Genomic DNA, 69054 nt, shown 5'->3' with positions numbered 1-69054 from the left:
AAGCCCTCCACCTCTCCTCCTCATGTCTCACTGTCTTCCTGTTGATTCTAAGCCCTCTCCTTCTCCTCCTCATGTCTCACTTTCTTCCTGCTGACTCTAAGCCCTCTCCCTCTCCTCCTCATGTCTCACTTTCTTCCTGCTGATTCTAAGCCCTCTCCTTCTCCTCCTCATGTCTCACTGTCTTCCTGCTGATTCTAAGCCCTCTCCCTCTCCTGCTCATGTCTCAGGGCCTTCCTGGTGATTCTAACCCCTCTCCCTCTCCTCCTCGTGTCGCGGTGCCTTGCTGGTGATTCTAAGCCCTCTCCCTCTCCTCCTCATGTCTCACTGTCTTCCTGCTGATTCTAAGCCCTCTCCCTCTCCTCCTCGTGTCTCGGTGCCTTGCTGGTGATTCTAAGCCCTCTCCCTCTCCTCCTCATGTCTCAGGACCTTCCCCTCCCCCTCTCCTCCTCATGTCTCAGGGCCTTCCTGGTGATTCCCAGCCCTCTCCCTCTCCTCCTAATGTCTCGCTGTCTTCCTGGTGATTCTAAACCCTCTCCCTTTCCTCCTCATTTCTCACTGTCTTCCTGGTGATTCGAACCCCTCTCCCTCTCCTCCTCATGTCTTGGTGCCTTCCTGTTGATTCTAATCCCTCTCCATCTCCTCCTCATGTCTCGCTGTCTTCCTGGTGATTTTAACCCCACTCCCTCTCCTCCCTCACTGTCTTCCTGCTTATTCTAAGCCCTTTCCCTCTCCTCCTCATGTCTCACTGTATTCCTGGTGATTCTAACCCCTCCCCCTCACCTCCTCATGTCTCTGGGCCTTGCTGGTGATTCTAACCCCTCCCCCTCTCCTTCTCATGTCTCACTGTCTTCCTGGTGATTCTAACCCCTCTACCTCTCCTCCTTGTGTCTCGTGCCTTCCTGGTGATTCCAACCCCTCCACCTCTCCTCCTCATGTCTCACTGTCTTCCAGCTGATTCTAAGCCCTCTCCCTCTCCTCCTCATGTATCACGGCCTTCCTGGTAATTCTAAGCCCTCTCCCTCTGCTCCTCATGTCTTGAGGCCTTCCTGGTGATTCTAAGCCCTGTCCCTCTCCTCCTCGTGTCTCGGGGCCTTCCTGGTGATTCTAAGCCCTCTCCCTCTCCTCCTCGTGTCTTGGGGCCTTCCTGGTGATTCTAAGCCCTCTCCATCTCCTCCTCGTGTCTCGGGTCCTTCCTGGTGATTCTAACCTCTCCTCTTCATGTCTCACCATCTTCCTGCTGATTCTAAGCCCTCCCCCTCTCCTCCTCATGTCTCACTGTCTTCCTGCTGATTGTAAGCCCTCTCCTTCTCCTCCTCATGTCTCACTTTCTTCCTGCTGACTCTAAGCCCTCTCCCTCTCCTCCTCATGTCTCACTGTCTTCCTGCTGATTCTAAGCCCTCTCCTTCTCCTCCTCATGTCTCACTGTCTTCCTGCTGATTCTAAGCCCTCTCCCTCTCCTGCTCATGTCTCAGGGCCTTCCTGGTGATTCTAACCCCTCTCCCTCTCCTCCTCGTGTCGCGGTGCCTTGCTGGTGATTCTAAGCCCTCTCCCTCTCCTGCTCATGTCTCACTGTGTTCCTGGTGATTCTAAGCCCTCTCCCTCTCCTCCTCGTGTCTCGGTGCCTTGCTGGTGATTCTAAGCCCTCTCCCTCTCCTCCTCATGTCTCAGGACCTTCCCCTCCCCCTCTCCTCCTCATGTCTCAGGGCCTTCCTGGTGATTCCCAGCCCTCTCCCTCTCCTCCTCATGTCTCGCTGTCTTCCTGGTGATTCTAACCCCTCCCCTTCTCCTTCTCATGTCTCACTGTCTTCCTGGTGATTCTAAACCCTCTCCCCCTCCTCCTCATTTCTCACTGTCTTCCTGGTGATTCGAACCCCTCTCCCTCTCCTCCTCATGTCTCGGTGCCTTCCTGTTGATTCTAATCCCTCTCCATCTCCTCCTCATGTCTCGCTGTCTTCCTGGTGATTTTAACCCCACTCCCTCTCCTCCCTCACTGTCTTCCTGCTTATTCTAAGCCCTTTCCCTCTCCTCCTCATGTCTCACTGTAATCCTGGTGATTCTAACCCCTCTCCCTCTCCTCCTCATGTCTCTGGGCCTTGCTGGTGATTCTAACCCCTCCCCCTCTCCTTCTCATGTCTCACTGTCTTCCTGGTGATTCTAACCCCTCTACCTCTCCTCCTCGTGTCTCGTGCCTTCCTGGTGATTCCAACCCCTCCACCTCTCCTCCTCATGTGTCACTGTCTTCCAGCTGATTCTAAGCCCTCTCCCTCCCCTCCTCATGTATCAGGGCCTTCCTGGTGATTCTAACCCCTCTCCCTCTCCTCATGTCTCAGGGCCTTACTGGTGATTCTAAGCACTCTCCCTCACCTCCTAATGTCTCGGGGCCTTCCTTGTGATTCTAAACCCTCTCCCTCTCCTCCTCCTGTTGCGGTGCCTTACTGGTGATTCTAACCCCTCCCCCTCTCCTCCTCGTGTCTCTTGCCTTACTGGTGATTCTAACCCCTCGCCCTCTCCTCCTCATGTCTCACTGTCTTCCCGCTGATTCTAGGCCCTATCCGTCTCCTCGTCATGTCTCAGGGCCTTCCTGGTGATTCTAAGCCCTCTCCCTCTCCTCCTCATGTCTCAGGGCCTTCCTGGTGATTCTAAAACCTCTCCCTCTCCTCCTCATGTCTCGGGGCCTTCCAGGTGATTCTAAGCCCTCTCCCTCTCCTCCTCGTGTCTTGGGGCCTTCCTGATGATTCTAAGCCCTCTCCATCTCCTCCTCGTGTCTCGGGGCCTTCCTGGTGATTCTAACCTCTCCTCTTCATGTCTCACCATCTTCCTGCTGATTCTAAGCCCTCCCCCTCTCCTCCTCATGTCTCACTGTCTTCCTGTTGATTCTAAGCCCTCTCCTTCTCCTCCTCATGTCTCACTTTCTTCTTGCTGACTCTAAGCCCTCTCCCTCTCCTCCTCATGTCTCACTTTCTTCCTGCTGATTCTAAGCCCTCTCCTTCTCCTCCTCATGTCTCACTGTCTTCCTGCTGATTCTAAGCCCTCTCCCTCTCCTGCTCATGTCTCAGGGCCTTCCTGGTGATTCTAACCCCTCTCCCTCTCCTCCTCGTGTCGCGGTGCCTTGCTGGTGATTCTAAGCCCTCTCCCTCTCCTCCTCATGTCTCACTGTCTTCCTGGTGATTCTAAGCCCTCTCCCTCTCCTCCTCGTGTCTCGGTGCCTTGCTGGTGATTCTAACCCCTCCCCCTCTCCTCCTCATGTCTCTGGGCCTTGCTGGTGATTCTAACCCCTCCCCCTCTCCTTCTCATGTCTCACTGTTTTCCTGGTGATTCTAACCCCTCTACCTCTCCTCCTCGTGTCTCGTGCCTTCCTGGTGATTCCAACCCCTCCACCTCTCCTCCTCATGTGTCACTGTCTTCCAGCTGATTCTAAGCCCTCTCCCTCTCCTCCTCATGTATCACGGCCTTCCTGGTGATTCTAAGCCCTCTCCCTCTGCTCCTCATGTCTTGAGGCCTTCCTGGTGATTCTAAGCCCTGTCCCTCTCCTCCTCGTGTCTCGGGGCCTTCCTGGTGATTCTAAGCCCTCTCCCTCTCCTCCTCGTGTCTTGGGGCCTTCCTGGTGATTCTAAGCCCTCTCCATCTCCTCCTCGTGTCTCGGGTCCTTCCTGGTGATTCTAACCTCTCCTCTTCATGTGTCACCATCTTCCTGCTGATTCTAAGCCCTCCCCCTCTCCTCCTCATGTCTCACTGTCTTCCTGCTGATTCTAAGCCCTCTCCTTCTCCTCCTCATGTCTCACTTTCTTCCTGCTGACTCTAAGCCCTCTCCCTCTCCTCCTCATGTCTCACTGAGTTCCTGCTGATTCTAAGCCCTCTCCTTCTCCTCCTCATGTCTCACTGTCTTCCTGGTGATTCTAAGCCCTCTCCCTCTCCTGCTCATGTCTCAGGGCCTTCCTGGTGATTCTAACCCCTCTCACTCTCCTCCTCGTGTCGCGGTGCCTTGCTGGTGATTCTAAGCCCTCTCCCTCTCCTGCTCATGTCTCACTGTGTTCCTGGTGATTCTAAGCCCTCTCCCTCTCCTCCTCCTGTCGCGGTGCCTTGCTGGTGATTCTAACCCCTCCCCTTCTCCTCCTCATGTCTCGTGCCTTACTGGTGATTCTAACCCCTCCCCCTCTCCTCCTCATGTCTCACTGTCTCATGTATCAGTCTAAGCCCTCTTCCTCTCTTCCTCAGGTCTCAGGGCCTTACTGGTGATTCTAAGCCCTCTCCCTCACCTCCTAATGTCTCAGGGCCTTCCTGGTGATTCCCAGCCCTCTCCCTCTCCTCCTCATGTCTCGCTGTCTTCCTGGTGATTTTAACCCCACTCCCTCTCCTCCCTCACTGTCTTCCTGCTTATTCTAAGCCCTTTCCCTCTCCTTCTCATGTCTCACTGTCTTCCTGGTGATTCTAACCCCTCTCCCTCTCCTCGTCATGTCTCAGGGCCTTCCTGCTTATTCTAACCCCACTCCCTCTCCTCATATCTCAGGGCCTTACTGGTGATTCTAAGCCCTCTCCCTCAACTCCTAATGTCTCAGGGCCTTACTGGTGATTCTAAGCCCTCTCCCTCATATCCTCATGTCCCCGTGCCTTACTTTTGATTCTAACCCCTCTCCCTCTCCTCATGTCTCAGGGCCTTACTGGTGATTCTAACCCCTCTCCCTCTCCTCATGTCTCAGGGCCTTACTGGTGATTCTAAGCCCTCTCCCTCTCCTCCTCATGACTCGGGGCCTTCCTGCTGATTCTAAATCCTCTCCCTCTCCTCCTCATGTCTCAGGGCCTTCCTGCTTATTCTAACCCCTCTCCCTCATGTCTCAGGGCCTTACTGGTGATTCTAAGCCCTCTTTTTCACCACCTAATGTCTCGGGGCCTTCCTGGTGATTCTAAGTCCTCTCCCTCTCCTCCTCCTGTTGCGGTGCTTACCGGTGATTGTAACCCCTCCCCCTCTCCTCCTCATGTCTCGTGCCTTACTGGTGATTCTAACCCCTCGCCCACTCCTCCTCATGTCTCACTGTCTTCCTGCTGATTCTAAGCCCTCTCCGTCTCCTCGTCATGTCTCAGGGCCTTCCTGGTGATTCTAAGCCCTCTCCCTCTCCTCCTCATGTCTTGGGGCCTTCCTGGTGATTCTAAGCCCTCTCCCTCTCCTCCTCGTGTCTCGGGGCCTTCCTGGTGATTCTAACCGCTCCTCTTCATGTCTCACCATCTTCCTGCTGATTCTAAGCCCCCCCCCCTCTCCTCCTCATGTCTCACTCTCTTCCAGCTGAATCTAAGCCCTCTCCCTTTCCTCCTCGTGTCTCGGTGCCTTCCTCGTGATTCTAAGCCCTCTCCCTCTCCTCCTCATGTCTCAGGACCTTCCCCTCCCCCTCCCCTCCTCATGTCTCAGGGCCTTCCTGGTGATTCCCAGCCCTCTCCCTCTCCTCCTCATGTCTCGGTGCGTTGCTGGTGATTCTAAGCCCTCTCCCTCTCCTCCTCATGTCTCAGGGCCTTCCCCTCCCCCTCTCCTCCTCATGTCTCAGGGCCTTCCTGGTGATTCCCAGCCCTCTCACTCTCCTCCTCATGTCTAGCTGTCTTCCTGGTGATTTTAACCCCACTCCCTCTCCTCCCTCACTGTCTTCCTGCTTATTCTAAGCCCTCTCCCTCTCCTCCTCATGTCTCACTGTATTCCTGGTTATTCTAACCCCTCCCCCTCTCCTTCGCATGTCTCACTGTCTTCCTGGTGATTCTAACCCCTCTACCTCTCCTCCTTGTGTCTCGTGCCTTCCTGGTGATTCCAACCCCTCCACCTCTCCTCCTCATGTCTCACTGTCTTCCAGCTGATTCTAAGCCTTCTCCCTGTCCTCCTCATGTCTCACTGTATTCCTGGTGATTCTAACCCCTCCGCCTCTCCTCCTCATGTCTCTGGGCCTTGCTGGTGATTCTAACCCCTCCCCCTGTCCTTCGCACGTCTCACTGTCTTCCTGGTGGCTCTAACCCCTCTACCTCCCCTCCTCGTGTCTCGTGCCTTCCTGGTGATTCCAACCCCTCCACCTCTCCTCCTCATGTCTCACTGTCTTCCAGCTGATTCTAAGCCCTCTCCCTCTCCTGCTCATGTCTCACTGTCTTCCTGGTGATTCGAAGCCCTCTCCCTCTCCTGCTCATGTCTCACTGTCTTCCTGGCGATTGTAACCCCACCCCCTCTCCTCCTCATGTCTCACTGTCTTCCTGGTGATTCGAAGCCCTCTCCCTCTCCTCCTCATGTCTCACTGTCTTCCTGCTGATTCTAAGCCCTCTCCCACTCCTTCTCATGCCGTGGTGCCTTCCTGGTGATTCTAACCCCTCCCCCTCTCCTCCTCATGTCTCAGGGCCTTCCTGGTGATCCTAAGCCCTCCCCCTCTCCTGCTCATGTCTCAGGGCCTTCCTGGTGATTCTAACCCCTCTCCCTCTCCTCCTCATGTCTCACTCTCTTCCAGCTGATTCTAAGCCCTCTCCCTCTCCTCCTCGTGTGTCGGTGCCTTGCTTGTGATTCTAAGCCCCCTCCCTCTCCTCCTCATGTCTCAGGACCTTCCCCTCCCCCTCTCCTCCTCATGTCTCAGGGCCTTCCTGGTGATTCCCAGCCCTCTCCCTCTCCTCCTCATGTCTCGCTGTCTTCCTGGTGATTTTAACCCCACTCCCTCTCCTACCTCACTGTCTTCCTGCTTCATGTGTCGGGGCCTTCCTGATGATTCTAAGCCCTCCCCCTCTCCTTCTCATGTCTTGGTGCCTTGCTGGTGATTCTAACCCCTCCCCCTCTCCTCCTCATGTCTCAGGGCCTTCCTGGTGATCCTAAGCCCTCCCCCTCTCCTTCTCATGTCTTGGTGCCTTCCTGGTGATTCTTACCCCTCTCCCTCTCCTCCTCATGTCTCACTCTCTTCCAGCTGATTCTAAGCCCTCTCCCTCTCCTCCTCGTGTCTCGGTGCCTTGCTGGTGATTCTAAGCCCTCTCCCTCTCCTCCTCATGTCTCAGGACCTTCCCCTCCCCCTCTACTCCTCATGTCTCAGGGCCTTCCTGGTGATTCCCAGCACTCTCCCTCTCCTCCTCTTGTCTCGCTGTCTTCCTGGTGATTTTAACCACACTCACTCTCCTCCTCATGTCTCACTGTATTCCTGGTGATTCTAACCCCTCCCCCTCTCCTCCTCATGTCTCAGGGCCTTGCTGGTGATTCTAACCCCTCTCCCTCTCCTCATGTCTCAGGGCCTTACTGGTGATTCTAAGCACTCTCCCTCACCTCCTAATGTCTCGGGGCCTTCCTTGTGATTCTAAACCCTCTCCCTCTCCTCCTCCTGTTGCGGTGCCTTACTGGTGATTCTAACCCCTCCCCCTCTCCTCCTCGTGTCTCTTGCCTTACTGGTGATTCTAACCCCTCACCCTCTCCTCCTCATGTCTCACGGTCTTCCTGCTGATTCTAGGCCCTCTCCGTCTCCTCGTCATGTCTCAGGGCCTTCCTGGTGATTCTAAGCCCTCTCCCTCTCCTCCTCATGTCTCAGGGCCTTCCTGGTGATTCTAAACCCTCTCGCTCTCCTCCTCATGTCTCGGGGCCTTCCAGGTGATTCTAAGCCCTCTCCCTCTCCTCCTCGTGTCTTGGGGCCTTCCTGGTGATTCTAAGCCCTCTCCATCTGGTCCTCGTGTCTCGGGGCCTTCCTGGTGATTCTAACCTCTCCTCTTCATGTCTCACCATCTTCCTGCTGATTCTAAGCCCTCCACCTCTCCTCCTCATGTCTCACTGTCTTCCTGTTGATTCTAAGCCCTCTCCTTCTCCTCCTCATGTCTCACTTTCTTCCTGCTGACTCTAAGCCCTCTCCCTCTCCTCCTCATGTCTCACTTTCTTCCTGCTGATTCTAAGCCCTCTCCTTCTCCTCCTCATGTCTCACTGTCTTCCTGCTGATTCTAAGCCCTCTCCCTCTCCTGCTCATGTCTCAGGGCCTTCCTGGTGATTCTAACCCCTCTCCCTCTCCTCCTCGTGTCGCGGTGCCTTGCTGGTGATTCTAAGCCCTCTCCCTCTCCTCCTCATGTCTCACGGTCTTCCTGCTGATTCTAAGCCCTCTCCCTCTCCTTCTCGTGTCTCGGTGCCTTGCTGGTGATTCTAAGCCCTCTCCCTCTCCTCCTCATGTCTCAGGACCTTCCCCTCCCCCTCTCCTCCTCATGTCTCAGGGCCTTCCTGGTGATTCCCAGCCCTCTCCCTCTCCTCCTAATGTCTCGCTGTCTTTCTGGTGATTCTAAACCCTCTCCCTTTCCTCCTCATTTCTCACTGTCTTCCTGGTGATTCGAACCCCTCTCCCTCTCCTCCTCATGTCTTGGTGCCTTCCTGTTGATTCTAATCCCTCTCCATCTCCTCCTCATGTCTCGCTGTCTTCCTGGTGATTTTAACCCCACTCCCTCTCCTCCCTCACTGTCTTCCTGCTTATTCTAAGCCCTTTCCCTCTCCTCCTCATGTCTCACTGTATTCCTGGTGATTCTAACCCCTCCCCCTCACCTCCTCATGTCTCTGGGCCTTGCTGGTGATTCTAACCCCTCCCCCTCTCCTTCTCATGTCTCACTGTCTTCCTGGTGATTCTAACCCCTCTACCTCTCCTCCTTGTGTCTCGTGCCTTCCTGGTGATTCCAACCCCTCCACCTCTCCTCCTCATGTCTCACTGTCTTCCAGCTGATTCTAAGCCCTCTCCCTCTCCTCCTCATGTATCACGGCCTTCCTGGTAATTCTAAGCCCTCTCCCTCTGCTCCTCATGTCTTGAGGCCTTCCTGGTGATTCTAAGCCCTGTCCCTCTCCTCCTCGTGTCTCGGGGCCTTCCTGGTGATTCTAAGCCCTCTCCCTCTCCTCCTCGTGTCTTGGGGCCTTCCTGGTGATTCTAAGCCCTCTCCATCTCCTCCTCGTGTCTCGGGTCCTTCCTGGTGATTCTAACCTCTCCTCTTCATGTCTCACCATCTTCCTGCTGATTCTAAGCCCTCCCCCTCTCCTCCTCATGTCTCACTGTCTTCCTGCTGATTCTAAGCCCTCTCCTTCTCCTCCTCATGTCTCACTTTCTTCCTGCTGACTCTAAGCCCTCTCCCTCTCCTCCTCATGTCTCACTGTCTTCCTGCTGATTCTAAGCCCTCTCCTTCTCCTCCTCATGTCTCACTGTCTTCCTGCTGATTCTAAGCCCTCTCCCTCTCCTGCTCATGTCTCAGGGCCTTCCTGGTGATTCTAACCCCTCTCCCTCTCCTCCTCGTGTCGCGGTGCCTTGCTGGTGATTCTAAGCCCTCTCCCTCTCCTGCTCATGTCTCACTGTGTTCCTGGTGATTCTAAGCCCTCTCCCTCTCCTCCTCGTGTCTCGGTGCCTTGCTGGTGATTCTAAGCCCTCTCCCTCTCCTCCTCATGTCTCAGGACCTTCCCCTCCCCCTCTCCTCCTCATGTCTCAGGGCCTTCCTGGTGATTCCCAGCCCTCTCCCTCTCCTCCTCATGTCTCGCTGTCTTCCTGGTGATTCTAACCCCTCCCCTTCTCCTTCTCATGTCTCACTGTCTTCCTGGTGATTCTAAACCCTCTCCCCCTCCTCCTCATTTCTCACTGTCATCCTGGTGATTCGAACCCCTCTCCCTCTCCTCCTCATGTCTCGGTGCCTTCCTGTTGATTCTAATCCCTCTCCATCTCCTCCTCATGTCTCGCTGTCTTCCTGGTGATTTTAACCCCACTCCCTCTCCTCCCTCACTGTCTTCCTGCTTATTCTAAGCCCTTTCCCTCTCCTCCTCATGTCTCACTGTAATCCTGGTGATTCTAACCCCTCTCCCTCTCCTCCTCATGTCTCTGGGCCTTGCTGGTGATTCTAACCCCTCCCCCTCTCCTTCTCATGTCTCACTGTCTTCCTGGTGATTCTAACCCCTCTACCTCTCCTCCTCGTGTCTCGTGCCTTCCTGGTGATTCCAACCCCTCCACCTCTCCTCCTCATGTGTCACTGTCTTCCAGCTGATTCTAAGCCCTCTCCCTCCCCTCCTCATGTATCAGGGCCTTCCTGGTGATTCTAACCCCTCTCCCTCTCCTCATGTCTCAGGGCCTTACTGGTGATTCTAAGCACTCTCCCTCACCTCCTAATGTCTCGGGGCCTTCCTTGTGATTCTAAACCCTCTCCCTCTCCTCCTCCTGTTGCGGTGCCTTACTGGTGATTCTAACCCCTCCCCCTCTCCTCCTCGTGTCTCTTGCCTTACTGGTGATTCTAACCCCTCGCCCTCTCCTCCTCATGTCTCACTGTCTTCCCGCTGATTCTAGGCCCTATCCGTCTCCTCGTCATGTCTCAGGGCCTTCCTGGTGATTCTAAGCCCTCTCCCTCTCCTCCTCATGTCTCAGGGCCTTCCTGGTGATTCTAAAACCTCTCCCTCTCCTCCTCATGTCTCGGGGCCTTCCAGGTGATTCTAAGCCCTCTCCCTCTCCTCCTCGTGTCTTGGGGCCTTCCTGATGATTCTAAGCCCTCTCCATCTCCTCCTCGTGTCTCGGGGCCTTCCTGGTGATTCTAACCTCTCCTCTTCATGTCTCACCATCTTCCTGCTGATTCTAAGCCCTCCCCCTCTCCTCCTCATGTCTCACTGTCTTCCTGTTGATTCTAAGCCCTCTCCTTCTCCTCCTCATGTCTCACTTTCTTCTTGCTGACTCTAAGCCCTCTCCCTCTCCTCCTCATGTCTCACTTTCTTCCTGCTGATTCTAAGCCCTCTCCTTCTCCTCCTCATGTCTCACTGTCTTCCTGCTGATTCTAAGCCCTCTCCCTCTCCTGCTCATGTCTCAGGGCCTTCCTGGTGATTCTAACCCCTCTCCCTCTCCTCCTCGTGTCGCGGTGCCTTGCTGGTGATTCTAAGCCCTCTCCCTCTCCTCCTCATGTCTCACTGTCTTCCTGGTGATTCTAAGCCCTCTCCCTCTCCTCCTCGTGTCTCGGTGCCTTGCTGGTGATTCTAACCCCTCCCCCTCTCCTCCTCATGTCTCTGGGCCTTGCTGGTGATTCTAACCCCTCCCCCTCTCCTTCTCATGTCTCACTGTTTTCCTGGTGATTCTAACCCCTCTACCTCTCCTCCTCGTGTCTCGTGCCTTCCTGGTGATTCCAACCCCTCCACCTCTCCTCCTCATGTGTCACTGTCTTCCAGCTGATTCTAAGCCCTCTCCCTCTCCTCCTCATGTATCACGGCCTTCCTGGTGATTCTAAGCCCTCTCCCTCTGCTCCTCATGTCTTGAGGCCTTCCTGGTGATTCTAAGCCCTGTCCCTCTCCTCCTCGTGTCTCGGGGCCTTCCTGGTGATTCTAAGCCCTCTCCCTCTCCTCCTCGTGTCTTGGGGCCTTCCTGGTGATTCTAAGCCCTCTCCATCTCCTCCTCGTGTCTCGGGTCCTTCCTGGTGATTCTAACCTCTCCTCTTCATGTGTCACCATCTTCCTGCTGATTCTAAGCCCTCCCCCTCTCCTCCTCATGTCTCACTGTCTTCCTGCTGATTCTAAGCCCTCTCCTTCTCCTCCTCATGTCTCACTTTCTTCCTGCTGACTCTAAGCCCTCTCCCTCTCCTCCTCATGTCTCACTGAGTTCCTGCTGATTCTAAGCCCTCTCCTTCTCCTCCTCATGTCTCACTGTCTTCCTGGTGATTCTAAGCCCTCTCCCTCTCCTGCTCATGTCTCAGGGCCTTCCTGGTGATTCTAACCCCTCTCACTCTCCTCCTCGTGTCGCGGTGCCTTGCTGGTGATTCTAAGCCCTCTCCCTCTCCTGCTCATGTCTCACTGTGTTCCTGGTGATTCTAAGCCCTCTCCCTCTCCTCCTCCTGTCGCGGTGCCTTGCTGGTGATTCTAACCCCTCCCCTTCTCCTCCTCATGTCTCGTGCCTTACTGGTGATTCTAACCCCTCCCCCTCTCCTCCTCATGTCTCACTGTCTCATGTATCAGTCTAAGCCCTCTTCCTCTCTTCCTCAGGTCTCAGGGCCTTACTGGTGATTCTAAGCCCTCTCCCTCACCTCCTAATGTCTCAGGGCCTTCCTGGTGATTCCCAGCCCTCTCCCTCTCCTCCTCATGTCTCGCTGTCTTCCTGGTGATTTTAACCCCACTCCCTCTCCTCCCTCACTGTCTTCCTGCTTATTCTAAGCCCTTTCCCTCTCCTTCTCATGTCTCACTGTCTTCCTGGTGATTCTAACCCCTCTCCCTCTCCTCGTCATGTCTCAGGGCCTTCCTGCTTATTCTAACCCCACTCCCTCTCCTCATATCTCAGGGCCTTACTGGTGATTCTAAGCCCTCTCCCTCAACTCCTAATGTCTCAGGGCCTTACTGGTGATTCTAAGCCCTCTCCCTCATATCCTCATGTCCCCGTGCCTTACTTTTGATTCTAACCCCTCTCCCTCTCCTCATGTCTCAGGGCCTTACTGGTGATTCTAACCCCTCTCCCTCTCCTCATGTCTCAGGGCCTTACTGGTGATTCTAAGCCCTCTCCCTCTCCTCCTCATGACTCGGGGCCTTCCTGCTGATTCTAAATCCTCTCCCTCTCCTCCTCATGTCTCAGGGCCTTCCTGCTTATTCTAACCCCTCTCCCTCATGTCTCAGGGCCTTACTGGTGATTCTAAGCCCTCTTTTTCACCACCTAATGTCTCGGGGCCTTCCTGGTGATTCTAAGTCCTCTCCCTCTCCTCCTCCTGTTGCGGTGCTTACCGGTGATTGTAACCCCTCCCCCTCTCCTCCTCATGTCTCGTGCCTTACTGGTGATTCTAACCCCTCGCCCACTCCTCCTCATGTCTCACTGTCTTCCTGCTGATTCTAAGCCCTCTCCGTCTCCTCGTCATGTCTCAGGGCCTTCCTGGTGATTCTAAGCCCTCTCCCTCTCCTCCTCATGTCTTGGGGCCTTCCTGGTGATTCTAAGCCCTCTCCCTCTCCTCCTCGTGTCTCGGGGCCTTCCTGGTGATTCTAACCGCTCCTCTTCATGTCTCACCATCTTCCTGCTGATTCTAAGCCCCCCCCCCTCTCCTCCTCATGTCTCACTCTCTTCCAGCTGAATCTAAGCCCTCTCCCTTTCCTCCTCGTGTCTCGGTGCCTTCCTCGTGATTCTAAGCCCTCTCCCTCTCCTCCTCATGTCTCAGGACCTTCCCCTCCCCCTCCCCTCCTCATGTCTCAGGGCCTTCCTGGTGATTCCCAGCCCTCTCCCTCTCCTCCTCATGTCTCGGTGCGTTGCTGGTGATTCTAAGCCCTCTCCCTCTCCTCCTCATGTCTCAGGGCCTTCCCCTCCCCCTCTCCTCCTCATGTCTCAGGGCCTTCCTGGTGATTCCCAGCCCTCTCACTCTCCTCCTCATGTCTAGCTGTCTTCCTGGTGATTTTAACCCCACTCCCTCTCCTCCCTCACTGTCTTCCTGCTTATTCTAAGCCCTCTCCCTCTCCTCCTCATGTCTCACTGTATTCCTGGTTATTCTAACCCCTCCCCCTCTCCTTCGCATGTCTCACTGTCTTCCTGGTGATTCTAACCCCTCTACCTCTCCTCCTTGTGTCTCGTGCCTTCCTGGTGATTCCAACCCCTCCACCTCTCCTCCTCATGTCTCACTGTCTTCCAGCTGATTCTAAGCCTTCTCCCTGTCCTCCTCATGTCTCACTGTATTCCTGGTGATTCTAACCCCTCCGCCTCTCCTCCTCATGTCTCTGGGCCTTGCTGGTGATTCTAACCCCTCCCCCTGTCCTTCGCACGTCTCACTGTCTTCCTGGTGGCTCTAACCCCTCTACCTCCCCTCCTCGTGTCTCGTGCCTTCCTGGTGATTCCAACCCCTCCACCTCTCCTCCTCATGTCTCACTGTCTTCCAGCTGATTCTAAGCCCTCTCCCTCTCCTGCTCATGTCTCACTGTCTTCCTGGTGATTCGAAGCCCTCTCCCTCTCCTGCTCATGTCTCACTGTCTTCCTGGCGATTGTAACCCCACCCCCTCTCCTCCTCATGTCTCACTGTCTTCCTGGTGATTCGAAGCCCTCTCCCTCTCCTCCTCATGTCTCACTGTCTTCCTGCTGATTCTAAGCCCTCTCCCACTCCTTCTCATGCCTTGGTGCCTTCCTGGTGATTCTAACCCCTCCCCCTCTCCTCCTCATGTCTCAGGGCCTTCCTGGTGATCCTAAGCCCTCCCCCTCTCCTGCTCATGTCTCAGGGCCTTCCTGGTGATTCTAACCCCTCTCCCTCTCCTCCTCATGTCTCACTCTCTTCCAGCTGATTCTAAGCCCTCTCCCTCTCCTCCTCGTGTGTCGGTGCCTTGCTTGTGATTCTAAGCCCCCTCCCTCTCCTCCTCATGTCTCAGGACCTTCCCCTCCCCCTCTCCTCCTCATGTCTCAGGGCCTTCCTGGTGATTCCCAGCCCTCTCCCTCTCCTCCTCATGTCTCGCTGTCTTCCTGGTGATTTTAACCCCACTCCCTCTCCTACCTCACTGTCTTCCTGCTTCATGTGTCGGGGCCTTCCTGATGATTCTAAGCCCTCCCCCTCTCCTTCTCATGTCTTGGTGCCTTGCTGGTGATTCTAACCCCTCCCCCTCTCCTCCTCATGTCTCAGGGCCTTCCTGGTGATCCTAAGCCCTCCCCCTCTCCTTCTCATGTCTTGGTGCCTTCCTGGTGATTCTTACCCCTCTCCCTCTCCTCCTCATGTCTCACTCTCTTCCAGCTGATTCTAAGCCCTCTCCCTCTCCTCCTCGTGTCTCGGTGCCTTGCTGGTGATTCTAAGCCCTCTCCCTCTCCTCCTCATGTCTCAGGACCTTCCCCTCCCCCTCTACTCCTCATGTCTCAGGGCCTTCCTGGTGATTCCCAGGCCTCTCCCTCTCCTCCTCATGTCTCGCTGTCTTCCTGGTGATTTTAACCACACTCCCTCTCCTCCTCATGTCTCACTGTATTCCTGGTGATTCTAGCCCCTCCCCCTCTCCTCCTCATGTCTCTTGGCCTTGCTGGTGATTCTAACCCCTCCCCCTCTCCTTCTCATGTCTCACTGTCTTCCTGGTGATTCTAACCCCTCTACCTCTCCTCCTCGTGTCTCGTGCCTTCCTGGTGATTCCAACCCCTCCGCCTCTCCTCCTCATGTCTCGCTGTCTTGCAGCTGATTCTAAGCCCTCTCCCTCTCCTCCTCGTGTCTCGGTGCCTTTCTGGTGATTCTAAGCCCTCTCCCTCTCCTCCTCATGTCTGAGGGCCTTCCTGGTGATTCCCAGACCTCTCCCTCTCCTCCTCATGTCTCGCTGTCTTGCTAGTGATTTTAACCACACTCCCTCTCCTCCTCATGTCTCACTGTATTGCTGGTGATTCTAGCCCCTCCCCCTCTCCTCCTCATGTCTCTGGGCCTTGCTGGTGATTCTAACCCCTCCCCCTCTCCTTCTCATGTCTCACTGTCTTCCTGGTGATTCTAACCCCTCTACCTCTCCTCCTCGTGTCTCGTGCCTTCCTGGTGATTCCAACCCCTCCACCTCTCCTCCTCCTGTCTCGCTGTCTTCCAGCTAATTCTAAGCCCTCTCCCTCTCCTCCTCATGTATCAGGGCCTTCCTGGTGATTCTAAGCCCTCTTCCTCTCTTCCTCAGGTCTCAGGGCCTTACTGGTGATTCTAAGCCCTCTCCCTCACCTCCTAATGTCTCAGGGCCTTCCTGGTGATTCCCAGCCCTCTCCCTCTCCTCCTCATGTCTCGCTGTCTTCCTGGTGATTTTAACCCCACTCCCTCTCCTCCCTCACTGTCTTCCTGCTTATTCTAAGCCCTTTCCCTCTCCTTCTCATGTCTCACTGTCTTCCTGGTGATTCTAACCCCTCTCCCTCTCCTCGTCATGTCTCAGGGCCTTCCTGCTTATTCTAACACCTCTCCCTCTCCTCGTCATGTCTCGGTGCCTTATTGGTGATTGTAAGCCCTCTCCCTCTCCTCCTCATGTCTCAGGGCCCTCCTGCTTATTCTAACCCCACTCCCTCTCCTCATATCTCAGGGCCTTACTGGTGATTCTAAGCCCTCTCCCTCAACTCCTCATGTCTCAGGGCCTTACTGGTGATTCTAAGCCCTCTCCCTCACATCCTCATGTCTCAGGGCCTTACTGGTGATTCTAACCCCTCTCCCTCTCCTCATGTCTCAGGGCCTTACTGGTGATTCTAACCCGTCTCCCTCTCCTCATGTCTCAGGGCCTTACTGGTGATTCTAAGCCCTCTCCCTCTCCTCCTCATGACTCGGGGCCTTCCTGCTGATTCTAAACCCTCTCCCTCTCCTCCTCATGTCTCAGGGCCTTCCTGCTTATTCTAACCCCTCTCCCTCATGTCTCAGGGCCTTACTGGTGATTCTAAGCCCTCTCCCTCACCACCTAATGTCTCGGGGCCTTCCTGGTGATTCTAAGTCCTCTCCCTCTCCTCCTCCTGTTGCGGTGCTTACCGGTGATTGTAACCCCTCCCCCTCTCCTCCTCATGTCTCGTGCCTTACTGGTGATTCTAACCCCTCGCCCACTCCTCCTCATGTCTCACTGTCTTCCTGCTGATTCTAAGCCCTCTCCGTCTCCTCGTCATGTCTCAGGGCCTTCCTGGTGATTCTAAGCCCTCTCCCTCTCCTCCTCATGTCTTGGGGCCTTCCTGGTGATTCTAAGCCCTCTCCCTCTCCTCCTCGTGTCTCGGGGCCTTCCTGGTGATTCTAACCGCTCCTCTTCATGTCTCACCATCTTCCTGCTGATTCTAAGCCCCCCCCTCCCCTCCTCATGTCTCACTGTCTTCCTGGTGATTCAAAGCCCTCTCCCTCTCCTGCTCATGTCTCACTGTCTTCCTGGCGATTCGAAGCCCTCTCCCTCTCCTGCTCATGTCTCACTGTCTTCCTGGTGATTGTAACCCCACCCCCTCTCCTCCTCATGTCTCGCTGTCTTCCTGGTGATTCTAAGCCCTCTCCCACTCCTCCTCATGTCTCGGGGCCTTGCTGGTGATTCTAACCCCTCCCCCTCTCCTCCTCATGTCTCAGGGCCTTCCTGGTGATCCTAAGCCCTCCCCCTCTCCTGCTCATGTCTCAGGGCCTTCCTGGTGATTCTAACCCCTTTCCCTCTCCTCCTCATGTCTCACTCTCTTCCAGCTGATTCTAAGACCTCTCCCTTTCCTCCTCGTGTCTCGGTGCCTTCCTGGTGATTCTAAGCCCTGTCCCTCTCCTCCTCATGTCTCAGGACCTTCCCCTCCCCCTCCCCTCCTCATGTCTCAGGGCCTTCCTGGTGATTCCCAGCCCTCTCCCTCTCCTCCTCATGTCTCGGTGCGTTGCTGGTGATTCTAAGCCCTCTCCCTCTCCCCCTCATGTCTCAGGGCCTTCCCCTCCCCCTCTCCTCCTCATGTCTCAGGGCCTTCCTGGTGATTCCCAGCCCTCTCACTCTCCTCCTCATGTCTCGCTGTCTTCCTGGTGATTCTAAACCCTCTCCCTCTCCTCCTCATTTCTCACTGTCTTCCTGGTGATTCGAACCCCTCTCCCTCTCCTCCTCATGTCTCGGTGCCTTCCTGTTGATTCTAATCCCTCTCCATCTCCTCCTCATGTCTCGCTGTCTTCCTGGTGATTTTATCCCCACTCCCTCTCCTCCCTCACTGTCTTCCTGCTTATTCTAAGCCCTTTCCCTCTCCTCCTCATGTCTCACTGTATTCCTGGTGATTCTAACCCCTCTCCCTCTCCTCCTCATGTCTCTGGGCCTTGCTGGTGACTCTAACCCCTCCCCCTCTCCTTCTCATGTCTCACTGTCTTCCTGGTGATTCTAACCCCTCTACCTCTCCTCCTCGTGTCTCGTGCCTTCCTGGTGATTCCAACCCCTCCACCTCTCCTCCTCATGTGTCACTGTCTTCCAGCTGATTCTAAGCCCTCTCCCTCTCCTCCTCATGTATCAGGGCCTTCCTGGTGATTCTAAGCCCTCTCCCTCTGCTCCTCATGTCTTGGGGCCTTCCTGGTGATTCTAAGCCCTGTCCCTCTCCTCCTCGTGTCTCGGGGCCTTCCTGGTGATTCTAAGCCCTCTCCCTCTCCTCCTCCTGTCGCGGTGCCTTGCTGGTGATTCTAACCCCTCCCCTTCTCCTCCTCATGTCTCGTGCCTTACTGGTGATTCTAACCCCTCCCCCTCTCCTCCTCATGTATCAGGGCCTTCCTGGTGATTCTAAGCCCTCTTCCTCTCTTCCTCAGGTCTCAGGGCCTTACTGGTGATTCTAAGCCCTCTCCCTCACCTCCTAATGTCTCAGGGCCTTCCTGGTGATTCCCAGCCCTCTCCCTCTCCTCCTCATGTCTCGCTGTCTTCCTGGTGATTTTAACCCCACTCCCTCTCCTCCCTCACTGTCTTCCTGCTTATTCTAAGCCCTTTCCCTCTCCTTCTCATGTCTCACTGTCTTCCTGGTGATTCTAACCCCTCTCCCTCTCCTCGTCATGTCTCAGGGCCTTCCTGCTTATTCTAACACCTCTCCCTCTCCTCGTCATGTCTCGGTGCCTTATTGGTGATTGTAAGCCCTCTCCCTCTCCTCCTCATGTCTCAGGGCCTTCCTGCTTATTCTAACCCCATTCCCTCTCCTCATATCTCAGGGCCTTACTGGTGATTCTAAGCCCTCTCCCTCAACTCCTCATGTCTCAGGGCCTTACTGGTGATTCTAAGCCCTCTCCCTCACATCCTCATGTCTCAGGGCCTTACTGGTGATTCTAACCCCTCTCCCTCTCCTCATGTCTCAGGGCCTTACTGGTGATTCTAACCCGTCTCCCTCTCCTCATGTCTCAGGGCCTTACTGGTGATTCTAAGCCCTCTCCCTCTCCTCCTCATTTCTCACTGTCTTCCTGGTGATTCGAACCCCTCTCCCTCTCCTCCTCATGTCTCGGTGCCTTCCTGTTGATTCTAATCCCTCTCCATCTCCTCCTCATGTCTCGCTGTCTTCCTGGTGATTTTATCCCCACTCCCTCTCCTCCCTCACTGTCTTCCTGCTTATTCTAAGCCCTTTCCCTCTCCTCCTCATGTCTCACTGTATTCCTGGTGATTCTAACCCCTCTCCATCTCCTCCTCATGTCTCTGGGCCTTGCTGGTGATTCTAACCCCTCCCCCTCTCCTTCTCATGTCTCACTGTCTTCCTGGTGATTCTAACCCCTCTACCTCTCCTCCTCGTGTCTCGTGCCTTCCTGGTGATTCCAACCCCTCCACCTCTCCTCCTCATGTGTCACTGTCTTCCAGCTGATTCTAAGCCCTCTCCCTCTCCTCCTCATGTATCAGGGCCTTCCTGGTGATTCTAAGCCCTCTCCCTCTGCTCCTCATGTCTTGGGGCCTTCCTGGTGATTCTAAGCCCTGTCCCTCTCCTCCTCGTGTCTCGGGGCCTTCCTGGTGATTCTAAGCCCTCTCCCTCTCCTCCTCCTGTCGCGGTGCCTTGCTGGTGATTCTAACCCCTCCCCTTCTCCTCCTCATGTCTCGTGCCTTACTGGTGATTCTAACCCCTCCCCCTCTCCTCCTCATGTATCAGGGCCTTCCTGGTGATTCTAAGCCCTCTTCCTCTCTTCCTCAGGTCTCAGGGCCTTACTGGTGATTCTAAGCCCTCTCCCTCACCTCCTAATGTCTCAGGGCCTTCCTGGTGATTCCCAGCCCTCTCCCTCTCCTCCTCATGTCTCGCTGTCTTCCTGGTGATTTTAACCCCACTCCCTCTCCTCCCTCACTGTCTTCCTGCTTATTCTAAGCCCTTTCCCTCTCCTTCTCATGTCTCACTGTCTTCCTGGTGATTCTAACCCCTCTCCCTCTCCTCGTCATGTCTCAGGGCCTTCCTGCTTATTCTAACACCTCTCCCTCTCCTCGTCATGTCTCGGTGCCTTATTGGTGATTGTAAGCCCTCTCCCTCTCCTCCTCATGTCTCAGGGCCTTCCTGCTTATTCTAACCCCATTCCCTCTCCTCATATCTCAGGGCCTTACTGGTGATTCTAAGCCCTCTCCCTCAACTCCTCATGTCTCAGGGCCTTACTGGTGATTCTAAGCCCTCTCCCTCACATCCTCATGTCTCGGTGCCTTACTGGTGATTCTAACCCCTCTCCCTCTCCTCATGTCTCAGGGCCTTACTGGTGATTCTAACCCGTCTCCCTCTCCTCATGTCTCAGGGCCTTACTGGTGATTCTAAGCCCTCTCCCTCTCCTCCTCATGACTCGGGGCCTTCCTGCTGATTCTAAACCCTCTCCCTCTCCTCCTCATGTCTCAGGGCCTTCCTGCTTATTCTAACCCCTCTCCCTCATGTCTCAGGGCCTTACTGGTGATTCTAAGCCCTCTCCCTCACCACCTAATGTCTCGTTGCCTTCCTGGTGATTCTAAGTCCTCTCCCTCTCCTCCTCCTGTTGCGGTGCTTACCGGTGATTGTAACCCCTCCCCCTCTCCTCCTCATGTCTCGTGCCTTACTGGTGATTCTAACCCCTCGCCCACTCCTCCTCATGTCTCACTGTCTTCCTGCTGATTCTAAGCCCTCTCCGTCTCCTCGTCATGTCTCAGGGCCTTCCTGGTGATTCTAAGCCCTCTCCCTCTCCTCCTCATGTCTTGGGGCCTTCCTGGTGATTCTAAGCCCTCTCCCTCTCCTCCTCGTGTCTCGGGGCCTTCCTGGTGATTCTAACCGCTCCTCTTCATGTCTCACCATCTTCCTGCTGATTCTAAGCCCCCCCCTCCCCTCCTCATGTCTCACTGTCTTCCTGGTGATTCGAAGCCCTCTCCCTCTCCTGCTCATGTCTCACTGTCTTCCTGGCGATTCGAAGCCCTCTCCCTCTCCTGCTCATGTCTCACTGTCTTCCTGGTGATTGTAACCCCACCCCCTCTCCTCCTCATGTCTCGCTGTCTTCCTGGTGATTCTAAGCCCTCTCCCACTCCTCCTCATGTCTCGGGGCCTTGCTGGTGATTCTAACCCCTCCCCCTCTCCTCCTCATGTCTCAGGGCCTTCCTGGTGATCCTAAGCCCTCCCCCTCTCCTGCTCATGTCTCAGGGCCTTCCTGGTGATTCTAACCCCTTTCCCTCTCCTCCTCATGTCTCACTCTCTTCCAGCTGATTCTAAGCCCTCTCCCTTTCCTCCTCGTGTCTCGGTGCCTTCCTCGTGATTCTAAGCCCTGTCCCTCTCCTCCTCGTGTCTCGGTGCCTTGCTGGTGATTCTAAGCCCTCTCCCTCTCCTCCTCATGTCTCAGGGCCTTCCCCTCCCCCTCTCCTCCTCATGTCTCAGGGCCTTCCTGGTGATTCCCAGCCCTCTCACTCTCCTCCTCATGTCTAGCTGTCTTCCTGGTGATTTTAACCCCACTCCCTCTCCTCCCTCACTGTCTTCCTGCTTATTCTAAGCCCTCTCCCTCTCCTCCTCATGTCTCACTGTATTCCTGGTGATTCTAACCCCTCCCCCTCTCCTTCGCATGTCTCACTGTCTTCCTGGTGATTCTAACCCCTCTACCTCTCCTCCTTGTGTCTCGTGCCTTCCTGGTGATTCCAACCCCTCCACCTCTCCTCCTCATGTCTCACTGTCTTCCAGCTGATTCTAAGCCTTCTCCCTGTCCTCCTCATGTCTCACTGTATTCCTGGTGATTCTAACCCCTCCGCCTCTCCTCCTCATGTCTCTGGGCCTTGCTGCTGATTCTAACCCCTCCCCCTGTCCTTCGCACGTCTCACTGTCTTCCTGGTGGTTCTAACCCCTCTACCTCCCCTCCTCGTGTCTCGTGCCTTCCTGGTGATTCCAACCCCTCCACCTCTCCTCCTCATGTCTCACTGTCTTCCAGCTGATTCTAAGCCCTCTCCCTCTCCTGCTCATGTCTCACTGTCTTCCTGGTGATTCGAAGCCCTCTCCCTCTCCTGCTCATGTCTCACTGTCTTCCTGGCGATTGTAACCCCACCCCCTCTCCTCCTCATGTCTCACTGTCTTCCTGGTGATTCGAAGCCCTCTCCCTCTCCTCCTCATGTCTCACTGTCTTCCTGCTGATTCTAAGCCCTCTCCCACTCCTTCTCATGCCTTGGTGCCTTCCTGGTGATTCTAACCCCTCCCCCTCTCCTCCTCATGTCTCAGGGCCTTCCTGGTGATCCTAAGCCCTCCCCCTCTCCTGCTCATGTCTCAGGGCCTTCCTGGTGATTCTAACCCCTCTCCCTCTCCTCCTCATGTCTCACTCTCTTCCAGCTGATTCTAAGCCCTCTCCCTCTCCTCCTCGTGTGTCGGTGCCTTGCTTGTGATTCTAAGCCCCCTCCCTCTCCTCCTCATGTCTCAGGACCTTCCCCTCCCCCTCTCCTCCTCATGTCTCAGGGCCTTCCTGGTGATTCCCAGCCCTCTCCCTCTCCTCCTCATGTCTCGCTGTCTTCCTGGTGATTTTAACCCCACTCCCTCTCCTACCTCACTGTCTTCCTGCTTCATGTGTCGGGGCCTTCCTGATGATTCTAAGCCCTCCCCCTCTCCTTCTCATGTCTTGGTGCCTTGCTGGTGATTCTAACCCCTCCCCCTCTCCTCCTCATGTCTCAGGGCCTTCCTGGTGATCCTAAGCCCTCCCCCTCTCCTTCTCATGTCTTGGTGCCTTCCTGGTGATTCTTACCCCTCTCCCTCTCCTCCTCATGTCTCACTCTCTTCCAGCTGATTCTAAGCCCTCTCCCTCTCCTCCTCGTGTCTCGGTGCCTTGCTGGTGATTCTAAGCCCTCTCCCTCTCCTCCTCATGTCTCAGGACCTTCCCCTCCCCCTCTACTCCTCATGTCTCAGGGCCTTCCTGGTGATTCCCAGGCCTCTCCCTCTCCTCCTCATGTCTCGCTGTCTTCCTGGTGATTTTAACCACACTCCCTCTCCTCCTCATGTCTCACTGTATTCCTGGTGATTCTAGCCCCTCCCCCTCTCCTCCTCATGTCTCTTGGCCTTGCTGGTGATTCTAACCCCTCCCCCTCTCCTTCTCATGTCTCACTGTCTTCCTGGTGATTCTAACCCCTCTACCTCTCCTCCTCGTGTCTCGTGCCTTCCTGGTGATTCCAACCCCTCCGCCTCTCCTCCTCATGTCTCGCTGTCTTGCAGCTGATTCTAAGCCCTCTCCCTCTCCTCCTCGTGTCTCGGTGCCTTTCTGGTGATTCTAAGCCCTCTCCCTCTCCTCCTCATGTCTGAGGGCCTTCCTGGTGATTCCCAGACCTCTCCCTCTCCTCCTCATGTCTCGCTGTCTTGCTAGTGATTTTAACCACACTCCCTCTCCTCCTCATGTCTCACTGTATTGCTGGTGATTCTAGCCCCTCCCCCTCTCCTCCTCATGTCTCTGGGCCTTGCTGGTGATTCTAACCCCTCCCCCTCTCCCTCTCATGTCTCACTGTCTTCCTGGTGATTCTAACCCCTCTACCTCTCCTCCTCGTGTCTCGTGCCTTCCTGGTGATTCCAACCCCTCCACCTCTCCTCCTCCTGTCTCGCTGTCTTCCAGCTAATTCTAAGCCCTCTCCCTCTCCTCCTCATGTATCAGGGCCTTCCTGGTGATTCTAAGCCCTCTTCCTCTCTTCCTCAGGTCTCAGGGCCTTACTGGTGATTCTAAGCCCTCTCCCTCACCTCCTAATGTCTCAGGGCCTTCCTGGTGATTCCCAGCCCTCTCCCTCTCCTCCTCATGTCTCGCTGTCTTCCTGGTGATTTTAACCCCACTCCCTCTCCTCCCTCACTGTCTTCCTGCTTATTCTAACCCCTCTCCCTCTCCTCGTCATGTCTCAGGGCCTTCCTGCTTATTCTAACACCTCTCCCTCTCCTCGTCATGTCTCGGTGCCTTATTGGTGATTGTAAGCCCTCTCCCTCTCCTCCTCATGTCTCAGGGCCTTCCTGCTTATTCTAACCCCACTCCCTCTCCTCATATCTCAGGGCCTTACTGGTGATTCTAAGCCCTCTCCCTCAACTCCTCATGTCTCAGGGCCTTACTGGTGATTCTAAGCCCTCTCCCTCACATCCTCATGTCTCAGGGCCTTACTGGTGATTCTAACCCCTCTCCCTCTCCTCATGTCTCAGGGCCTTACTGGTGATTCTAACCCGTCTCCCTCTCCTCATGTCTCAGGGCCTTACTGGTGATTCTAAGCCCTCTCCCTCTCCTCCTCATGACTCGGGGCCTTCCTGCTGATTCTAAACCCTCTCCCTCTCCTCCTCATGTCTCAGGGCCTTCCTGCTTATTCTAACCCCTCTCCCTCATGTCTCAGGGCCTTACTGGTGATTCTAAGCCCTCTCCCTCACCACCTAATGTCTCGGGGCCTTCCTGGTGATTCTAAGTCCTCTCCCTCTCCTCCTCCTGTTGCGGTGCTTACCGGTGATTGTAACCCCTCCCCCTCTCCTCCTCATGTCTCGTGCCTTACTGGTGATTCTAACCCCTCGCCCACTCCTCCTCATGTCTCACTGTCTTCCTGCTGATTCTAAGCCCTCTCCGTCTCCTCGTCATGTCTCAGGGCCTTCCTGGTGATTCTAAGCCCTCTCCCTCTCCTCCTCATGTCTTGGGGCCTTCCTGGTGATTCTAATTCCTCTCCCTCTCCTCCTCGTGTCTCGGGGCCTTCCTGGTGATTCTAACCGCTCCTCTTCATGTCTCACCATCTTCCTGCTGATTCTAAGCCCCCCCCTCCCCTCCTCATGTCTCACTGTCTTCCTGGTGATTCGAAGCCCTCTCCCTCTCCTGCTCATGTCTCACTGTCTTCCTGGCGATTCGAAGCCCTCTCCCTCTCCTGCTCATGTCTCACTGTCTTCCTGGTGATTGTAACCCCACCCCCTCTCCTCCTCATGTCTCGCTGTCTTCCTGGTGATTCTAAGCCCTCTCCCACTCCTCCTCATGTCTCGGGGCCTTGCTGGTGATTCTAACCCCTCCCCCTCTCCTCCTCATGTCTCAGGGCCTTCCTGGTGATCCTAAGCCCTCCCCCTCTCCTGCTCATGTCTCAGGGCCTTCCTGGTGATTCTAACCCCTTTCCCTCTCCTCCTCATGTCTCACTCTCTTCCAGCTGATTCTAAGCCCTCTCCCTTTCCTCCTCGTGTCTCGGTGCCTTCCTGGTGATTCTAAGCCCTGTCCCTCTCCTCCTCATGTCTCAGGACCTTCCCCTCCCCCTCCCCTCCTCATGTCTCAGGGCCTTCCTGGTGATTCCCAGCCCTCTCCCTCTCCTCCTCATGTCTCGGTGCGTTGCTGGTGATTCTAAGCCCTCTCCCTCTCCTCCTCATGTCTCAGGGCCTTCCCCTCCCCCTCTCCTCCTCATGTCTCAGGGCCTTCCTGGTGATTCCCAGCCCTCTCACTCTCCTCCTCATGTCTCGCTGTCTTCCTGGTGATTCTAAACCCTCTCCCTCTCCTCCTCATTTCTCACTGTCTTCCTGGTGATTCGAACCCCTCTCCCTCTCCTCCTCATGTCTCGGTGCCTTCCTGTTGATTCTAATCCCTCTCCATCTCCTCCTCATGTCTCGCTGTCTTCCTGGTGATTTTATCCCCACTCCCTCTCCTCCCTCACTGTCTTCCTGCTTATTCTAAGCCCTTTCCCTCTCCTCCTCATGTCTCACTGTATTCCTGGTGATTCTAACCCCTCTCCCTCTCCTCCTCATGTCTCTGGGCCTTGCTGGTGATTCTAACCCCTCCCCCTCTCCTTCTCATGTCTCACTGTCTTCCTGGTGATTGTAACCCCTCTACCTCTCCTCCTCGTGTCTCGTGCCTTCCTGGTGATTCCAACCCCTCCACCTCTCCTCCTCATGTGTCACTGTCTTCCAGCTGATTCTAAGCCCTCTCCCTCTCCTCCTCATGTATCAGGGCCTTCCTGGTGATTCTAAGCCCTCTCCCTCTGCTCCTCATGTCTTGGGGCCTTCCTGGTGATTCTAAGCCCTGTCCCTCTCCTCCTCGTGTCTCGGGGCCTTCCTGGTGATTCTAAGCCCTCTCCCTCTCCTCCTCCTGTCGCGGTGCCTTGCTGGTGATTCTAACCCCTCCCCTTCTCCTCCTCATGTCTCGTGCCTTACTGGTGATTCTAACCCCTCCCCCTCTCCTCCTCATGTATCAGGGCTTTCCTGGTGATTCTAAGCCCTCTTCCTCTCTTCCTCAGGTCTCAGGGCCTTACTGGTGATTCTAAGCCCTCTCCCTCACCTCCTAATGTCTCAGGGCCTTCCTGGTGATTCCCAGCCCTCTCCCTCTCCTCCTCATGTCTCGCTGTCTTCCTGGTGATTTTAACCCCACTCCCTCTCCTCCCTCACTGTCTTCCTGCTTATTCTAAGCCCTTTCCCTCTCCTTCTCATGTCTCACTGTCTTCCTGGTGATTCTAACCCCTCTCCCTCTCCTCGTCATGTCTCAGGGCCTTCCTGCTTATTCTAACACCTCTCCCTCTCCTCGTCATGTCTCGGTGCCTTATTGGTGATTGTAAGCCCTCTCCCTCTCCTCCTCATGTCTCAGGGCCTTCCTGCTTATTCTAACCCCACTCCCTCTCCTCATATCTCAGGGCCTTACTGGTGATTCTAAGCCCTCTCCCTCAACTCCTCATGTCTCAGGGCCTTACTGGTGATTCTAAGCCCTCTCCCTCACATCCTCATGTCTCAGGGCCTTACTGGTGATTCTAACCCCTCTCCCTCTCCTCATGTCTCAGGGCCTTACTGGTGATTCTAACCCGTCTCCCTCTCCTCATGTCTCAGGGCCTTACTGGTGATTCTAAGCCCTCTCCCTCTCCTCCTCATGACTCGGGGCCTTCCTGCTGATTCTAAACCCTCTCCCTCTCCTCCTCATGTCTCAGGGCCTTCCTGCTTATTCTAACCCCTCTCCCTCATGTCTCAGGGCCTTACTGGTGATTCTAAGCCCTCTCCCTCACCACCTAATGTCTCGGGGCCTTCCCGGTGATTCTAAGTCCTCTCCCTCTCCTCCTCCTGTTGCGGTGCTTACCGGTGATTGTAACCCCTCCCCCTCTCCTCCTCATGTCTCGTGCCTTACTGGTGATTCTAACCCCTCGCCCACTCCTCCTCATGTCTCACTGTCTTCCTGCTGATTCTAAGCCCTCTCCGTCTCCTCGTCATGTCTCAGGGCCTTCCTGGTGATTCTAAGCCCTCTCCCTCTCCTCCTCATGTCTTGGGGCCTTCCTGGTGATTCTAAGCCCTCTCCCTCTCCTCCTCGTGTCTCGGGGCCTTCCTGGTGATTCTAACCGCTCCTCTTCATGTCTCACCATCTTCCTGCTGATTCTAAGCCCCCCCCTCCCCTCCTCATGTCTCACTGTCTTCCTGGTGATTCGAAGCCCTCTCCCTCTCCTGCTCATGTCTCACTGTCTTCCTGGCGATTCGAAGCCCTCTCCCTCTCCTGCTCATGTCTCACTGTCTTCCTGGTGATTGTAACCCCACCCCCTCTCCTCCTCATGTCTCGCTGTCTTCCTGGTGATTCTAAGCCCTCTCCCACTCCTCCTCATGTCTCGGGGCCTTGCTGGTGATTCTAACCCCTCCCCCTCTCCTCCTCATGTCTCAGGGCCTTCCTGGTGATCCTAAGCCCTCCCCCTCTCCTGCTCATGTCTCAGGGCCTTCCTGGTGATTCTAACCCCTTTCCCTCTCCTCCTCATGTCTCACTCTCTTCCAGCTGATTCTAAGCCCTCTCCCTTTCCTCCTCGTGTCTCGGTGCCTTCCTCGTGATTCTAAGCCCTGTCCCTCTCCTCCTCATGTCTCAGGACCTTCCCCTCCCCCTCCCCTCCTCATGTCTCAGGGCCTTCCTGGTGATTCCCAGCCCTCTCCCTCTCCTCCTCATGTCTCGGTGCGTTGCTGGTGATTCTAAGCCCTCTCCCTCTCCTCCTCATGTCTCAGGGCCTTCCCCTCCCCCTCTCCTCCTCATGTCTCAGGGCCTTCCTGGTGATTCCCAGCCCTCTCACTCTCCTCCTCATGTCTCGCTGTCTTCCTGGTGATTCTAAACCCTCTCCCTCTCCTCCTCATTTCTCACTGTCTTCCTGGTGATTCGAACCCCTCTCCCTCTCCTCCTCATGTCTCGGTGCCTTCCTGTTGATTCTAATCCCTCTCCATCTCCTCCTCATGTCTCGCTGTCTTCCTGGTGATTTTATCCCCACTCCCTCTCCTCCCTCACTGTCTTCCTGCTTATTCTAAGCCCTTTCCCTCTCCTCCTCATGTCTCACTGTATTCCTGGTGATTCTAACCCCTCTCCCTCTCCTCCTCATGTCTCTGGGCCTTGCTGGTGATTCTAACCCCTCCCCCTCTCCTTCTCATGTCTCACTGTCTTCCTGGTGATTCTAACCCCTCTACCTCTCCTCCTCGTGTCTCGTGCCTTCCTGGTGATTCCAACCCCTCCACCTCTCCTCCTCATGTGTCACTGTCTTCCAGCTGATTCTAAGCCCTCTCCCTCTCCTCCTCATGTATCAGGGCCTTCCTGGTGATTCTAAGCCCTCTCCCTCTGCTCCTCATGTCTTGGGGCCTTCCTGGTGATTCTAAGCCCTGTCCCTCTCCTCCTCGTGTCTCGGGGCCTTCCTGGTGATTCTAAGCCCTCTCCCTCTCCTCCTCCTGTCGCGGTGCCTTGCTGGTGATTCTAACCCCTCCCCTTCTCCTCCTCATGTCTCGTGCCTTACTGGTGATTCTAACCCCTCCCCCTCTCCTCCTCATGTATCAGGGCCTTCCTGGTGATTCTAAGCCCTCTTCCTCTCTTCCTCAGGTCTCAGGGCCTTACTGGTGATTCTAAGCCCTCTCCCTCACCTCCTAATGTCTCAGGGCCTTCCTGGTGATTCCCAGCCCTCTCCCTCTCCTCCTCATGTCTCGCTGTCTTCCTGGTGATTTTAACCCCACTCCCTCTCCTCCCTCACTGTCTTCCTGCTTATTCTAAGCCCTTTCCCTCTCCTTCTCATGTCTCACTGTCTTCCTGGTGATTCTAACCCCTCTCCCTCTCCTCGTCATGTCTCAGGGCCTTCCTGCTTATTCTAACACCTCTCCCTCTCCTCGTCATGTCTCGGTGCCTTATTGGTGATTGTAAGCCCTCTCCCTCTCCTCCTCATGTCTCAGGGCCTTCCTGCTTATTCTAACCCCACTCCCTCTCCTCATATCTCAGGGCCTTACTGGTGATTCTAAGCCCTCTCCCTCAACTCCTCATGTCTCAGGGCCTTACTGGTGATTCTAAGCCCTCTCCCTCACATCCTCATGTCTCAGGGCCTTACTGGTGATTCTAACCCCTCTCCCTCTCCTCATGTCTCAGGGCCTTACTGGTGATTCTAACCCGTCTCCCTCTCCTCATGTCTCAGGGCCTTACTGGTGATTCTAAGCCCTCTCCCTCTCCTCCTCATGACTCGGGGCCTTCCTGCTGATTCTAAACCCTCTCCCTCTCCTCCTCATGTCTCAGGGCCTTCCTGCTTATTCTAACCCCTCTCCCTCATGTCTCAGGGCCTTACTGGTGATTCTAAGCCCTCTCCCTCACCACCTAATGTCTCGGGGCCTTCCTGGTGATTCTAAGTCCTCTCCCTCTCCTCCTCCTGTTGCGGTGCTTACCGGTGATTGTAACCCCTCCCCCTCTCCTCCTCATGTCTCGTGCCTTACTGGTGATTCTAACCCCTCGCCCACTCCTCCTCATGTCTCACTGTCTTCCTGCTGATTCTAAGCCCTCTCCGTCTCCTCGTCATGTCTCAGGGCCTTCCTGGTGATTCTAAGCCCTCTCCCTCTCCTCCTCATGTCTTGGGGCCTTCCTGGTGATTCTAAGCCCTCTCCCTCTCCTCCTCGTGTCTCGGGGCCTTCCTGGTGATTCTAACCGCTCCTCTTCATGTCTCACCATCTTCCTGCTGATTCTAAGCCCCCCCCTCCCCTCCTCATGTCTCACTGTCTTCCTGGTGATTCGAAGCCCTCTCCCTCTCCTGCTCATGTCTCACTGTCTTCCTGGCGATTCGAAGCCCTCTCCCTCTCCTGCTCATGTCTCACTGTCTTCCTGGTGATTGTAACCCCACCCCCTCTCCTCCTCATGTCTCGCTGTCTTCCTGGAGATTCTAAGCCCTCTCCCACTCCTCCTCATGTCTCGGGGCCTTGCTGGTGATTCTAACCCCTCCCCCTCTCCTCCTCATGTCTCAGGGCCTTCCTGGTGATCCTAAGCCCTCCCCCTCTCCTGCTCATGTCTCAGGGCCTTCCTGGTGATTCTAACCCCTTTCCCTCTCCTCCTCATGTCTCACTCTCTTCCAGCTGATTCTAAGCCCTCTCCCTTTCCTCCTCGTGTCTCGGTGCCTTCCTCGTGATTCTAAGCCCTGTCCCTCTCCTCCTCATGTCTCAGGACCTTCCCCTCCCCCTCCCCTCCTCATGTCTCAGGGCCTTCCTGGTGATTCCCAGCCCTCTCCCTCTCCTCCTCATGTCTCGGTGCGTTGCTGGTGATTCTAAGCCCTCTCCCTCTCCTCCTCATGTCTCAGGGCCTTCCCCTCCCCCTCTCCTCCTCATGTCTCAGGGCCTTCCTGGTGATTCCCAGCCCTCTCACTCTCCTCCTCATGTCTCGCTGTCTTCCTGGTGATTCTAAACCCTCTCCCTCTCCTCCTCATTTCTCACTGTCTTCCTGGTGATTCGAACCCCTCTCCCTCTCCTCCTCATGTCTCGGTGCCTTCCTGTTGATTCTAATCCCTCTCCATCTCCTCCTCATGTCTCGCTGTCTTCCTGGTGATTTTATCCCCACTCCCTCTCCTCCCTCACTGTCTTCCTGCTTATTCTAAGCCCTTTCCCTCTCCTCCTCATGTCTCACTGTATTCCTGGTGATTCTAACCCCTCTCCCTCTCCTCCTCATGTCTCTGGGCCTTGCTGGTGATTCTAACCCCTCCCCCTCTCCTTCTCATGTCTCACTGTCTTCCTGGTGATTCTAACCCCTCTACCTCTCCTCCTCGTGTCTCGTGCCTTCCTGGTGATTCCAACCCCTCCACCTCTCCTCCTCATGTGTCACTGTCTTCCAGCTGATTCTAAGCCCTCTCCCTCTCCTCCTCATGTATCAGGGCCTTCCTGGTGATTCTAAGCCCTCTCCCTCTGCTCCTCATGTCTTGGGGCCTTCCTGGTGATTCTAAGCCCTGTCCCTCTCCTCCTCGTGTCTCGGGGCCTTCCTGGTGATTCTAAGCCCTCTCCCTCTCCTCCTCCTGTCGCGGTGCCTTGCTGGTGATTCTAACCCCTCCCCTTCTCCTCCTCATGTCTCGTGCCTTACTGGTGATTCTAACCCCCCCCCTCTCCTCCTCATGTATCAGGGCCTTCCTGGTGATTCTAAGCCCTCTTCCTCTCTTCCTCAGGTCTCAGGGCCTTACTGGTGATTCTAAGCCCTCTCCCTCACCTCCTAATGTCTCAGGGCCTTCCTGGTGATTCCCAGCCCTCTCCCTCTCCTCCTCATGTCTCGCTGTCTTCCTGGTGATTTTAACCCCACTCCCTCTCCTCCCTCACTGTCTTCCTGCTTATTCTAAGCCCTTTCCCTCTCCTTCTCATGTCTCACTGTCTTCCTGGTGATTCTAACCCCTCTCCCTCTCCTCGTCATGTCTCAGGGCCTTCCTGCTTATTCTAACACCTCTCCCTCTCCTCGTCATGTCTCGGTGCCTTATTGGTGATTGTAAGCCCTCTCCCTCTCCTCCTCATGTCTCAGGGCCTTCCTGCTTATTCTAACCCCACTCCCTCTCCTCATATCTCAGGGCCTTACTGGTGATTCTAAGCCCTCTCCCTCAACTCCTCATGTCTCAGGGCCTTACTGGTGATTCTAAGCCCTCTCCCTCACATCCTCATGTCTCAGGGCCTTACTGGTGATTCTAACCCCTCTCCCTCTCCTCATGTCTCAGGGCCTTACTGGTGATTCTAACCCGTCTCCCTCTCCTCATGTCTCAGGGCCTTACTGGTGATTCTAAGCCCTCTCCCTCTCCTCCTCATGACTCGGGGCCTTCCTGCTGATTCTAAACCCTCTCCCTCTCCTCCTCATGTCTCAGGGCCTTCCTGCTTATTCTAACCCCTCTCCCTCATGTCTCAGGGCCTTACTGGTGATTCTAAGCCCTCTCCCTCACCACCTAATGTCTCGGGGCCTTCCTGGTGATTCTAAGTCCTCTCCCTCTCCTCCTCCTGTTGCGGTGCTTACCGGTGATTGTAACCCCTCCCCCTCTCCTCCTCATGTCTCGTGCCTTACTGGTGATTCTAACCCCTCGCCCACTCCTCCTCATGTCTCACTGTCTTCCTGCTGATTCTAAGCCCTCTCCGTCTCCTCGTCATGTCTCAGGGCCTTCCTGGTGATTCTAAGCCCTCTCCCTCTCCTCCTCATGTCTTGGGGCCTTCCTGGTGATTCTAAGCCCTCTCCCTCTCCTCCTCGTGTCTCGGGGCCTTCCTGGTGATTCTAACCGCTCCTCTTCATGTCTCACCATCTTCCTGCTGATTCTAAGCCCCCCCCTCCCCTCCTCATGTCTCACTGTCTTCCTGGTGATTCGAAGCCCTCTCCCTCTCCTGCTCATGTCTCACTGTCTTCCTGGCGATTCGAAGCCCTCTCCCTCTCCTGCTCATGTCTCACTGTCTTCCTGGTGATTGTAACCCCACCCCCTCTCCTCCTCATGTCTCGCTGTCTTCCTGGTGATTCTAAGCCCTCTCCCACTCCTCCTCATGTCTCGGGGCCTTGCTGGTGATTCTAACCCCTCCCCCTCTCCTCCTCATGTCTCAGGGCCTTCCTGGTGATCCTAAGCCCTCCCCCTCTCCTGCTCATGTCTCAGGGCCTTCCTGGTGATTCTAACCCCTTTCCCTCTCCTCCTCATGTCTCACTCTCTTCCAGCTGATTCTAAGCCCTCTCCCTTTCCTCCTCGTGTCTCGGTGCCTTCCTCGTGATTCTAAGCCCTGTCCCTCTCCTCCTCATGTCTCAGGACCTTCCCCTCCCCCTCCCCTCCTCATGTCTCAGGGCCTTCCTGGTGATTCCCAGCCCTCTCCCTCTCCTCCTCATGTCTCGGTGCGTTGCTGGTGATTCTAAGCCCTCTCCCTCTCCTCCTCATGTCTCAGGGCCTTCCCCTCCCCCTCTCCTCCTCATGTCTCAGGGCCTTCCTGGTGATTCCCAGCCCTCTCACTCTCCTCCTCATGTCTCGCTGTCTTCCTGGTGATTCTAAACCCTCTCCCTCTCCTCCTCATTTCTCACTGTCTTCCTGGTGATTCGAACCCCTCTCCCTCTCCTCCTCATGTCTCGGTGCCTTCCTGTTGATTCTAATCCCTCTCCATCTCCTCCTCATGTCTCGCTGTCTTCCTGGTGATTTTATCCCCACTCCCTCTCCTCCCTCACTGTCTTCCTGCTTATTCTAAGCCCTTTCCCTCTCCTCCTCATGTCTCACTGTATTCCTGGTGATTCTAACCCCTCTCCCTCTCCTCCTCATGTCTCTGGGCCTTGCTGGTGATTCTAACCCCTCCCCCTCTCCTTCTCATGTCTCACTGTCTTCCTGGTGATTCTAACCCCTCTACCTCTCCTCCTCGTGTCTCGTGCCTTCCTGGTGATTCCAACCCCTCCACCTCTCCTCCTCATGTGTCACTGTCTTCCAGCTGATTCTAAGCCCTCTCCCTCTCCTCCTCATGTATCAGGGCCTTCCTGGTGATTCTAAGCCCTCTCCCTCTGCTCCTCATGTCTTGGGGCCTTCCTGGTGATTCTAAGCCCTGTCCCTCTCCTCCTCGTGTCTCGGGGCCTTCCTGGTGATTCTAAGCCCTCTCCCTCTCCTCCTCCTGTCGCGGTGCCTTGCTGGTGATTCTAACCCCTCCCCTTCTCCTCCTCATGTCTCGTGCCTTACTGGTGATTCTAACCCCTCCCCCTCTCCTCCTCATGTCTCACTGTCTCATGTATCAGTCTAAGCCCTCTTCCTCTCTTCCTCAGGTCTCAGGGCCTTACTGGTGATTCTAAGCCCTCTCCCTCACCTCCTAATGTCTCAGGGCCTTCCTGGTGATTCCCAGCCCTCTCCCTCTCCTCCTCATGTCTCGCTGTCTTCCTGGTGATTTTAACCCCACTCCCTCTCCTCCCTCACTGTCTTCCTGCTTATTCTAAGCCCTTTCCCTCTCCTTCTCATGTCTCACTGTCTTCCTGGTGATTCTAACCCCTCTCCCTCTCCTCGTCATGTCTCAGGGCCTTCCTGCTTATTCTAACCCCACTCCCTCTCCTCATATCTCAGGGCCTTACTGGTGATTCTAAGCCCTCTCCCTCAACTCCTCATGTCTCAGGGCCTTACTGGTGATTCTAAGCCCTCTCCCTCACATCCTCATGTCTCGGTGCCTTACTGGTGATTCTAACCCCTCTCCCTCTCCTCATGTCTCAGGGCCTTACTGGGGATTCTAACCCCTCTCCCTCTCCTCATGTCTCAGGGCCTTACTGGTGATTCTAAGCCCTCTCCCTCTCCTCCTCATGACTCGGGGCCTTCCTGCTGATTCTAAATCCTCTCCCTCTCCTCCTCATGTCTCAGGGCCTTCCTGCTTATTCTAACCCCTCTCCCTCATGTCTCAGGGCCTTACTGGTGATTCTAAGCCCTCTTTTTCACCACCTAATGTCTCGGGGCCTTCCTGGTGATTCTAAGTCCTCTCCCTCTCCTCCTCCTGTTGCGGTGCTTACCGGTGATTGTAACCCCTCCCCCTCTCCTCCTCATGTCTCGTGCCTTACTGGTGATTTTATCCCCACTCCCTCTCCTCCCTCACTGTCTTCCTGCTTATTCTAAGCCCTTTCCCTCTCCTCCTCATGTCTCACTGTATTCCTGGTGATTCTAACCCCTCTCCCTCTCCTCCTCATGTCTCTGGGCCTTGCTGGTGATTCTAACCCCTCCCCCTCTCCTTCTCATGTCTCACTGTCTTCCTGGTGATTGTAACCCCTCTACCTCTCCTCCTCGTGTCTCGTGCCTTCCTGGTGATTCCAACCCCTCCACCTCTCCTCCTCATGTGTCACTGTCTTCCAGCTGATTCTAAGCCCTCTCCCTCTCCTCCTCATGTATCAGGGCCTTCCTGGTGATTCTAAGCCCTCTCCCTCTGCTCCTCATGTCTTGGGGCCTTCCTGGTGATTCTAAGCCCTGTCCCTCTCCTCCTCGTGTCTCGGGGCCTTCCTGGTGATTCTAAGCCCTCTCCCTCTCCTCCTCCTGTCGCTGTGCCTTGCTGGTGATTCTAACCCCTCCCCTTCTCCTCCTCATGTCTCGTGCCTTACTGGTGATTCTAACCCCTCCCCCTCTCCTCCTCATGTCTCACTGTCTCATGTATCAGTCTAAGCCCTCTTCCTCTCTTCCTCAGGTCTCAGGGCCTTACTGGTGATTCTAAGCCCTCTCCCTCACCTCCTAATGTCTCAGGGCCTTCCTGGTGATTCCCAGCCCTCTCCCTCTCCTCCTCATGTCTCGCTGTCTTCCTGGTGATTTTAACCCCACTCCCTCTCCTCCCTCACTGTCTTCCTGCTTATTCTAAGCCCTTTCCCTCTCCTTCTCATGTCTCACTGTCTTCCTGGTGATTCTAACCCCTCTCCCTCTCCTCGTCATGTCTCAGGGCCTTCCTGCTTATTCTAACCCCACTCCCTCTCCTCATATCTCAGGGCCTTACTGGTGATTCTAAGCCCTCTCCCTCAACTCCTCATGTCTCAGGGCCTTACTGGTGATTCTAAGCCCTCTCCCTCACATCCTCATGTCTCGGTGCCTTACTGGTGATTCTAACCCCTCTCCCTCTCCTCATGTCTCAGGGCCTTACTGGTGATTCTAACCCCTCTCCCTCTCCTCATGTCTCAGGGCCTTACTGGTGATTTTAAGCCCTCTCCCTCTCCTCCTCATGACTCGGGGCCTTCCTGCTGATTCTAAACCCTCTCCCTCTCCTCCTCATGTCTCAGGGCCTTCCTGCTTATTCTAACCCCTCTCCCTCATGTCTCAGGGCCTTACTGGTGATTCTAAGCCCTCTTTTTCACCACCTAATGTCTCGGGGCCTTCCTGGTGATTCTAAGTCCTCTCCCTCTCCTCCTCCTGTTGCGGTGCTTACCGGTGATTGTAACCCCTCCCCCTCTCCTCCTCATGTCTCGTGCCTTACTGGTGATTCTAACCCCTCGCCCACTCCTCCTCATGTCTCACTGTCTTCCTCCTGATTCTAAGCCCTCTCCGTCTCCTCGTCATGTCTCAGGGCCTTCCTGGTGATTCTAAGCCCTCTCCCTCTCCTCCTCATGTCTTGGGGCCTTCCTGGTGATTCTAAGCCCTCTCCCTCTCCTCCTCGTGTCTCGGGGCCTTCCTGGTGATTCTAACCGCTCCTCTTCATGTCTCACCATCTTCCTGCTGATTCTAAGCCCCCCCCTCCCCTCCTCATGTCTCACTGTCTTCCTGGTGATTCGAAGCCCTCTCCCTCTCCTGCTCATGTCTCACTGTCTTCCTGGCGATTCGAAGCCCTCTCCTTCTCCTGCTCATGTCTCACTGTCTTCCTGGTGATTGTAACCCCACCCCCTCTCCTCCTCATGTCTCGCTGTCTTCCTGGTGATTCTAAGCCCTCTCCCACTCCTCCTCATGTCTCGGGGCCTTGCTGGTGATTCTAACCCCTCCCCCTCTCCTCCTCATGTCTCAGGGCCTTCCTGGTGATCCTAAGCCCTCCCCCTCTCCTGCTCATGTCTCAGGGCCTTCCTGGTGATTCTAACCCCTCTCCCTCTCCTCCTCATGTCTCACTCTCTTCCAGCTGATTCTAAGCCCTCCCCGTCTCCTCGTCATGTCTCAGGGCCTTCCTGCTTATTCTAACCCCTGTCCCTCTCCTCATGTCTCAGGGCCTTACTGGTGATTCGAACCCCTCTCCCTCTCCTCCTCGTGTCTCAGTGCCTTGCTGTTGATTTTAAGCCCTCTCCCTCTCCTCCTCATGTCTCAGGACCTTCCACTCCCCCTCTCCTCCTCATGTCTCAGGGCCTTCCTGGTGATTCCCAGCCCTCTCCCTCTCCTCCTCATGTCTCGCTGTCTTCCTGGTGATTTTAACCCCACTCCCTCTCCTCCCTCACTGTCTTCATGCTTATTCTAAGCCCTCTCCCTCTCCTCCTCATGTCTCAGGACCTTCCACTCCCCCTCTCCTCCTCATGTATCAGGTTCTTCCTGGTGATTCCCAGCCCTCTCCCTCTCCTCCTCATGTCTCACTGTCTTCCTGGTGATTCTAACCCCTCCCCCTCTCCTCCTCATGTCTCTGGGCCTTGCTGGTGATTCTAACCCCTCCCCCTCTCCTTCTCATGTCTCACCGTCTTCCTGGGGATTCTAACCCCTCTACCGCTCCTCCTCGTGTCTCATGCCTTCCTGGTGATTCCAACCCCTCCACCTCTCCTCCTCCTGTCTCACTGTCTTCCAGCTGATTCTAAGCCCTCTCCCTCTCATCCTCATGTCTCACTGTCTTCATGGTGATTCTAACCCCTCTCCTCCTCATGTCTCGGTGCCTTCCTGTTGATTCTAAGCCCTCTCCATCTCCTCCTCATGTCTCGGTGCCTTGCTGGTGATTCTAAGCCCTCTCCCTCTCCTCCTCATGTCTCAGGGCCTTCCCCTCTCCCTCTCCTCCTCATGTCTCACTGTCTTCCTGGTGATTCGAAGCCCTCTCCCTCTCCTGCTCATGTCTCACTGTCTTCCTGGTGATTTTAACCCCACCCCCTCTCCTCCTCATGTCTCGCTGCCTTCCTGGTAATTCGAAGCCCTCTCCCTCTCCTCTTCATGTCTCACTGTCTTCCTGCTGATTCTAAGCCCTCTCCCACTCCTCCTCGTGTCTCTTGTCTTCCTGGTGATTCCAACCCCTCCACCTCTCCTCCTCATTGCTCACTGTCTTCCAGCTGATTCTAAGCCCTCTCCATCTCCTCCTCATGTCTCAGGGCCTTCCTGGTGATTCCCAGCCCTCTTCCTCTCCTCTTCATGTCTCACTGTCTTCCTGCTGATTCTAAGCCCTTTCCCTCTCCTCCTCATGTCTCACTGTCTCATGTATCAGTCTAAGCCCTCTTCCTCTCTTCCTCAGGTCTCAGGGCCTTACTGGTGATTCTAAGCCCTCTCCCTCACCTCCTAATGTCTCAGGGCCTTCCTGGTGATTCCCAGCCCTCTCCCTCTCCTCCTCATGTCTCGCTGTCTTCCTGGTGATTTTAACCCCACTCCCTCTCCTCCCTCACTGTCTTCCTGCTTATTCTAAGCCCTTTCCCTCTCCTTCTCATGTCTCACTGTCTTCCTGGTGATTCTAACCCCTCTCCCTCTCCTCGTCATGTCTCAGGGCCTTCCTGCTTATTCTAACCCCACTCCCTCTCCTCATATCTCAGGGCCTTACTGGTGATTCTAAGCCCTCTCCCTCAACTCCTCATGTCTCAGGGCCTTACTGGTGATTCTAAGCCCTCTCCCTCACATCCTCATGTCTCGGTGCCTTACTGGTGATTCTAACCCCTCTCCCTCTCCTCATGTCTCAGGGCCTTACTGGGGATTCTAACCCCTCTCCCTCTCCTCATGTCTCAGGGCCTTACTGGTGATTCTAAGCCCTCTCCCTCTCCTCCTCATGACTCGGGGCCTTCCTGCTGATTCTAAATCCTCTCCCTCTCCTCCTCATGTCTCAGGGCGTTCCTGCTTATTCTAACCCCTCTCCCTCATGTCCCAGGGCCTTACTGGTGATTCTAAGCCCTCTTTTTCACCACCTAATGTCTCGGGGCCTTCTTGGTGATTCTAAGTCCTCTCCCTCTCCTCCTCCTGTTGCGGTGCTTACCGGTGATTGTAACCCCTCCCCCTCTCCTCCTCATGTCTCGTGCCTTACTGGTGATTTTATCCCCACTCCCTCTCCTCCCTCACTGTCTTCCTGCTTATTCTAAGCCCTTTCCCTCTCCTCCTCATGTCTCACTGTATTCCTGGTGATTCTAACCCCTCTCCCTCTCCTCCTCATGTCTCTGGGCCTTGCTGGTGATTCTAACCCCTCCCCCTCTCCTTCTCATGTCTCACTGTCTTCCTGGTGATTGTAACCCCTCTACCTCTCCTCCTCGTGTCTCGTGCCTTCCTGGTGATTCCAACCCCTCCACCTCTCCTCCTCATGTGTCACTGTCTTCCAGCTGATTCTAAGCCCTCTCCCTCTCCTCCTCATGTATCAGGGCCTTCCTGGTGATTCTAAGCCCTCTCCCTCTGCTCCTCATGTCTTGGGGCCTTCCTGGTGATTCTAAGCCCTGTCCCTCTCCTCCTCGTGTCTCGGGGCCTTCCTGGTGATTCTAAGCCCTCTCCCTCTCCTCCTCCTTTCGCGGTGCCTTGCTGGTGATTCTAACCCCTCCCCTTCTCCTCCTCATGTCTCGTGCCTTACTGGTGATTCTAACCCCTCCCCCTCTCCTCCTCATGTCTCACTGTCTCATGTATCAGTCTAAGCCCTCTTCCTCTCTTCCTCAGGTCTCAGGGCCTTACTGGTGATTCTAAGCCCTCTCCCTCACCTCCTAATGTCTCAGGGCCTTCCTGGTGATTCCCAGCCCTCTCCCTCTCCTCCTCATGTCTCGCTGTCTTCCTGGTGATTTTAACCCCACTCCCTCTCCTCCCTCACTGTCTTCCTGCTTATTCTAAGCCCTTTCCCTCTCCTTCTCATGTCTCACTGTCTTCCTGGTGATTCTAACCCCTCTCCCTCTCCTCGTCATGTCTCAGGGCCTTCCTGCTTATTCTAACCCCACTCCCTCTCCTCATATCTCAGGGCCTTACTGGTGATTCTAAGCCCTCTCCCTCAACTCCTCATGTCTCAGGGCCTTACTGGTGATTCTAAGCCCTCTCCCTCACATCCTCATGTCTCGGTGCCTTACTGGTGATTCTAACCCCTCTCCCTCTCCTCATGTCTCAGGGCCTTACTGGTGATTCTAACCCCTCTCCCTCTCCTCATGTCTCAGGGCCTTACTGGTGATTCTAAGCCCTCTCCCTCTCCTCCTCATGACTCGGGGCCTTCCTGCTGATTCTAAACCCTCTCCCTCTCCTCCTCATGTCTCAGGGCCTTCCTGCTTATTCTAACCCCTCTCCCTCATGTCTCAGGGCCTTACTGGTGATTCTAAGCCCTCTTTTTCACCACCTAATGTCTCGGGGCCTTCCTGGTGATTCTAAGTCCTCTCCCTCTCCTCCTCCTGTTGCGGTGCTTACCGGTGATTGTAACCCCTCCCCCTCTCCTCCTCATGTCTCGTGCCTTACTGGTGATTCTAACCCCTCGCCCACTCCTCCTCATGTCTCACTGTCTTCCTCCTGATTCTAAGCCCTCTCCGTCTCCTCGTCATGTCTCAGGGCCTTCCTGGTGATTCTAAGCCCTCTCCCTCTCCTCCTCATGTCTTGGGGCCTTCCTGGTGATTCTAAGCCCTCTCCCTCTCCTCCTCGTGTCTCGGGGCCTTCCTGGTGATTCTAACCGCTCCTCTTCATGTCTCACCATCTTCCTGCTGATTCTAAGCCCCCCCCTCCCCTCCTCATGTCTCACTGTCTTCCTGGTGATTCGAAGCCCTCTCCCTCTCCTGCTCATGTCTCACTGTCTTCCTGGCGATTCGAAGCCCTCTCCTTCTCCTGCTCATGTCTCACTGTCTTCCTGGTGATTGTAACCCCACCCCCTCTCCTCCTCATGTCTCGCTGTCTTCCTGGTGATTCTAAGCCCTCTCCCACTCCTCCTCATGTCTCGGGGCCTTGCTGGTGATTCTAACCCCTCCCCCTCTCCTCCTCATGTCTCAGGGCCTTCCTGGTGATCCTAAGCCCTCCCCCTCTCCTGCTCATGTCTCAGGGCCTTCCTGGTGATTCTAACCCCTCTCCCTCTCCTCCTCATGTCTCACTCTCTTCCAGCTGATTCTAAGCCCTCCCCGTCTCCTCGTCATGTCTCAGGGCCTTCCTGCTTATTCTAACCCCTGTCCCTCTCCTCATGTCTCAGGGCCTTACTGGTGATTCGAACCCCTCTCCCTCTCCTCCTCGTGTCTCAGTGCCTTGCTGTTGATTTTAAGCCCTCTCCCTCTCCTCCTCATGTCTCAGGACCTTCCACTCCCCCTCTCCTCCTCATGTCTCAGGGCCTTCCTGGTGATTCCCAGCCCTCTCCCTCTCCTCCTCATGTCTCGCTGTCTTCCTGGTGATTTTAACCCCACTCCCTCTCCTCCCTCACTGTCTTCATGCTTATTCTAAGCCCTCTCCCTCTCCTCCTCATGTCTCAGGACCTTCCACTCCCCCTCTCCTCCTCATGTATCAGGTTCTTCCTGGTGATTCCCAGCCCTCTCCCTCTCCTCCTCATGTCTCACTGTCTTCCTGGTGATTCTAACCCCTCCCCCTCTCCTCCTCATGTCTCTGGGCCTTGCTGGTGATTCTAACCCCTCCCCCTCTCCTTCTCATGTCTCACCGTCTTCCTGGGGATTCTAACCCCTCTACCGCTCCTCCTCGTGTCTCATGCCTTCCTGGTGATTCCAACCCCTCCACCTCTCCTCCTCCTGTCTCACTGTCTTCCAGCTGATTCTAAGCCCTCTCCCTCTCATCCTCATGTCTCACTGTCTTCATGGTGATTCGAACCCCTCTCCCTCTCCTCCTCGTGTCTCAGTGCCTTGCTGTTGATTTTAAGCCCTCTCCCTCTCCTCCTCATGTCTCAGGACCTTCCACTCCCCCTCTCCTCCTCATGTCTCAGGGCCTTCCTGGTGATTCCCAGCCCTCTCCCTCTCCTCCTCATGACTCGGGGCCTTCCTGCTGATTCTAAACCCTCTCCCTCTCCTCCTCATGTCTCAGGGCCTTCCTGCTTATTCTAACCCCTCTCCCTCATGTCTCAGGGCCTTACTGGTGATTCTAAGCCCTCTTTTTCACCACCTAATGTCTCGGGGCCTTCCTGGTGATTCTAAGTCCTCTCCCTCTCCTCCTCCTGTTGCGGTGCTTACCGGTGATTGTAACCCCTCCCCCTCTCCTCCTCATGTCTCGTGCCTTACTGGTGATTCTAACCCCTCGCCCACTCCTCCTCATGTCTCACTGTCTTCCTCCTGATTCTAAGCCCTCTCCGTCTCCTCGTCATGTCTCAGGGCCTTCCTGGTGATTCTAAGCCCTCTCCCTCTCCTCCTCATGTCTTGGGGCCTTCCTGGTGATTCTAAGCCCTCTCCCTCTCCTCCTCGTGTCTCGGGGCCTTCCTGGTGATTCTAACCGCTCCTCTTCATGTCTCACCATCTTCCTGCTGATTCTAAGCCCCCCCCTCCCCTCCTCATGTCTCACTGTCTTCCTGGTGATTCGAAGCCCTCTCCCTCTCCTGCTCATGTCTCACTGTCTTCCTGGCGATTCGAAGCCCTCTCCTTCTCCTGCTCATGTCTCACTGTCTTCCTGGTGATTGTAACCCCACCCCCTCTCCTCCTCATGTCTCGCTGTCTTCCTGGTGATTCTAAGCCCTCTCCCACTCCTCCTCATGTCTCGGGGCCTTGCTGGTGATTCTAACCCCTCCCCCTCTCCTCCTCATGTCTCAGGGCCTTCCTGGTGATCCTAAGCCCTCCCCCTCTCCTGCTCATGTCTCAGGGCCTTCCTGGTGATTCTAACCCCTCTCCCTCTCCTCCTCATGTCTCACTCTCTTCCAGCTGATTCTAAGCCCTCCCCGTCTCCTCGTCATGTCTCAGGGCCTTCCTGCTTATTCTAACCCCTGTCCCTCTCCTCATGTCTCAGGGCCTTACTGGTGATTCGAACCCCTCTCCCTCTCCTCCTCGTGTCTCAGTGCCTTGCTGTTGATTTTAAGCCCTCTCCCTCTCCTCCTCATGTCTCAGGACCTTCCACTCCCCCTCTCCTCCTCATGTCTCAGGGCCTTCCTGGTGATTCCCAGCCCTCTCCCTCTCCTCCTCATGTCTCGCTGTCTTCCTGGTGATTTTAACCCCACTCCCTCTCCTCCCTCACTGTCTTCATGCTTATTCTAAGCCCTCTCCCTCTCCTCCTCATGTCTCAGGACCTTCCACTCCCCCTCTCCTCCTCATGTATCAGGTTCTTCCTGGTGATTCCCAGCCCTCTCCCTCTCCTCCTCATGTCTCACTGTCTTCCTGGTGATTCTAACCCCTCCCCCTCTCCTCCTCATGTCTCTGGGCCTTGCTGGTGATTCTAACCCCTCCCCCTCTCCTTCTCATGTCTCACCGTCTTCCTGGGGATTCTAACCCCTCTACCGCTCCTCCTCGTGTCTCATGCCTTCCTGGTGATTCCAACCCCTCCACCTCTCCTCCTCCTGTCTCACTGTCTTCCAGCTGATTCTAAGCCCTCTCCCTCTCATCCTCATGTCTCACTGTCTTCATGGTGATTCTAACCCCTCTCCTCCTCATGTCTCGGTGCCTTCCTGTTGATTCTAAGCCCTCTCCATCTCCTCCTCATGTCTCGGTGCCTTGCTGGTGATTCTAAGCCCTCTCCCTCTCCTCCTCATGTCTCAGGGCCTTCCCCTCTCCCTCTCCTCCTCATGTCTCACTGTCTTCCTGGTGATTCGAAGCCCTCTCCCTCTCCTGCTCATGTCTCACTGTCTTCCTGGTGATTTTAACCCCACCCCCTCTCCTCCTCATGTCTCGCTGCCTTCCTGGTAATTCGAAGCCCTCTCCCTCTCCTCTTCATGTCTCACTGTCTTCCTGCTGATTCTAAGCCCTCTCCCACTCCTCCTCGTGTCTCTTGTCTTCCTGGTGATTCCAACCCCTCCACCTCTCCTCCTCATTGCTCACTGTCTTCCAGCTGATTCTAAGCCCTCTCCATCTCCTCCTCATGTCTCAGGGCCTTCCTGGTGATTCCCAGCCCTCTTCCTCTCCTCTTCATGTCTCACTGTCTTCCTGCTGATTCTAAGCCCTTTCCCTCTCCTCCTCATGTCTCACTGTCTCATGTATCAGTCTAAGCCCTCTTCCTCTCTTCCTCAGGTCTCAGGGCCTTACTGGTGATTCTAAGCCCTCTCCCTCACCTCCTAATGTCTCAGGGCCTTCCTGGTGATTCCCAGCCCTCTCCCTCTCCTCCTCATGTCTCGCTGTCTTCCTGGTGATTTTAACCCCACTCCCTCTCCTCCCTCACTGTCTTCCTGCTTATTCTAAGCCCTTTCCCTCTCCTTCTCATGTCTCACTGTCTTCCTGGTGATTCTAACCCCTCTCCCTCTCCTCGTCATGTCTCAGGGCCTTCCTGCTTATTCTAACCCCACTCCCTCTCCTCATATCTCAGGGCCTTACTGGTGATTCTAAGCCCTCTCCCTCAACTCCTCATGTCTCAGGGCCTTACTGGTGATTCTAAGCCCTCTCCCTCACATCCTCATGTCTCGGTGCCTTACTGGTGATTCTAACCCCTCTCCCTCTCCTCATGTCTCAGGGCCTTACTGGGGATTCTAACCCCTCTCCCTCTCCTCATGTCTCAGGGCCTTACTGGTGATTCTAAGCCCTCTCCCTCTCCTCCTCATGACTCGGGGCCTTCCTGCTGATTCTAAATCCTCTCCCTCTCCTCCTCATGTCTCAGGGCGTTCCTGCTTATTCTAACCCCTCTCCCTCATGTCCCAGGGCCTTACTGGTGATTCTAAGCCCTCTTTTTCACCACCTAATGTCTCGGGGCCTTCTTGGTGATTCTAAGTCCTCTCCCTCTCCTCCTCCTGTTGCGGTGCTTACCGGTGATTGTAACCCCTCCCCCTCTCCTCCTCATGTCTCGTGCCTTACTGGTGATTTTATCCCCACTCCCTCTCCTCCCTCACTGTCTTCCTGCTTATTCTAAGCCCTTTCCCTCTCCTCCTCATGTCTCACTGTATTCCTGGTGATTCTAACCCCTCTCCCTCTCCTCCTCATGTCTCTGGGCCTTGCTGGTGATTCTAACCCCTCCCCCTCTCCTTCTCATGTCTCACTGTCTTCCTGGTGATTGTAACCCCTCTACCTCTCCTCCTCGTGTCTCGTGCCTTCCTGGTGATTCCAACCCCTCCACCTCTCCTCCTCATGTGTCACTGTCTTCCAGCTGATTCTAAGCCCTCTCCCTCTCCTCCTCATGTATCAGGGCCTTCCTGGTGATTCTAAGCCCTCTCCCTCTGCTCCTCATGTCTTGGGGCCTTCCTGGTGATTCTAAGCCCTGTCCCTCTCCTCCTCGTGTCTCGGGGCCTTCCTGGTGATTCTAAGCCCTCTCCCTCTCCTCCTCCTTTCGCGGTGCCTTGCTGGTGATTCTAACCCCTCCCCTTCTCCTCCTCATGTCTCGTGCCTTACTGGTGATTCTAACCCCTCCCCCTCTCCTCCTCATGTCTCACTGTCTCATGTATCAGTCTAAGCCCTCTTCCTCTCTTCCTCAGGTCTCAGGGCCTTACTGGTGATTCTAAGCCCTCTCCCTCACCTCCTAATGTCTCAGGGCCTTCCTGGTGATTCCCAGCCCTCTCCCTCTCCTCCTCATGTCTCGCTGTCTTCCTGGTGATTTTAACCCCACTCCCTCTCCTCCCTCACTGTCTTCCTGCTTATTCTAAGCCCTTTCCCTCTCCTTCTCATGTCTCACTGTCTTCCTGGTGATTCTAACCCCTCTCCCTCTCCTCGTCATGTCTCAGGGCCTTCCTGCTTATTCTAACCCCACTCCCTCTCCTCATATCTCAGGGCCTTACTGGTGATTCTAAGCCCTCTCCCACAACTCCTCATGTCTCAGGGCCTTACTGGTGATTCTAAGCCCTCTCCCTCACATCCTCATGTCTCGGTGCCTTACTGGTGATTCTAACCCCTCTCCCTCTCCTCATGTCTCAGGGCCTTACTGGTGATTCTAACCCCTCTCCCTCTCCTCATGTCTCAGGGCCTTACTGGTGATTCTAAGCCCTCTCCCTCTCCTCCTCATGACTCGGGGCCTTCCTGCTGATTCTAAACCCTCTCCCTCTCCTCCTCATGTCTCAGGGCCTTCCTGCTTATTCTAACCCCTCTCCCTCATGTCTCAGGGCCTTACTGGTGATTCTAAGCCCTCTTTTTCACCACCTAATGTCTCGGGGCCTTCCTGGTGATTCTAAGTCCTCTCCCTCTCCTCCTCCTGTTGCGGTGCTTACCGGTGATTGTAACCCCTCCCCCTCTCCTCCTCATGTCTCGTGCCTTACTGGTGATTCTAACCCCTCGCCCACTCCTCCTCATGTCTCACTGTCTTCCTCCTGATTCTAAGCCCTCTCCGTCTCCTCGTCATGTCTCAGGGCCTTCCTGGTGATTCTAAGCCCTCTCCCTCTCCTCCTCATGTCTTGGGGCCTTCCTGGTGATTCTAAGCCCTCTCCCTCTCCTCCTCGTGTCTCGGGGCCTTCCTGGTGATTCTAACCGCTCCTCTTCATGTCTCACCATCTTCCTGCTGATTCTAAGCCCCCCCCTCCCCTCCTCATGTCTCACTGTCTTCCTGGTGATTCGAAGCCCTCTCCCTCTCCTGCTCATGTCTCACTGTCTTCCTGGCGATTCGAAGCCCTCTCCCTCTCCTGCTCATGTCTCACTGTCTTCCTGGTGATTGTAACCCCACCCCCTCTCCTCCTCATGTCTCGCTGTCTTCCTGGTGATTCTAAGCCCTCTCCCACTCCTCCTCATGTCTCGGGGCCTTGCTGGTGATTCTAACCCCTCCCCCTCTCCTCCTCATGTCTCAGGGCCTTCCTGGTGATCCTTAGCCCTCCCCCTCTCCTGCTCATGTCTCAGGGCCTTCCTGGTGATTCTAACCCCTCTCCCTCTCCTCCTCATGTCTCACTCTCTTCCAGCTGATTCTAAGCCCTCCCCGTCTCCTCGTCATGTCTCAGGGCCTTCCTGCTTATTCTAACCCCTGTCCCTCTCCTCATGTCTCAGGGCCTTACTGGTGATTCGAACCCCTCTCCCTCTCCTCCTCGTGTCTCAGTGCCTTGCTGTTGATTTTAAGCCCTCTCCCTCTCCTCCTCATGTCTCAGGACCTTCCACTCCCCCTCTCCTCCTCATGTCTCAGGGCCTTCCTGGTGATTCCCAGCCCTCTCCCTCTCCTCCTCATGTCTCGCTGTCTTCCTGGTGATTTTAACCCCACTCCCTCTCCTCCCTCACTGTCTTCATGCTTATTCTAAGCCCTCTCCCTCTCCTCCTCATGTCTCAGGACCTTCCACTCCCCCTCTCCTCCTCATGTATCAGGTTCTTCCTGGTGATTCCCAGCCCTCTCCCTCTCCTCCTCATGTCTCACTGTCTTCCTGGTGATTCTAACCCCTCCCCCTCTCTTCCTCATGTCTCTGGGCCTTGCTGGTGATTCTAACCCCTCCCCCTCTCCTTCTCATGTCTCACCGTCTTCCTGGGGATTCTAACCCCTCTACCGCTCCTCCTCGTGTCTCATGCCTTCCTGGTGATTCCAACCCCTCCACCTCTCCTCCTCCTGTCTCACTGTCTTCCAGCTGATTCTAAGCCCTCTCCCTCTCATCCTCATGTCTCACTGTCTTCATGGTGATTCTAACCCCTCTCCTCCTCATGTCTCGGTGCCTTCCTGTTGATTCTAAGCCCTCTCCATCTCCTCCTCATGTCTCGGTGCCTTGCTGGTGATTCTAAGCCCTCTCCCTCTCCTCCTCATGTCTCAGGGCCTTCCCCTCTCCCTCTCCTCCTCATGTCTCACTGTCTTCCTGGTGATTCGAAGCCCTCTCCCTCTCCTGCTCATGTCTCACTGTCTTCCTGGTGATTTTAACCCCACCCCCTCTCCTCCTCATGTCTCGCTGCCTTCCTGGTAATTCGAAGCCCTCTCCCTCTCCTCTTCATGTCTCACTGTCTTCCTGCTGATTCTAAGCCCTCTCCCACTCCTCCTCGTGTCTCTTGTCTTCCTGGTGATTCCAACCCCTCCACCTCTCCTCCTCATTGCTCACTGTCTTCCAGCTGATTCTAAGCCCTCTCCATCTCCTCCTCATGTCTCGGTGCCTTGCTGGTGATTCTAAGCCCTCTCCCTCTCCTCCTCATGTCTCACTGTATTCCTGGTGATTCTAACCCCTCCCCCTCTCCTTCTCATGTCTCACCGTCTTCCTGGGGATTCTAACCCCTCTACCGCTCCCCCTCGTGTCTCATGCCTTCCTGGTGATTCCAACCCCTCTCCCTCTCCTCATGTCTCAGGGCCTTACTGGTGATTCTAAGCCCTCTCCCTCTCCTCCTCATGACTCGGGGCCTTCCTGCTGATTCTAAACCCTCTCCCTCTCCTCCTCATGTCTCAGGGCCTTCCTGCTTATTCTAACCCCTCTCCCTCATGTCTCAGGGCCTTACTGGTGATTCTAAGCCCTCTTTTTCACCACCTAATGTCTCGGGGCCTTCCTGGTGATTCTAAGTCCTCTCCCTCTCCTCCTCCTGTTGCGGTGCTTACCGGTGATTGTAACCCCTCCCCCTCCCCTCCTCATGTCTCGTGCCTTACTGGTGATTCTAACCCCTCGCCCACTCCTCCTCATGTCTCACTGTCTTCCTGCTGATTCTAAGCCCTCTCCGTCTCCTCGTCATGTCTCAGGGCCTTCCTGGTGATTCTAAGCCCTCTCCCTCTCCTCCTCATGTCTTGGGGCCTTCCTGGTGATTCTAAGCCCTCTCCCTCTCCTCCTCGTGTCTCGGGGCCTTCCTGGTGATTCTAACCGCTCCTCTTCATGTCTCACCATCTTCCTGCTGATTCTAAGCCCCCCCCTCCCCTCCTCATGTCTCACTGTCTTCCTGGTGATTCGAAGCCCTCTCCCTCTCCTGCTCATGTCTCACTGTCTTCCTGGCGATTCGAAGCCCTCTCCCTCTCCTGCTCATGTCTCACTGTCTTCCTGGTGATTGTAACCCCACCCCCTCTCCTCCTCATGTCTCGCTGTCTTCCTGGTGATTCTAAGCCCTCTCCCACTCCTCCTCATGTCTCGGGGCCTTGCTGGTGATTCTAACCCCTCCCCCTCTCCTCCTCATGTCTCAGGGCCTTCCTGGTGATCCTAAGCCCTCCCCCTCTCCTGCTCATGTCTCAGGGCCTTCCTGGTGATTCTAACCCCTCTCCCTCTCCTCCTCATGTCTCACTCTCTTCCAGCTGATTCTAAGCCCTCCCCGTCTCCTCGTCATGTCTCAGGGCCTTCCTGCTTATTCTAACCCCTGTCCCTCTCCTCATGTCTCAGGGCCTTACTGGTGATTCGAACCCCTCTCCCTCTCCTCCTCGTGTCTCAGTGCCTTGCTGTTGATTTTAAGCCCTCTCCCTCTCCTCCTCATGTCTCAGGACCTTCCACTCCCCCTCTCCTCCTCATGTCTCAGGGCCTTCCTGGTGATTCCCAGCCCTCTCCCTCTCCTCCTCATGTCTCGCTGTCTTCCTGGTGATTTTAACCCCACTCCCTCTCCTCCCTCACTGTCTTCATGCTTATTCTAAGCCCTCTCCCTCTCGTCCTCATGTCTCAGGACCTTCCACTCCCCCTCTCCTCCTCATGTATCAGGTTCTTCCTGGTGATTCCCAGCCCTCTCCCTCTCCTCCTCATGTCTCACTGTCTTCCTGGTGATTCTAACCCCTCCCCCTCTCCTCCTCATGTCTCTGGGCCTTGCTGGTGATTCTAACCCCTCCCCCTCTCCTTCTCATGTCTCACCGTCTTCCTGGGGATTCTAACCCCTCTACCGCTCCTCCTCGTGTCTCATGCCTTCCTGGTGATTCCAACCCCTCCACCTCTCCTCCTCCTGTCTCACTGTCTTCCAGCTGATTCTAAGCCCTCTCCCTCTCATCCTCATGTCTCACTGTCTTCATGGTGATTCTAACCCCTCTCCTCCTCATGTCTCGGTGCCTTCCTGTTGATTCTAAGCCCTCTCCATCTCCTCCTCATGTCTCGGTGCCTTGCTGGTGATTCTAAGCCCTCTCCCTCTCCTCCTCATTTCTCAGGGCCTTCCCCTCTCCCTCTCCTCCTCATGTCTCACTGTCTTCCTGGTGATTCGAAGCCCTCTCCCTCTCCTGCTCATGTCTCACTGTCTTCCTGGTGATTTTAACCCCACCCCCTCTCCTCCTCATGTCTCGCTGCCTTCCTGGTAATTCGAAGCCCTCTCCCTCTCCTCTTCATGTCTCACTGTCTTCCTGCTGATTCTAAGCCCTCTCCCACTCCTCCTCGTGTCTCTTGTCTTCCTGGTGATTCCAACCCCTCCACCTCTCCTCCTCATTGCTCACTGTCTTCCAGCTGATTCTAAGCCCTCTCCATCTCCTCCTCATGTCTCGGTGCCTTGCTGGTGATTCTAAGCCCTCTCCCTTTCCTCCTCATGTCTCAGGGCCTTCCCCTCTCCCTCTCCTCCTCATGTATCAGGTTCTTCCTGGTGATTCCCAGCCCTCTCCCTCTCCTCCTCATGTCTCACTGTATTCCTGGTGATTCTAACCCCTCCCCCTCTCCTTCTCATGTCTCACCGTCTTCCTGGGGATTCTAACCCCTCTACCGCTCCTCCTCGTGTCTCATGCCTTCCTGGTGATTCCAACCCCTCCACCTCTCCTCCTCCTGTCTCACTGTCTTCCAGCTGATTCTAAGCCCTCTCCCTCTCATCCTCATGTCTCACTGTCTTCCTGGTGATTCTAACCCCTCTCCTCCTCATGTCTCACTGTATTCCTGGTGATTCTAACCCCTCCCCCTCTCCTTCTCATGTCTCACCGTCTTCCTGGTGATTTTAACCCCACTCCCTCTCCTCCCTCACTGTCTTCCTGCTTATTCTAAGCCCTTTCCCTCTCCTTCTCATGTCTCACTGTCTTCCTGGTGATTCTAACCCCTCTCCCTCTCCTCGTCATGTCTCAGGGCCTTCCTGCTTATTCTAACACCTCTCCCTCTCCTCGTCATGTCTCGGTGCCTTATTGGTGATTGTAAGCCCTCTCCCTCTCCTCCTCATGTCTAAGGGCCTTCCTGCTTATTCTAACCCCACTCCCTCTCCTCATATCTCAGGGCCTTACTGGTGATTCTAAGCCCTCTCCCTCACATCCTCATGTCTCAGGGCCTTACTGGTGATTCTAACCCCTCTCCCTCTCCTCATGTCTCAGGGCCTTACTGGTGATTCTAACCCGTCTCCCTCTCCTCATGTCTCAGGGCCTTATTGGTGATTCTAAGCCCTCTCCCTCTCCTCCTCCGGACTCGGGGCCTTCCTGCTTATTCTAAACCCTCTCCCTCTCCTCCTCATGTCTCAGGGCCTTCCTGCTTATTCTAACCCCTCTCCCTCATGTCTCAGGGCCTTACTGGTGATTCTAAGCCCTCTCCCTCACCACCTAATGTCTCGGGGCCTTCCTGGTGATTCTAAGTCCTCTCCCTCTCCTCCTCCTGTTGCGGTGCTTACCGGTGATTGTAACCCCTCCCCCTCTCCTCCTCATGTCTCGTGCCTTACTGGTGATTCTAACCCCTCGCCCACTCCTCCTCATGTCTCACTGTCTTCCTGCTGATTCTAAGCCCTCTCCGTCTCCTCGTCATGTCTCAGGGCCTTCCTGGTGATTCTAAGCCCTCTCCCTCTCCTCCTCATGTCTTGGGGCCTTCCTGGTGATTCTAAGCCCTCTCCCTCTCCTCCTCGTGTCTCGGGGCCTTCCTGGTGATTCTAACCGCTCCTCTTCATGTCTCACCATCTTCCTGCTGATTCTAAGCCCCCCCCTCCCCTCCTCATGTCTCACTGTCTTCCTGGTGATTCGAAGCCCTCTCCCTCTCCTGCTCATGTCTCACTGTCTTCCTGGCGATTCGAAGCCCTCTCCCTCTCCTGCTCATGTCTCACTGTCTTCCTGGTGATTGTAACCCCACCCCCTCTCCTCCTCATGTCTCGCTGTCTTCCTGGTGATTCTAAGCCCTCTCCCACTCCTCCTCATGTCTCGGGGCCTTGCTGGTGATTCTAACCCCTCCCCCTCTCCTCCTCATGTCTCAGGGCCTTCCTGGTGATCCTAAGCCCTCCCCCTCTCCTGCTCATGTCTCAGGGCCTTCCTGGTGATTCTAACCCCTTTCCCTCTCCTCCTCATGTCTCACTCTCTTCCAGCTGATTCTAAGCCCTCTCCCTTTCCTCCTCGTGTCTCGGTGCCTTCCTCGTGATTCTAAGCCCTGTCCCTCTCCTCCTCATGTCTCAGGACCTTCCCCTCTCCCTCCCCTCCTCATGTCTCAGGGCCTTCCTGGTGATTCCCAGCCCTCTCCCTCTCCTCCTCATGTCTCGGTGCGTTGCTGGTGATTCTAAGCCCTCTCCCTCTCCTCCTCATGTCTCAGGGCCTTCCCCTCCCCCTCTCCTCCTCATGTCTCAGGGCCTTCCTGGTGATTCCCAGCCCTCTCACTCTCCTCCTCATGTCTCGCTGTCTTCCTGGTGATTCTAAACCCTCTCCCTCTCCTCCTCATTTCTCACTGTCTTCCTGGTGATTCGAACCCCTCTCCCTCTCCTCCTCATGTCTCGGTGCCTTCCTGTTGATTCTAATCCCTCTCCATCTCCTCCTCATGTCTCGCTGTCTTCCTGGTGATTTTATCCCCACTCCCTCTCCTCCCTCACTGTCTTCCTGCTTATTCTAATCCCTCTCCATCTCCTCCTCATGTCTCGCTGTCTTCCTGGTGATTGTAACCCCACCCCCTCTCCTCCTCATGTCTTGCTGTCTTCCTGGTGATTCTAAGCCCTCTCCCACTCCTCCTCATGTCTCGGGGCCTTGCTGGTGATTCTAACCCCTCCCCCTCTCCTCCTCATGTCTCAGGGCCTTCCTGGTGATCCTAAGCCCTCCCCCTCTCCTGCTCATGTCTCAGGGCCTTCCTGGTGATTCTAACCCCTCTCCCTCTCCTCCTCATGTCTCACTCTCTTCCAGCTGATTCTAAGCCCTCCCCGTCTTCTCGTCATGTCTCAGGGCCTTCCTGCTTATTCTAACCCCTGTCCCTCTCCTCATGTCTCAGGGCCTTACTGGTGATTCGAACCCCTCTCCCTCTCCTCCTCGTGTCTCAGTGCCTTGCTGTTGATTTTAAGCCCTCTCCCTCTCCTCCTCATGTCTCAGGACCTTCCACTCCCCCTCTCCTCCTCATGTCTCAGGGCCTTCCTGGTAATTCCCAGCCCTCTCCCTCTCCTCCTCATGTCTCGCTGTCTTCCTGGTGATTTTAACCCCACTCCCTCTCCTCCCTCAATGTCTTCATGCTTATTCTAAGCCCTCTCCCTCTCGTCCTCATGTCTCAGGACCTTCCACTCCCCCTCTCCTCCTCATGTATCAGGTTCTTCCTGGTGATTCCCAGCCCTCTCCCTCTCCTCCTCATGTCTCACTGTCTTCCTGGTGATTCTAACCCCTCCCCCTCTCCTCCTCATGTCTCTGGGCCTTGCTGGTGATTCTAACCCCTCCCCCTCTCCTTCTCATGTCTCACTGTCTTCCTGGTGATTCTAACCCCTCTACCTCTCCTCCTCGTGTCTCGTGCCTTCCTGGTGATTCCAACCCCTCCACCTCTCCTCCTCATGTGTCACTGTCTTCCAGCTGATTCTAAGCCCTCTCCCTCTCCTCCTCATGTATCAGGGCCTTCCTGGTGATTCTAAGCCCTCTCCCTCTGCTCCTCATGTCTTGGGGCCTTCCTGGTGATTCTAAGCCCTGTCCCTCTCCTCCTCGTGTCTCGGGGCCTTCCTGGTGATTCTAAGCCCTCTCCCTCTCCTCCTCCTGTCGCGGTGCCTTGCTGGTGATTCTAACCCCTCCCCTTCTCCTCCTCATGTCTCGTGCCTTACTGGTGATTCTAACCCCTCCCCCTCTCCTCCTCATGTATCAGGGCCTTCCTGGTGATTCTAAGCCCTCTTCCTCTCTTCCTCAGGTCTCAGGGCCTTACTGGTGATTCTAAGCCCTCTCCCTCACCTCCTAATGTCTCAGGGCCTTCCTGGTGATTCCCAGCCCTCTCCCTCTCCTCCTCATGTCTCGCTGTCTTCCTGGTGATTTTAACCCCACTCCCTCTCCTCCCTCACTGTCTTCCTGCTTATTCTAAGCCCTTTCCCTCTCCTTCTCATGTCTCACTGTCTTCCTGGTGATTCTAACCCCTCTCCCTCTCCTCGTCATGTCTCAGGGCCTTCCTGCTTATTCTAACCCCACTCCCTCTCCTCATATCTCAGGGCCTTACTGGTGATTCTAAGCCCTCTCCCTCAACTCCTAATGTCTCAGGGCCTTACTGGTGATTCTAAGCCCTCTCCCTCATATCCTCATGTCCCCGTGCCTTACTTTTGATTCTAACCCCTCTCCCTCTCCTCATGTCTCAGGGCCTTACTGGTGATTCTCACCCCTCTCCCTCTCCTCATGTCTCAGGGCCTTCCTGGTGATTCTAAGCCCTCTCCCTCTCCTCCTCGTGTCTCGGGGCCTTCCTGGTGATTCTAACCGCTCCTCTTCATGTCTCACCATCTTCCTGCTGATTCTAAGCCCCCCCCCTCCCCTCCTCATGTCTCACTGTCTTCCTGGCGATTCGAAGCCCTCTCCCTCTCCTGCTCATGTCTCACTGTCTTCCTGGTGATTGTAACCCCACCCCCTCTCCTCCTCATGTCTTGCTGTCTTCCTGGTGATTCTAAGCCCTCTCCCACTCCTCCTCATGTCTCGGGGCCTTGCTGGTGATTCTAACCCCTCCCCCTCTCCTCCTCATGTCTCAGGGCCTTCCTGGTGATCCTAAGCCCTCCCCCTCTCCTGCTCATGTCTCAGGGCCTTCCTGGTGATTCTAACCCCTCTCCCTCTCCTCCTCATGTCTCACTCTCTTCCAGCTGATTCTAAGCCCTCCCCGTCTCCTCGTCATGTCTCAGGGCCTTCCTGCTTATTCTAACCCCTGTCCCTCTCCTCATGTCTCAGGGCCTTACTGGTGATTCGAACCCCTCTCCCTCTCCTCCTCGTGTCTCAGTGCCTTGCTGTTGATTTTAAGCCCTCTCCCTCTCCTCCTCATGTCTCAGGACCTTCCACTCCCCCTCTCCTCCTCATGTCTCAGGGCCTTCCTGGTGATTCCCAGCCCTCTCCCTCTCCTCCTCATGTCTCGCTGTCTTCCTGGTGATTTTAACCCCACTCCCTCTCCTCCCTCACTGTCTTCATGCTTATTCTAAGCCCTCTCCCTCTCGTCCTCATGTCTCAGGACCTTCCACTCCCCCTCTCCTCCTCATGTATCAGGTTCTTCCTGGTGATTCCCAGCCCTCTCCCTCTCCTCCTCATGTCTCACTGTCTTCCTGGTGATTCTAACCCCTCCCCCTCTCCTCCTCATGTCTCTGGGCCTTGCTGGTGATTCTAACCCCTCCCCCTCTCCTTCTCATGTCTCACCGTCTTCCTGGGGATTCTAACCCCTCTACCGCTCCTCCTCGTGTCTCATGCCTTCCTGGTGATTCCAACCCCTCCACCTCTCCTCCTCCTGTCTCACTGTCTTCCAGCTGATTCTAAGCCCTCTCCCTCTCATCCTCATGTCTCACTGTCTTCATGGTGATTCTAACCCCTCTCCTCCTCATGTCTCGGTGCCTTCCTGTTGATTCTAAGCCCTCTCCATCTCCTCCTCATGTCTCGGTGCCTTGCTGGTGATTCTAAGCCCTCTCCCTCTCCTCCTCATGTCTCAGGGCCTTCCCCTCTCCCTCTCCTCCTCATGTCTCACTGTCTTCCTGGTGATTCGAAGCCCTCTCCCTCTCCTGCTCATGTCTCACTGTCTTCCTGGTGATTTTAACCCCACCCCCTCTCCTCCTCATGTCTCGCTGCCTTCCTGGTAATTCGAAGCCCTCTCCCTCTCCTCTTCATGTCTCACTGTCTTCCTGCTGATTCTAAGCCCTCTCCCACTCCTCCTCGTGTCTCTTGTCTTCCTGGTGATTCCAACCCCTCCACCTCTCCTCCTCATTGCTCACTGTCTTCCAGCTGATTCTAAGCCCTCTCCATCTCCTCCTCATGTCTCGGTGCCTTGCTGGTGATTCTAAGCCCTCTCCCTCTCCTCCTCATGTCTCAGGGCCTTCCCCTCTCCCTCTCCTCCTCATGTATCAGGTTCTTCCTGGTGATTCCCAGCCCTCTCCCTCTCCTCCTCATGTCTCACTGTATTCCTGGTGATTCTAACCCCTCCCCCTCTCCTTCTCATGTCTCACCGTCTTCCTGGGGATTCTAACCCCTCTACCGCTCCTCCTCGTGTCTCATGCCTTCCTGGTGATTCCAACCCCTCCACCTCTCCTCCTCCTGTCTCACTGTCTTCCAGCTGATTCTAAGCCCTCTCCCTCTCATCCTCATGTCTCACTGTCTTCCTGGTGATTCTAACCCCTCTCCTCCTCATGTCTCACTGTATTCCTGGTGATTCTAACCCCTCCCCCTCTCCTTCTCATGTCTCACCGTCTTCCTGGTGATTTTAACCCCACTCCCTCTCCTCCCTCACTGTCTTCCTGCTTATTCTAAGCCCTTTCCCTCTCCTTCTCATGTCTCACTGTCTTCCTGGTGATTCTAACCCCTCTCCCTCTCCTCGTCATGTCTCAGGGCCTTCCTGCTTATTCTAACACCTCTCCCTCTCCTCGTCATGTCTCGGTGCCTTATTGGTGATTGTAAGCCCTCTCCCTCTCCTCCTCATGTCTCAGGGCCTTCCTGCTTATTCTAACCCCACTCCCTCTCCTCATATCTCAGGGCCTTACTGGTGATTCTAAGCCCTCTCCCTCACATCCTCATGTCTCAGGGCCTTACTGGTGATTCTAACCCCTCTCCCTCTCCTCATGTCTCAGGGCCTTACTGGTGATTCTAACCCGTCTCCCTCTCCTCATGTCTCAGGGCCTTACTGGTGATTCTAAGCCCTCTCCCTCTCCTCCTCCGGACTCGGGGCCTTCCTGCTTATTCTAAACCCTCTCCCTCTCCTCCTCATGTCTCAGGGCCTTCCTGCTTATTCTAACCCCTCTCCCTCATGTCTCAGGGCCTTACTGGTGATTCTAAGCCCTCTCCCTCTCCTCCTCGTGTCTCGGGGCCTTCCTGGTGATTCTAACCGCTCCTCTTCATGTCTCACCATCTTCCTGCTGATTCTAAGCCCCCCCCTCCCCTCCTCATGTCTCACTGTCTTCCTGGTGATTCGAAGCCCTCTCCCTCTCCTGCTCATGTCTCACTGTCTTCCTGGCGATTCGAAGCCCTCTCCCTCTCCTGCTCATGTCTCACTGTCTTCCTGGTGATTGTAACCCCACCCCCTCTCCTCCTCATGTCTCGCTGTCTTCCTGGTGATTCTAAGCCCTCTCCCACTCCTCCTCATGTCTCGGGGCCTTGCTGGTGATTCTAACCCCTCCCCCTCTCCTCCTCATGTCTCAGGGCCTTCCTGGTGATCCTAAGCCCTCCCCCTCTCCTGCTCATGTCTCAGGGCCTTCCTGGTGATTCTAACCCCTTTCCCTCTCCTCCTCATGTCTCACTCTCTTCCAGCTGATTCTAAGCCCTCTTCCTTTCCTCCTCGTGTCTCGGTGCCTTCCTCGTGATTCTAAGCCCTGTCCCTCTCCTCCTCATGTCTCAGGACCTTCCCCTCTCCCTCCCCTCCTCATGTCTCAGGGCCTTCCTGGTGATTCCCAGCCCTCTCCCTCTCCTCCTCATGTCTCGGTGCGTTGCTGGTGATTCCCAGCCCTCTCCCTCTCCTCCTCATGTCTCAGGGCCTTCCCCTCCCCCTCTCCTCCTCATGTCTCAGGGCCTTCCTGGTGATTCCCAGCCCTCTCACTCTCCTCCTCATGTCTCGCTGTCTTCCTGGTGATTCTAAACCCTCTCCCTCTCCTCCTCATTTCTCACTGTTCCTGGTGATTCGAACCCCTCTCCCTCTCCTCCTCATGTCTCGGTGCCTTCCTGTTGATTCTAATCCCTCTCCATCTCCTCCTCATGTCTCGCTGTCTTCCTGGTGATTTTATCCCCACTCCCTCTCCTCCCTCACTGTCTTCCTGCTTATTCTAAGCCCTTTCCCTCTCCTCCTCATGTCTCACTGTATTCCTGGTGATTCTAACCCCTCTCCCTCTCCTCCTCATGTCTCTGGGCCTTGGTGGTGATTCTAACCCCTCCCCCTCTCCTTCTCATGTCTCACTGTCTTCCTGGTGATTCTAACCCCTCTACCTCTCCTCCTCGTGTCTCGTGCCTTCCTGGTGATTCCAACCCCTCCACCTCTCCTCCTCATGTGTCACTGTCTTCCAGCTGATTCTAAGCCCTCTCCCTCTCCTCCTCATGTATCAGTGCCTTCCTGGTGATTCTAAGCCCTGTCCCTCTCCTCCTCGTGTCTCGGGGCCTTCCTGGTGATTCTAAGCCCTCTCCCTCTCCTCCTCCTGTCGCGGTGCCTTGCTGGTGATTCTAACCCCTCCCCTTCTCCTCCTCATGTCTCGTGCCTTACTGGTGATTCTAACCCCTCCCCCTCTCCTCCTCATGTATCAGGGCCTTCCTGGTGATTCTAAGCCCTCTTCCTCTCTTCCTCAGGTCTCAGGGCCTTACTGGTGATTCTAAGCCCTCTCCCTCACCTCCTAATGTCTCAGGGCCTTCCTGGTGATTCCCAGCCCTCTCCCTCTCCTCCTCATGTCTCGCTGTCTTCCTGGTGATTTTAACCCCACTCCCTCTCCTCCCTCACTGTCTTCCTGCTTATTCTAAGCCCTTTCCCTCTCCTTCTCATGTCTCACTGTCTTCCTGGTGATTCTAAACCCTCTCCCTCTCCTCGTCATGTCTCAGGGCCTTCCTGCTTATTCTAACCCCACTCCCTCTCCTCATATCTCAGGGCCTTACTGGTGATTCTAAGCCCTCTCCCTCAACTCCTCATGTCTCAGGGCCTTACTGGTGATTCTAAGCCCTCTCCCTCACATCCTCATGTCTCGGTGCCTTACTGGTGATTCTAACCCCTCTCCCTCTCCTCATGTCTCAGGGCCTTACTGGGGATTCTAACCCCTCTCCCTCTCCTCATGTCTCAGGGCCTTACTGGTGATTCTAAGCCCTCTCCCTCTCCTCCTCATGACTCGGGGCCTTCCTGCTGATTCTAAATCCTCTCCCTCTCCTCCTCATGTCTCAGGGCCTTCCTGCTTATTCTAACCCCTCTCCCTCATGTCTCAGGGCCTTACTGGTGATTCTAAGCCCTCTTTTTCACCACCTAATGTCTCGGGGCCTTCCTGGTGATTCTAAGTCCTCTCCCTCTCCTCCTCCTGTTGCGGTGCTTACCGGTGATTGTAACCCCTCCCCCTCTCCTCCTCATGTCTCGTGCCTTACTGGTGATTCTAACCCCTCGCCCACTCCTCCTCATGTCTCACTGTCTTCCTGCTGATTCTAAGCCCTCTCCGTCTCCTCGTCATGTCTCAGGGCCTTCCTGGTGATTCTAAGCCCTCTCCCTCTCCTCCTCATGTCTTGGGGCCTTCCTGGTGATTCTAAGCCCTCTCCCTCTCCTCCTCGTGTCTCGGGGCCTTCCTGGTGATTCTAACCGCTCCTCTTCATGTCTCACCATCTTCCTGCTGATTCTAAGCCCCCCCCTCCCCTCCTCATGTCTCACTGTCTTCCTGGTGATTCGAAGCCCTCTCCCTCTCCTGCTCATGTCTCACTGTCTTCCTGGCGATTCGAAGCCCTCTCCCTCTCCTGCTCATGTCTCACTGTCTTCCTGGTGATTGTAACCCCACCCCCTCTCCTCCTCATGTCTCGCTGTCTTCCTGGTGATTCTAAGCCCTCTCCCACTCCTCCTCATGTCTCGGGGCCTTGCTGGTGATTCTAACCCCTCCCCCTCTCCTCCTCATGTCTCAGGGCCTTCCTGGTGATCCTAAGCCCTCCCCCTCTCCTGCTCATGTCTCAGGGCCTTCCTGGTGATTCTAACCCCTTTCCCTCTCCTCCTCATGTCTCACTCTCTTCCAGCTGATTCTAAGCCCTCTCCCTTTCCTCCTCGTGTCTCGGTGCCTTCCTGGTGATTCTAAGCCCTGTCCCTCTCCTCCTCATGTCTCAGGACCTTCCCCTCCCCCTCCCCTCCTCATGTCTCAGGGCCTTCCTGGTGATTCCCAGCCCTCTCCCTCTCCTCCTCATGTCTCGGTGCATTGCTGGTGATTCTAAGCCCTCTCCCTCTCCTCCTCATGTCTCAGGGCCTTCCCCTCCCCCTCTCCTCCTCATGTCTCAGGGCCTTCCTGGTGATTCCCAGCCCTCTCACTCTCCTCCTCATGTCTCGCTGTCTTCCTGGTGATTCTAAACCCTCTCCCTCTCCTCCTCATTTCTCACTGTCTTCCTGGTGATTCGAACCCCTCTCCCTCTCCTCCTCATGTCTCGGTGCCTTCCTGTTGATTCTAATCCCTCTCCATCTCCTCCTCATGTCTCGCTGTCTTCCTGGTGATTTTATCCCCACTCCCTCTCCTCCCTCACTGTCTTCCTGCTTATTCTAAGCCCTTTCCCTCTCCTCCTCATGTCTCACTGTATTCCTGGTGATTCTAACCCCTCTCCCTCTCCTCCTCATGTCTCTGGGCCTTGCTGGTGATTCTAACCCCTCCCCCTCTCCTTCTCATGTCTCACTGTCTTCCTGGTGATTCTAACCCCTCTACCTCTCCTCCTCGTGTCTCGTGCCTTCCTGGTGATTCCAACCCCTCCACCTCTCCTCCTCATTGCTCACTGTCTTCCAGCTGATTCTAAGCCCTCTCCATCTCCTCCTCATGTCTCGGTGCCTTGCTGGTGATTCTAAGCCCTCTCCCTCTCCTCCTCATGTCTCAGGGCCTTCCCCTCTCCCTCTCCTCCTCATGTCTCACTGTCTTCCTGGTGATTCTAACCCCTCCCCCTCTCCTCCTCATGTCTCTGGGCCTTGCTGGTGATTCTAACCCCTCCCCCTCTCCTTCTCATGTCTCACCGTCTTCCTGGGGATTCTAACCCCTCTACCGCTCCTCCTCGTGTCTCATGCCTTCCTGGTGATTCCAACCCCTCCACCTCTCCTCCTCCTGTCTCACTGTCTTCCAGCTGATTCTAAGCCCTCTCCCTCTCATCCTCATGTCTCACTGTCTTCATGGTGATTCTAACCCCTCTCCTCCTCATGTCTCGGTGCCTTCCTGTTGATTCTAAGCCCTCTCCATCTCCTCCTCATGTCTCGGTGCCTTGCTGGTGATTCTAAGCCCTCTCCCTCTCCTCCTCATGTCTCAGGGCCTTCCCCTCTCCCTCTCCTCCTCATGTCTCACTGTCTTCCTGGTGATTCGAAGCCCTCTCCCTCTCCTGCTCATGTCTCACTGTCTTCCTGGTGATTTTAACCCCACCCCCTCTCCTCCTCATGTCTCGCTGCCTTCCTGGTAATTCGAAGCCCTCTCCCTCTCCTCTTCATGTCTCACTGTCTTCCTGCTGATTCTAAGCCCTCTCCCACTCCTCCTCGTGTCTCTTGTCTTCCTGGTGATTCCAACCCCTCCACCTCTCCTCCTCATTGCTCACTGTCTTCCAGCTGATTCTAAGCCCTCTCCATCTCCTCCTCATGTCTCGGTGCCTTGCTGGTGATTCTAAGCCCTCTCCCTCTCCTCCTCATGTCTCAGGGCCTTCCCCTCTCCCTCTCCTCCTCATGTATCAGGTTCTTCTTGGTGATTCCCAGCCCTCTCCCTCTCCTCCTCATGTCTCACTGTATTCCTGGTGATTCTAACCCCTCCCCCTCTCCTTCTCATGTCTCACCGTCTTCCTGGGGATTCTAACCCCTCTACCGCTCCTCCTCGTGTCTCATGCCTTCCTGGTGATTCCAACCCCTCCACCTCTCCTCCTCCTGTCTCACTGTCTTCCAGCTGATTCTAAGCCCTCTCCCTCTCATCCTCATGTCTCACTGTCTTCCTGGTGATTCTAACCCCTCTCCTCCTCATGTCTCACTGTATTCCTGGTGATTCTAACCCCTCCCCCTCTCCTTCTCATGTCTCACCGTCTTCCTGGTGATTTTAACCCCACTCCCTCTCCTCCCTCACTGTCTTCCTGCTTATTCTAAGCCCTTTCCCTCTCCTTCTCATGTCTCACTGTCTTCCTGGTGATTCTAACCCCTCTCCCTCTCCTCGTCATGTCTCAGGGCCTTCCTGCTTATTCTAACACCTCTCCCTCTCCTCGTCATGTCTCGGTGCCTTATTGGTGATTGTAAGCCCTCTCCCTCTCCTCCTCATGTCTCAGGGCCTTCCTGCTTATTCTAACCCCACTCCCTCTCCTCATATCTCAGGGCCTTACTGGTGATTCTAAGCCCTCTCCCTCACATCCTCATGTCTCAGGGCCTTACTGGTGATTCTAACCCCTCTCCCTCTCCTCATGTCTCAGGGCCTTACTGGTGATTCTAACCCGTCTCCCTCTCCTCATGTCTCAGGGCCTTACTGGTGATTCTAAGCCCTCTCCCTCTCCTCCTCCGGACTCGGGGCCTTCCTGCTTATTCTAAACCCTCTCCCTCTCCTCCTCATGTCTCAGGGCCTTCCTGCTTATTCTAACCCCTCTCCCTCATGTCTCAGGGCCTTACTGGTGATTCTAAGCCCTCTCCCTCACCACCTAATGTCTCGGGGCCTTCCTGGTGATTCTAAGTCCTCTCCCTCTCCTCCTCCTGTTGCGGTGCTTACCGGTGATTGTAACCCCTCCCCCTCTCCTCCTCATGTCTCGTGCCTTACTGGTGATTCTAACCCCTCGCCCACTCCTCCTCATGTCTCACTGTCTTCCTGCTGATTCTAAGCCCTCTCCGTCTCCTCGTCATGTCTCAGGGCCTTCCTGGTGATTCTAAGCCCTCTCCCTCTCCTCCTCATGTCTTGGGGCCTTCCTGGTGATTCTAAGCCCTCTCCCTCTCCTCCTCGTGTCTCGGGGCCTTCCTGGTGATTCTAACCGCTCCTCTTCATGTCTCACCATCTTCCTGCTGATTCTAAGCCCCCCCTCCCCTCCTCATGTCTCACTGTCTTCCTGGTGATTCGAAGCCCTCTCCCTCTCCTGCTCATGTCTCACTGTCTTCCTGGCGATTCGAAGCCCTCTCCCTCTCCTGCTCATGTCTCACTGTCTTCCTGGTGATTGTAACCCCACCCCCTCTCCTCCTCATGTCTCGCTGTCTTCCTGGTGATTCTAAGCCCTCTCCCACTCCTCCTCATGTCTCGGGGCCTTGCTGGTGATTCTAACCCCTCCCCCTCTCCTCCTCATGTCTCAGGGCCTTCCTGGTGATCCTAAGCCCTCCCCCTCTCCTGCTCATGTCTCAGGGCCTTCCTGGTGATTCTAACCCCTTTCCCTCTCCTCCTCATGTCTCACTCTCTTCCAGCTGATTCTAAGCCCTCTCCCTTTCCTCCTCGTGTCTCGGTGCCTTCCTCGTGATTCTAAGCCCTGTCCCTCTCCTCCTCATGTCTCAGGACCTTCCCCTCTCCCTCCCCTCCTCATGTCTCAGGGCCTTCCTGGTGATTCCCAGCCCTCTCCCTCTCCTCCTCATGTCTCGGTGCGTTGCTGGTGATTCTAAGCCCTCTCCCTCTCCTCCTCATGTCTCAGGGCCTTCCCCTCCCCCTCTCCTCCTCATGTCTCAGGGCCTTCCTGGTGATTCCCAGCCCTCTCACTCTCCTCCTCATGTCTCGCTGTCTTCCTGGTGATTCTAAACCCTCTCTCTCTCCTCCTCATTTCTCACTGTCTTCCTGGTGATTCGAACCCCTCTCCCTCTCCTCCTCATGTCTCGGTGCCTTCCTGTTGATTCTAATCCCTCTCCATCTCCTCCTCATGTCTCGCTGTCTTCCTGGTGATTTTATCCCCACTCCCTCTCCTCCCTCACTGTCTTCCTGCTTATTCTAAGCCCTTTCCCTCTCCTCCTCATGTCTCACTGTATTCCTGGTGATTCTAACCCCTCTCCCTCTCCTCCTCATGTCTCTGGGCCTTGCTGGTGATTCTAACCCCTCCCCCTCTCCTTCTCATGTCTCACTGTCTTCCTGGTGATTCTAACCCCTCTACCTCTCCTCCTCGTGTCTCGTGCCTTCCTGGTGATTCCAACCCCTCCACCTCTCCTCCTCATGTGTCACTGTCTTCCAGCTGATTCTAAGCCCTCTCCCTCTCCTCCTCATGTATCAGTGCCTTCCTGGTGATTCTAAGCCCTCTCCCTCACCTCCTAATGTCTCAGGGCCTTCCTGGTGATTCCCAGCCCTCTCCCTCTCCTCCTCATGTCTTGGGGCCTTCCTGGTGATTCTAAGCCCTGTCCCTCTCCTCCTCGTGTCTCGGGGCCTTCCTGGTGATTCTAAGCCCTCTCCCTCTCCTCCTCCTGTCGCGGTGCCTTGCTGGTGATTCTAACCCCTCCCCTTCTCCTCCTCATGTCTCGTGCCTTACTGGTGATTCTAACCCCTCCCCCTCTCCTCCTCATGTATCAGGGCCTTCCTGGTGATTCTAAGCCCTCTTCCTCTCTTCCTCAGGTCTCAGGGCCTTACTGGTGATTCTAAGCCCTCTCCCTCACCTCCTAATGTCTCAGGGCCTTCCTGGTGATTCCCAGCCCTCTCCCTCTCCTCCTCATGTCTCGCTGTCTTCCTGGTGATTTTAACCCCACTCCCTCTCCTCCCTCACTGTCTTCCTGCTTATTCTAAGCCCTTTCCCTCTCCTTCTCATGTCTCACTGTCTTCCTGGTGATTCTAAACCCTCTCCCTCTCCTCGTCATGTCTCAGGGCCTTCCTGCTTATTCTAACCCCACTCCCTCTCCTCATATCTCAGGGCCTTACTGGTGATTCTAAGCCCTCTCCCTCAACTCCTCATGTCTCAGGGCCTTACTGGTGATTCTAAGCCCTCTCCCTCACATCCTCATGTCTCGGTGCCTTACTGGTGATTCTAACCCCTCTCCCTCTCCTCATGTCTCAGGGCCTTACTGGGGATTCTAACCCCTCTCCCTCTCCTCATGTCTCAGGGCCTTACTGGTGATTCTAAGCCCTCTCCCTCTCCTCCTCATGACTCGGGGCCTTCCTGCTGATTCTAAATCCTCTCCCTCTCCTCCTCATGTCTCAGGGCCTTCCTGCTTATTCTAACCCCTCTCCCTCATGTCTCAGGGCCTTACTGGTGATTCTAAGCCCTCTTTTTCACCACCTAATGTCTCGGGGCCTTCCTGGTGATTCTAAGTCCTCTCCCTCTCCTCCTCCTGTTGCGGTGCTTACCGGTGATTGTAACCCCTCCCCCTCTCCTCCTCATGTCTCGTGCCTTACTGGTGATTCTAACCCCTCGCCCACTCCTCCTCATGTCTCACTGTCTTCCTGCTGATTCTAAGCCCTCTCCGTCTCCTCGTCATGTCTCAGGGCCTTCCTGGTGATTCTAAGCCCTCTCCCTCTCCTCCTCATGTCTTGGGGCCTTCCTGGTGATTCTAAGCCCTCTCCCTCTCCTCCTCGTGTCTCGGGGCCTTCCTGGTGATTCTAACCGCTCCTCTTCATGTCTCACCATCTTCCTGCTGATTCTAAGCCCCCCCCTCCCCTCCTCATGTCTCACTGTCTTCCTGGTGATTCGAAGCCCTCTCCCTCTCCTGCTCATGTCTCACTGTCTTCCTGGCGATTCGAAGCCCTCTCCCTCTCCTGCTCATGTCTCACTGTCTTCCTGGTGATTGTAACCCCACCCCCTCTCCTCCTCATGTCTCGCTGTCTTCCTGGTGATTCTAAGCCCTCTCCCACTCCTCCTCATGTCTCGGGGCCTTGCTGGTGATTCTAACCCCTCCCCCTCTCCTCCTCATGTCTCAGGGCCTTCCTGGTGATCCTAAGCCCTCCCCCTCTCCTGCTCATGTCTCAGGGCCTTCCTGGTGATTCTAACCCCTTTCCCTCTCCTCCTCATGTCTCACTCTCTTCCAGCTGATTCTAAGCCCTCTCCCTTTCCTCCTCGTGTCTCGGTGCCTTCCTGGTGATTCTAAGCCCTGTCCCTCTCCTCCTCATGTCTCAGGACCTTCCCCTCCCCCTCCCCTCCTCATGTCTCAGGGCCTTCCTGGTGATTCCCAGCCCTCTCCCTCTCCTCCTCATGTCTCGGTGCATTGCTGGTGATTCTAAGCCCTCTCCCTCTCCTCCTCATGTCTCAGGGCCTTCCCCTCCCCCTCTCCTCCTCATGTCTCAGGGCCTTCCTGGTGATTCCCAGCCCTCTCACTCTCCTCTTCATGTCTCGCTGTCTTCCTGGTGATTCTAAACCCTCTCCCTCTCCTCCTCATTTCTCACTGTCTTCCTGGTGATTCGAACCCCTCTCCCTCTCCTCCTCATGTCTCGGTGCCTTCCTGTTGATTCTAATCCCTCTCCATCTCCTCCTCATGTCTCGCTGTCTTCCTGGTGATTTTATCCCCACTCCCTCTCCTCCCTCACTGTCTTCCTGCTTATTCTAAGCCCTTTCCCTCTCCTCCTCATGTCTCACTGTATTCCTGGTGATTCTAACCCCTCTCCCTCTCCTCCTCATGTCTCTGGGCCTTGCTGGTGATTCTAACCCCTCCCCCTCTCATTCTCATGTCTCACTGTCTTCCTGGTGATTCTAACCCCTCTACCTCTCCTCCTCGTGTCTCGTGCCTTCCTGGTGATTCCAACCCCTCCACCTCTCCTCCTCATGTGTCACTGTATTCCAGCTGATTCTAAGCCCTCTCCCTCTCCTCCTCATGTATCAGGGCCTTCCTGGTGATTCTAAGCCCTCTCCCTCTGCTCCTCATGTCTTGGGGCCTTCCTGGTGATTCTAAGCCCTGTCCCTCTCCTCCTCGTGTCTCGGGGCCTTCCTGGTGATTCTAAGCCCTCTCCCTCTCCTCCTCCTGTCGCGGTGCCTTACTGGTGATTCTAACCCCTCCCCCTCTTCTCCTCATGTCTCACTGTCTCATGTATCAGTCTAAGCCCTCTTCCTCTCTTCCTCAGGTCTCAGGGCCTTACTGGTGATTCTAAGCCCTCTCCCTCACCTCCTAATGTCTCAGGGCCTTCCTGGTGATTCCCAGCCCTCTCCCTCTCCTCCTCATGTCTCGCTGTCTTCCTGGTGATTTTAACCCCACTCCCTCTCCTCCCTCACTGTCTTCCTGCTTATTCTAAGCCCTTTCCCTCTCCTTCTCATGTCTCACTGTCTTCCTGGTGATTCTAACCCCTCTCCCTCTCCTCGTCATGTCTCAGGGCCTTCCTGCTTATTCTAACCCCACTCCCTCTCCTCATATCTCAGGGCCTTACTGGTGATTCTAAGCCCTCTCCCTCAACTCCTCATGTCTCAGGGCCTTACTGGTGATTCTACGCCCTCTCCCTCACATCCTCATGTCTCGCTGCCTTACTGGTGATTCTAACCCCTCTCCCTCTCCTCATGTCTCAGGGCCTTACTGGTGATTCTAACCCCTCTCCCTCTCCTCATGTCTCAGGGCCTTACTGGTGATTCTAAGCCCTCTCCCTCTCCTCCTCATGACTCGGGGCCTTCCTGCTGATTCTAAACCCTCTCCCTCTCCTCCTCATGTCTCAGGGCCTTCCTGCTTATTCTAACCCCTCTCCCTCATGTCTCAGGGCCTTACTGGTGATTCTAAGCCCTCTTTTTCACCACCTAATGTCTCGGGGCCTTCCTGGTGATTCTAAGTCCTCTCCCTCTCCTCCTCCTGTTGCGGTGCTTACCGGTGATTGTAACCCCTCCCCCTCTCCTCCTCATGTCTCGTGCCTTACTGGTGATTCTAACCCCTCGCCCACTCCTCCTCATGTCTCACTGTCTTCCTCCTGATTCTAAGCCCTCTCCGTCTCCTCGTCATGTCTCAGGGCCTTCCTGGTGATTCTAAGCCCTCTCCCTCTCCTCCTCATGTCTTGGGGCCTTCCTGGTGATTCTAAGCCCTCTCCCTCTCCTCCTCGTGTCTCGGGGCCTTCCTGGTGATTCTAACCGCTCCTCTTCATGTCTCACCATCTTCCTGCTGATTCTAAGCCCCCCCCTCCCCTCCTCATGTCTCACTGTCTTCCTGGTGATTCGAAGCCCTCTCCCTCTCCTGCTCATGTCTCACTGTCTTCCTGGCGATTCGAAGCCCTCTCCCTCTCCTGCTCATGTCTCACTGTCTTCCTGGTGATTGTAACCCCACCCCCTCTCCTCCTCATGTCTCGCTGTCTTCCTGGTGATTCTAAGCCCTCTCCCACTCCTCCTTATGTCTCAGGGCCTTGCTGGTGATTCTAACCCCTCCCCCTCTCCTCCTCATGTCTCAGGGCCTTCCTGGTGATCCTAAGCCCTCCCCCTCTCCTGCTCATGTCTCAGGGCCTTCCTGGTGATTCTAACCCCTCTCCCTCTCCTCCTCATGTCTCACTCTCTTCCAGCTGATTCTAAGCCCTCCCCGTCTCCTCGTCATGTCTCAGGGCCTTCCTGCTTATTCTAACCCCTGTCCCTCTTCTCATGTCTCAGGGCCTTACTGGTGATTCGAACCCCTCTCCCTCTCCTCCTCGTGTCTCAGTGCCTTGCTGTTGATTTTAAGCCCTCTCCCTCTCCTCCTCATGTCTCAGGACCTTCCACTCCCCCTCTCCTCCTCATGTCTCAGGGCCTTCCTGGTGATTCCCAGCCCTCTCCCTCTCCTCCTCATGTCTCGCTGTCTTCCTGGTGATTTTAACCCCACTCCCTCTCCTCCCTCACTGTCTTCATGCTTATTCTAAGCCCTCTCCCTCTCCTCCTCATGTCTCAGGACCTTCCACTCCCCCTCTCCTCCTCATGTATCAGGTTCTTCCTGGTGATTCCCAGCCCTCTCCCTCTCCTCCTCATGTCTCACTGTCTTCCTGGTGATTCTAACCCCTCCCCCTCTCCTCCTCATGTCTCTGGGCCTTGCTGGTGATTCTAACCCCTCCCCCTCTCCTTCTCATGTCTCACCGTCTTCCTGGGGATTCTAACCCCTCTACCGCTCCTCCTCGTGTCTCATGCCTTCCTGGTGATTCCAACCCCTCCACCTCTCCTCCTCCTGTCTCACTGTCTTCCAGCTGATTCTAAGCCCTCTCCCTCTCATCCTCATGTCTCACTGTCTTCATGGTGATTCTAACCCCTCTCCTCCTCATGTCTCGGTGCCTTCCTGTTGATTCTAAGCCCTCTCCATCTCCTCCTCATGTCTCGGTGCCTTGCTGGTGATTCTAAGCCCTCTCCCTCTCCTCCTCATGTCTCAGGGCCTTCCCCTCTCCCTCTCCTCCTCATGTCTCACTGTCTTCCTGGTGATTCGAAGCCCTCTCCCTCTCCTGCTCATGTCTCACTGTCTTCCTGGTGATTTTAACCCCACCCCCTCTCCTCCTCATGTCTCGCTGCCTTCCTGGTAATTCGAAGCCCTCTCCCTCTCCTCTTCATGTCTCACTGTCTTCCTGCTGATTCTAAGCCCTCTCCCACTCCTCCTCGTGTCTCTTGTCTTCCTGGTGATTCCAACCCCTCCACCTCTCCTCCTCATTGCTCACTGTCTTCCAGCTGATTCTAAGCCCTCTCCATCTCCTCCTCATGTCTCGGTGCCTTGCTGGTGATTCTAAGCCCTCTCCCTCTCCTCCTCATGTCTCACTGTATTCCTGGTGATTCTAACCCCTCCCCCTCTCCTTCTCATGTCTCACCGTCTTCCTGGGGATTCTAACCCCTCTACCGCTCCTCCTCGTGTCTCATGCCTTCCTGGTGATTCCAACCCCTCTCCCTCTCCTCATGTGTCAGGGCCTTACTGGTGATTCTAAGCCCTCTCCCTCTCCTCCTCATGACTCGGGGCCTTCCTGCTGATTCTAAACACT

This window comes from Lampris incognitus, chromosome 1 (genome assembly GCF_029633865.1).
Source record: "Lampris incognitus isolate fLamInc1 chromosome 1, fLamInc1.hap2, whole genome shotgun sequence".
Taxonomy (NCBI): domain Eukaryota; kingdom Metazoa; phylum Chordata; class Actinopteri; order Lampriformes; family Lampridae; genus Lampris; species Lampris incognitus.
This window is presented reverse-complemented; position numbering follows the sequence as displayed.